The sequence below is a fragment of the Heterodontus francisci genome, unplaced genomic scaffold (assembly GCF_036365525.1).
Source record: "Heterodontus francisci isolate sHetFra1 unplaced genomic scaffold, sHetFra1.hap1 HAP1_SCAFFOLD_285, whole genome shotgun sequence".
Lineage (NCBI taxonomy): Eukaryota > Metazoa > Chordata > Chondrichthyes > Heterodontiformes > Heterodontidae > Heterodontus > Heterodontus francisci.
The window spans coordinates 1,030,874-1,101,872 of NW_027142285.1; positions in this window are offsets into that span (position 1 = coordinate 1,030,874).

Here is a 70,999-nt window from a genome sequence, read left to right on the forward strand (position 1 = left end):
CAGTTACCCTGGAATCTGGGCAGTCAGTTAACGTGGAAACAGGGAAGTCAGTTATCCTGGAAACAGGGCAGTCAGTTATCCTGGAAACTGGGCGGTCAGTTACCCCGGAAATAGGGAGGTCAGTTATCCTGGAAACAGGGCGGTCAGTTACACCGGAAACAGGGAGATCAGTTACCCCGGAAACAGGGCAGTCAGTTACCCTGGAAAGAGGGCAGTCAGTTATCCTGGAAACAGTGTGGTCAGTGACCCTGGAAACAGGGTGGTCAGTTACCCCGGAAACAGGGCAGTCAGTTACCCCGGAAACAGGGTGATCAGTTAATTTGGAAACAGGGCAGTCAGTTACCCTGGAAACAGGGCAGTCAGTTATCCTGGAAACAGGGCAATCAGTTATCCCGGAAACAGGGTGATCAGTTAACCTGGAAACAGGTTAGTCAGTTAACCCCGGAAAAAGGGCAGTCAGTTATCCTGGAAACAGGGCAGTCAGTTATCCCGGAAACAGTGTGATTAGATACCCTGGAAACAGGGCAGTCAGTTATCCTGGAAACAGGGTGATCAGTTACTCTGGAAAGTGGGCAGTCAGTTACCCTGGAAACAGGCAGTCAGTTACCCTGGAAACAGGGCAGTCAGTTATCCTGGAAACAGGGCAGACAGTTATCCTGGAAACAGGGCGGTCAGTTACCCCGGAAACAGGGCAGTCAGTTACCCTGGAAACAGGGCAGTCAGTTTCCCTGGAAACAGGGCAGTCAGTTACCCCGGAAACAGGGCAGTCAGTTACCCCGGAAACAGGGCGGTCAGTTATCCAGGAAACAGGGCAGTCAGTTATCCTGGAAACAGGGCAGTCAGTTACCCTTGAAACAGGGCAGTTAGTTTCCCTGGAAACAGGGCAGTCAGTTACCCCGGAAACAGGGCAGTCAGTTACCCCGGAAACAGGGCGGTCAGTTATCCTGGAAACAGGGCAGTCAGTTATCCTGGAAACAGGGCAATCAGTTATCCCGGAAACAGGGTGATCAGTTACCCTGGAAACAGGTTAGTCAGTTACCCCGGAAAAAGGGCAGTCAGTTATCCTGGAAACAGGGCAGTCAGTTATCCCGGAAACAGGGAAGTCAGTTATCCTGGAAACAGGGCAGTCAGTTTCCCTGGAAACAGGGCAGTCAGTTACCCTGGAAACAGGCAGTCAGTTACCCTGGAAATTGGGCAGTCTGTTATCCCGGAAACAGGGCAGTCAGTTACCCCGGAAGCAGGGCTGTCAGTTATCCCTGAAAATGGGTGATCAGTTACCCTTGAAACTGGGCAGTCAGTTCCCCTGGAAACAGGGCAGTCAGTTGCCCTGTAAACAGGGCAGTCAGTTACATCGGAAACTGGGCAGTCAGTTACCCTGGAAACAGGGCAGTCAGTCACCCTGGAAACAGGTTAGTCAGTTACCCTGGAATCAGGGCAGTCAGTTAACGTGGAAACAGGGCAGTCAGTTATCCTGGAAACAGGGCAGTCAGTTATCCTGGAAACAGGGCGGTCAGTTACCCCGGAAATATGGAGGTCAGTTATCTTGGAAACAGGGCGGACAGTTACACCGGAAACAGGGAGATCAGTTACCCCGGAAACAGGGCAGTCAGTTACCCTGGAAAGAGGGCAGTCAGTTATCCTGGAAACAGTGTGGTCAGTGACCCTGGAAACAGGGTGGTCAGTTACCCCGGAAACAGGGCAGTCAGTTACCCCGGAAACAGGGTGATCAGTTAATTTGGAAACAGGGCAGTCAGTTACCCTGGAAACAGGGCAGTCAGTTATCCTGGAAACAGGGCAATCAGTTATCCCGGAAACAGGTTGATCAGTTACCCTGGAAACAGGTTAGTCAGTTACCCCGGAAAAAGGGCAGTCAGTTATCCTGGAAACAGGGCAGTCAGTTATCCCGGAAACAGTGTGATCTGTTACCCTGGAAACAGGGCAGTCAGTTATCCTGGAAACAGGGTGATCAGTGACCCTGGAAAGTGCGCAGTCAGTTACCCTGGAAACAGGCAGTCAGTTACCCTGGAAACAGGGCAGTCAGTTATCCTGGAAGCAGGGCAGTCAGTTACCCCGGAAGCAGGGCAGTCAGTTATCCCGGAAAATGGGTGTTCAGTTACCCTTGAAACTGGGCAGTCAGTTCCCCTGGAAACAGGGCAGTCAGTTGCCCTCTAAACAGGGCAGTCAGTTACACCGGAAACTGGGCAGTCAGTTACCCTGGAAACAGGGCAGTCAGTCACCCTGGAAACAGGTTAGTCAGTTACCCTGGAATCTGGGCAGTCAGTTAACGTGGAAACAGGGAAGTCAGTTATCCTGGAAACAGGGCAGTCAGTTATCCTGGAAACTGGGCGGTCAGTTACCCCGGAAATAGGGAGGTCAGTTATCCTGGAAACAGGGCGGTCAGTTACACCGGAAACAGGGAGATCAGTTACCCCGGAAACAGGGCAGTCAGTTACCCTGGAAAGAAGGCAGTCAGTTATCCTGGAAACAGTGTGGTCAGTGACCCTGGAAACAGGGTGGTCAGTTACCCCGGAAACAGGGCAGTCAGTTACCCCGGAAACAGGGTGATCAGTTAATTTGGAAACAGGGCAGTCAGTTACCCTGGAAACAGGGCAGTCAGTTATCCTGGAAACAGGGCAATCAGTTATCCCGGAAACAGGGTGATCAGTTACCCTGGAAACAGGTTAGTCAGCTACCCCGGAAAAAGGGCAGTCAGTTATCCTGGAAACAGGGCAGTCAGTTATCCCGGAAACAGTGTGATTAGTTACCCTGGAAACAGGGCAGTCAGTTATCCTGGAAACAGGGCAGACAGTTATCCTGGAAACAGGGCGGTCAGTTACCCCGGAAACAGGGCAGTCAGTTACCCTGGAAACAGGGCAGTCAGTTTCCCTGGAAACAGGGCAGTCAGTTACCCCGGAAACAGGGCAGTCAGTTACCCCGGAAACAGGGCGGTCAGTTATCCAGGAAACAGGGCAGTCAGTTATCCTGGAAACAGGGCAGTCAGTTACCCTGGAAACAGGGCAGTCAGTTTCCCTGGAAACAGGGCAGTCAGTTACCCCGGAAACAGGGCAGTCAGTTACCCCGGAAACAGGGCGGTCAGTTATCCTGGAAACAGGGCAGTCAGTTATTCTGGAAACAGGGCAATCAGTTATCCCGGAAACAGGGTGATCAGTTACCCTGGAAACAGGTTAGTCAGTTACCCCGGAAAAAGGGCAGTCAGTTATCCTGGAAACAGGGCAGTCAGTTATCCCGGAAACAGGGAAGTCAGTTATCCTGGAAACAGGGCAGTCAGTTTCCCTGGAAACAGGGCAGTCAGTTACCCTGGAAACAGGCAGTCAGTTACCCTGGAAACAGGGCAGTCTGTTATCCCGGAAACAGGGCAGTCAGTTACCCCGGAAGCAGGGCTGTCAGTTATCCCTGAAAATGGGTGATCAGTTACCCTTGAAACTGGGCAGTCAGTTCCCCTGGAAACAGGGCAGCCAGTTGCCCTGTAAACAGGGCAGTCAGTTGCCCTGTAAACAGGGCAGTCAGTTACATCGGAAACTGGGCAGTCAGTTACCCTGGAAACAGGGCAGTCAGTCACCCTGGAAACAGGTTAGTCAGTTACCCTGGAATCAGGGCAGTCAGTTAACGTGGAAACAGGGCAGTCAGTTATCCTGGAAACAGGGCAGTCAGTTATCCTGGAAACAGGGCGGTCAGTTACCCCGGAAATATGGAGGTCAGTTATCTTGGAAACAGGGCGGACAGTTACACCGGAAACAGGGAGATCAGTTACCCCGGAAACAGGGCAGTCAGTTACCCTGGAAAGAGGGCAGTCAGTTATCCTGGAAACAGTGTGGTCAGTGACCCTGGAAACAGGGTGGTCAGTTACCCCGGAAACAGGGCAGTCAGTTACCCCGGAAACAGGGTGATCAGTTAATTTGGAAACAGGGCAGTCAGTTACCCTGGAAACAGGGCAGTCAGTTATCCTGGAAACAGGGCAATCAGTTATCCCGGAAACAGGTTGATCAGTTACCCTGGAAACAGGTTAGTCAGTTACCCCGGAAAAAGGGCAGTCAGTTATCCTGGAAACAGGGCAGTCAGTTATCCCGGAAACAGTGTGATCAGTTACCCTGGAAACAGGGCAGTCAGTTATCCTGGAAACAGGGTGATCAGTGACCCTGGAAAGTGGGCAGTCAGTTACCCTGGAAACAGGCAGTCAGTTACCCTGGAAACAGGGCAGTCAGTTATCCTGGAAGCAGGGCAGTCAGTTACCCCGGAAGCAGGGCAGTCAGTTATCCCGGAAAATGGGTGTTCAGTTACCCTTGAAACTGGGCAGTCAGTTCCCCTGGAAACAGGGCAGTCAGTTGCCCTCTAAACAGGGCAGTCAGTTACACCGGAAACTGGGCAGTCAGTTAACCTGGAAACAGGGCAGTCAGTCACCCTGGAAACAGGTTAGTCAGTTACCCTGGAATCTGGGCAGTCAGTTAACGTGGAAACAGGGAAGTCAGTTATCCTGGAAACAGGGCAGTCAGTTATCCTGGAAACTGGGCGGTCAGTTACCCCGGAAATAGGGAGGTCAGTTATCCTGGAAACAGGGCGGTCAGTTACACCGGAAACAGGGAGATCAGTTACCCCGGAAACAGGGCAGTCAGTTACCCTGGAAAGAGGGCAGTCAGTTATCCTGGAAACAGTGTGGTCAGTGACCCTGGAAACAGGGTGGTCAGTTACCCCGGAAACAGGGCAGTCAGTTACCCCGGAAACAGGGTGATCAGTTAATTTGGAAACAGGGCAGTCAGTTACCCTGGAAACAGGGCAGTCAGTTATCCTGGAAACAGGGCAATCAGTTATCCCGGAAACAGGGTGATCAGTTAACCTGGAAACAGGTTAGTCAGTTAACCCCGGAAAAAGGGCAGTCAGTTATCCTGGAAACAGGGCAGTCAGTTATCCCGGAAACAGTGTGATTAGATACCCTGGAAACAGGGCAGTCAGTTATCCTGGAAACAGGGTGATCAGTTACTCTGGAAAGTGGGCAGTCAGTTACCCTGGAAACAGGCAGTCAGTTACCCTGGAAACAGGGCAGTCAGTTATCCTGGAAACAGGGCAGACAGTTATCCTGGAAACAGGGCGGTCAGTTACCCCGGAAACAGGGCAGTCAGTTACCCTGGAAACAGGGCAGTCAGTTTCCCTGGAAACAGGGCAGTCAGTTACCCCGGAAACAGGGCAGTCAGTTACCCCGGAAACAGGGCGGTCAGTTATCCAGGAAACAGGGCAGTCAGTTATCCTGGAAACAGGGCAGTCAGTTACCCTTGAAACAGGGCAGTTAGTTTCCCTGGAAACAGGGCAGTCAGTTACCCCGGAAACAGGGCAGTCAGTTACCCCGGAAACAGGGCGGTCAGTTATCCTGGAAACAGGGCAGTCAGTTATCCTGGAAACAGGGCAATCAGTTATCCCGGAAACAGGGTGATCAGTTACCCTGGAAACAGGTTAGTCAGTTACCCCGGAAAAAGGGCAGTCAGTTATCCTGGAAACAGGGCAGTCAGTTATCCCGGAAACAGGGAAGTCAGTTATCCTGGAAACAGGGCAGTCAGTTTCCCTGGAAACAGGGCAGTCAGTTACCCTGGAAACAGGCAGTCAGTTACCCTGGAAATTGGGCAGTCTGTTATCCCGGAAACAGGGCAGTCAGTTACCCCGGAAGCAGGGCTGTCAGTTATCCCTGAAAATGGGTGATCAGTTACCCTTGAAACTGGGCAGTCAGTTCCCCTGGAAACAGGGCAGTCAGTTGCCCTGTAAACAGGGCAGTCAGTTACATCGGAAACTGGGCAGTCAGTTACCCTGGAAACAGGGCAGTCAGTCACCCTGGAAACAGGTTAGTCAGTTACCCTGGAATCAGGGCAGTCAGTTAACGTGGAAACAGGGCAGTCAGTTATCCTGGAAACAGGGCAGTCAGTTATCCTGGAAACAGGGCGGTCAGTTACCCCGGAAATATGGAGGTCAGTTATCTTGGAAACAGGGCGGACAGTTACACCGGAAACAGGGAGATCAGTTACCCCGGAAACAGGGCAGTCAGTTACCCTGGAAAGAGGGCAGTCAGTTATCCTGGAAACAGTGTGGTCAGTGACCCTGGAAACAGGGTGGTCAGTTACCCCGGAAACAGGGCAGTCAGTTACCCCGGAAACAGGGTGATCAGTTAATTTGGAAACAGGGCAGTCAGTTACCCTGGAAACAGGGCAGTCAGTTATCCTGGAAACAGGGCAATCAGTTATCCCGGAAACAGGTTGATCAGTTACCCTGGAAACAGGTTAGTCAGTTACCCCGGAAAAAGGGCAGTCAGTTATCCTGGAAACAGGGCAGTCAGTTATCCCGGAAACAGTGTGATCTGTTACCCTGGAAACAGGGCAGTCAGTTATCCTGGAAACAGGGTGATCAGTGACCCAGGAAAGTGCGCAGTCAGTTACCCTGGAAACAGGCAGTCAGTTACCCTGGAAACAGGGCAGTCAGTTATCCTGGAAGCAGGGCAGTCAGTTACCCCGGAAGCAGGGCAGTCAGTTATCCCGGAAAATGGGTGTTCAGTTACCCTTGAAACTGGGCAGTCAGTTCCCCTGGAAACAGGGCAGTCAGTTGCCCTCTAAACAGGGCAGTCAGTTACACCGGAAACTGGGCAGTCAGTTACCCTGGAAACAGGGCAGTCAGTCACCCTGGAAACAGGTTAGTCAGTTACCCTGGAATCTGGGCAGTCAGTTAACGTGGAAACAGGGAAGTCAGTTATCCTGGAAACAGGGCAGTCAGTTATCCTGGAAACTGGGCGGTCAGTTACCCCGGAAATAGGGAGGTCAGTTATCCTGGAAACAGGGCGGTCAGTTACACCGGAAACAGGGAGATCAGTTACCCCGGAAACAGGGCAGTCAGTTACCCTGGAAAGAAGGCAGTCAGTTATCCTGGAAACAGTGTGGTCAGTGACCCTGGAAACAGGGTGGTCAGTTACCCCGGAAACAGGGCAGTCAGTTACCCCGGAAACAGGGTGATCAGTTAATTTGGAAACAGGGCAGTCAGTTACCCTGGAAACAGGGCAGTCAGTTATCCTGGAAACAGGGCAATCAGTTATCCCGGAAACAGGGTGATCAGTTACCCTGGAAACAGGTTAGTCAGCTACCCCGGAAAAAGGGCAGTCAGTTATCCTGGAAACAGGGCAGTCAGTTATCCCGGAAACAGTGTGATTAGTTACCCTGGAAACAGGGCAGTCAGTTATCCTGGAAACAGGGTGATCAGTTACTCTGGAAAGTGGGCAGTCAGTTACCCTGGAAACAGGCAGTCAGTTACCCTGGAAACAGGGCAGTCAGTTATCCTGGAAACAGGGCAGACAGTTATCCTGGAAACAGGGCGGTCAGTTACCCCGGAAACAGGGCAGTCAGTTACCCTGGAAACAGGGCAGTCATTTTCCCTGGAAACAGGGCAGTCAGTTACCCCGGAAACAGGGCAGTCAGTTACCCCGGAAAAAGGGCAGTCAGTTATCCTGGAAACAGGACAGTCAGTTATCCCGGAAACAGGGAAGTCAGTTATCCTGGAAACAGGGCAGTCAGTTTCCCTGGAAACAGGGCAGTCAGTTACCCTGGAAACAGGCAGTCAGTTACCCTGGAAACAGGGCAGTCAGTTATCCTGGAAACAGGGCAGACAGTTATCCAGGAAATAGGGCAGTCAGTTATCCTGGAAACAGGGCAGTCAGTTTCCCTGGAAACAGGGCAGTCAGTTACCCTGGAAACAGGCAGTCAGTTACCCTGGAAACAGGGCAGTCAGTTATCCTGGAAACAGGGCAGACAGTTATCCTGGAAATAGGGCGGTCAGTTACCCCGGAAACAGGGAGATCAGTTACCCCGGAAACAGGGCAGTCAGTTACCCTGGAAACAGGGCAGTCAGTTTCCCTGGAAACAGGGCAGTCAGTTACCCCGGAAACAGGGCGGTCAGTTATCCAGGAAACAGGGCAGTCAGTTATCCTGGAAACAGGGCAGTCAGTTATCCTGGAAACAGGGCGGTCAGTTACCCCGGAAATAGGGCGGACAGTTACCCTGGAAACACGGCGGTCAGTTACCCCGGAGCAGGGAGATCAGTTACCCCGGAAACAGGGCAGTCAGTTACCCCGGAAACAGGGCGGTCAGTTATCCTGGAAACAGGGCAGTCAGTCACCCTGGAAACAGGTTAGTCAGTTACCCTGGAATCTGGGCAGTCAGTTAACGTGGAAACAGGGAAGTCAGTTATCCTGGAAACAGGGCAGTCAGTTATCCTGGAAACTGGGCGGTCAGTTACCCCGGAAATAGGGAGGTCAGTTATCCTGGAAACAGTGCGGTCAGTTACACCGGAAACAGGGAGATCAGTTACCCCGGAAACAGGGCAGTCAGTTACCCTGGAAAGAAGGCAGTCAGTTATCCTGGAAACAGTGTGGTCAGTGACATTGGAAACAGGGTGGTCAGTTACCCCGGAAACAGGGCAGTCAGTTACCCCGGAAACAGGGTGATCAGTTAATTTGGAAACAGGGCAGTCAGTTACCCTGGAAACAGGGCAGTCAGTTATCCTGGAAACAGGGCAATCAGTTATCCCGGAAACAGGGTGATCAGTTACCCTGGAAACAGGTTAGTCAGCTACCCCGGAAAAAGGGCAGTCAGTTATCCTGGAAACAGGGCAGTCAGTTATCCCGGAAACAGTGTGATTAGTTACCCTGGAAACAGGGCAGTCAGTTATCCTGGAAACAGGGTGATCAGTTACTCTGGAAAGTGGGCAGTCAGTTACCCTGGAAACAGGCAGTCAGTTACCCTGGAAACAGGGCAGTCAGTTATCCTGGAAACAGGGCAGACAGTTATCCTGGAAACAGGGCGGTCAGTTACCCCGGAAACAGGGCAGTCAGTTACCCTGGAAACAGGGCAGTCAGTTTCCCTGGAAACAGGGCAGTCAGTTACCCCGGAAACAGGGCAGTCAGTTACCCCGGAAAAAGGGCAGTCAGTTATCCTGGAAACAGGGCAGTCAGTTATCCCGGAAACAGGGAAGTCAGTTATCCTGGAAACAGGGCAGTCAGTTTCCCTGGAAACAGGGCAGTCAGTTACCCTGGAAACAGGCAGTCAGTTACCCTGGAAACAGGGCAGTCAGTTATCCTGGAAACAGGGCAGACAGTTATCCAGGAAACAGGGCAGTCAGTTATCCTGGAAACAGGGCAGTCAGTTTCCCTGGAAACAGGGCAGTCAGTTACCCTGGAAACAGGCAGTCAGTTACCCTGGAAACAGGGCAGTCAGTTATCCTGGAAACAGGGCAGACAGTTATCCTGGAAACAGGGCGGTCAGTTACCCCGGAAACAGGGAGATCAGTTACCCCGGAAACAGGGCAGTCAGTTACCCTGGAAACAGGGCAGTCAGTTTCCCTGGAAACAGGGCAGTCAGTTACCCCGGAAACAGGGCGGTCAGTTATCCAGGAAACAGGGCAGTCAGTTATCCTGGAAACAGGGCAGTCAGTTATCCTGGAAACAGGGCGGTCAGTTACCCCGGAAATAGGGCGGACAGTTACCCTGGAAACACGGCGGTCAGTTACCCCGGAGCAGGGAGATCAGTTACCCCGGAAACAGGGCAGTCAGTTACCCCGGAAACAGGGCGGTCAGTTATCCTGGAAACAGGGCAGTCAGTTATCCTGGAAACAGGGCAATCAGTTATCCCGGAAACAGGGTGATCAGTTACCCTGGAAACAGGTTAGTCAGTTACCCCGGAAAAAGGGCAGTCAGTTATCCTGGAAACAGGGCAGTCAGTTATCCCGGAAACAGGGAAGTCAGTTATCCTGGAAACAGGGCAGTCAGTTTCCCTGGAAACAGGGCAGTCAGTTACCCTGGAAACAAGCAGTCAGTTACCCTGGAAACAGGGCAGTCAGTTATCCTGGAAACAGGGCAGACAGTTATCCAGGAAACAGGGCAGTCAGTTATCCTGGAAACAGGGCAGTCAGTTTCCCTGGAAACAGGGCAGTCAGTTACCCTGGAAACAGGCAGTCAGTTACCCTGGAAACAGGGCAGTCAGTTATCCTGGAAACAGGGCAGACAGTTATCCTGGAAACAGGGCAGTCAGTTACCCCGGAAACAGGGCAGTCAGTTATCCTGGAAACAGGGCAGTCAGTTTCCCTGGAAACAGGGCGGTCAGTTACCCCGGAAACAGGGAGATCAGTTACCCCGGAAACAGGGCAGTCAGTTACCCTGGAAACAGGGCAGTCAGTTTCCCTGGAAACAGGGCAGTCAGTTACCCCGGAAACAGGGCGGTCAGTTATCCAGGAAACAGGGCAATCAGTTATCCTGGAAACAGGGCAGTCAGTTATCCTGGAAACAGGGCGGTCAGTTACCCCGGAAATAGGGCGGACAGTTATCCTGGAAACACGGCGGTCAGTTACCCCGGAGCAGGGAGATCAGTTACCCCGGAAACAGGGCAGTCAGTTACCCTGGAAACAGGGCGGTCTGTTAACCCGGAAACAGGGCAGTCAGTTACCCCAGAAACAGGGCGGTCAGTCACCCTGGAAACAGATTCGTCAGTTACCCCGGAAACAGGGAGGTCAGTTATCCTGGAAACGGGGTGGTCAGTTATCCTAGAAACAGGGCGGTCAGTTACCCCGGAAACAGGGAGATCAGTTACCCCGGAAACAGGGCGGTCAGTTACCCTGGAAACAGGGCAGTCAGTTACCCTGCATACAGGGCAGTCAGTTAAACTGGAAGCAGGGCAGTCAGTTGTCCTGGAAACAGGGCAGTCAGTTATCCTGGAAACAGTGCGGTCAGTCACCCCGGAAATAGGGAGGTCAGTTATCCTGGTAACAGGGCGGTCAGTGACCCCGGAAACAGGAAGATCAGTTCCCCCGGATACAGGGCAGTCAGTCACCCTGGAAACAGGGCAGTCAGTTATCCTGGAAACAGGGTGGTCAGTGACCCTGTAAACAGGGTGTTCAGTTACCCCGGAAACAGAGTCATCAGTTATCCTGGAAACAGGGCGGTCTGTTAGCCCGGAAACAGGGCAGTCAGTTACCCCGGAAACAAGGTGATCAGTTATCCTGGAAACAGGGCAGTCAGTTAGCCTGGAAACAGGGCAGTCAGTTACCCTGGAAACAGGGCGGTCTGTTAACCCGGAAACAGGGCAGTCAGTTACCCCAGAAACAGGGCGGTCAGTCACCCTGGAAACAGATTCGTCAGTTACCCCGGAAACAGGGAGGTCAGTTATCCTGGAAACGGGGCGGTCAGTTATCCTAGAAACAGGGCGGTCAGTTACCCCGGAAACAGGGAGATCAGTTACCCCGGAAACAGGGCGGTCAGTTACCCTGGAAACAGGGCAGTCAGTTGTCCTGGAAACAGGGCAGTCAGTTATCCTGGAAACAGTGCGGTCAGTCACCCCGGAAATAGGGAGGTCAGTTATCCTGGTAACAGGGCGGTCAGTTATCCTGGAAACAGGGTGGTCAGTGACCCTGTAAACAGGGTGTTCAGTTACCCCGGAAACAGAGTCATCAGTTATCCTGGAAACAGGGCGGTCTGTTAGCCCGGAAACAGGGCAGTCAGTTACCCCGGAAACAAGGTGATCAGTTATCCTGGAAACAGGGCAGTCAGTTAGCCTGGAAACAGGGCAGTCAGTTACCCTGGAAACAGGGCAGTCTGTTACCCCGGAAACCGGGCAGTCAGTTATCCCGGAAACAGGGCAGTCAGTTATCCCGGAAACAGGGTGATCAGTTATCCTGGAAACAGGGCAGTCAGTTACCCCGGAAACAGGGCAGTCAGTTACCCTGGAAACAGGGCAGTCAGTTATCGCGGAAACAGGGCAGTCAGTTATCCCGGAAACAGGGTGATCAGTTACCCTGGAAACTGGGCAGTCAGTTTCCCTGGAAACAGGGCAGTCAGTTACCCCGGAAACAGGGCAGTCAGTTACCCTGGAAACTGGGCAGTCATTTACCCTGGAAACAGGGCAGTCAGTTATCCCTTAAACAGGGTGATCAGTTACCCTGGAAACAGGGCAGTCAGTTATCCCGGAAACAGGGCAGTCAGTTACCCCGGAAGCGGGGCAGTCAGTTATCCCGGAAAATGGGTGATCAGTTACACCGGAAACTGGGCAGTCAGTTACCCTGGAAACAGGGCAGTCAGTCACCCTGGAAACAGGTTCGTCAGTTACCCTGGAAACAGTGTGATCAGTTACCCCGGAAACAGGGCAGTCAGTTCCCCTGGAAACAGGGCAGTCAGTTATCCTGGAATCAGGGCAGTCAGTTAACCTGGAAACAGGGCAGTCAGTTATCCTGGAAACAGGGCAGTCAGTTATCCTGGAAACAGGGTGGTCAGTTACCCCGGAAATAGGGAGGTCAGTTATCCTGGAAACAGGGCGGTCAGTTACACCGGAAACAGGGAGATCAGTTACCCCGGAAACAGGGCAGTCAGTTACCCTGGAAACAGGGCAGTCAGTTATCCTGGAAACAGTGTGGTCAGTGACCCTGGAAACAGGGTGGTCAGTTACCCCGGAAACAGGGCAGTAAATTACCCCGGAAACAGGGTGATCAGTTAATTTGGAAACAGGGCAGTCAGTTAGCCTGGAAAGAGGGCAGTCAGTTATCCTGGAAACAGGGCAGTCAGTTATCCTGGAAACAGGGCAATCAGTTATCCCGGTAACAGGGTGATCAGTTACCCTGGAAACAGTTTACTCAGTTACCCCGGAAAAAGGTCAGTCAGTTATCCTTGAAACAGGGCAGTCAGTTATCCCGGAAACAGGGCAGTCAGTTATCCCGGAAACAGGGCAGTCAGTTATCCTGGAAACAGGGTAGACAGTTATCCTGGAAACAGGGCGGTCAGTTACCCCGGAAACAGGGAGATCAGTTACCCCGGAGAAAGGGCAGTCAGTTACCCTGGAAACAGGGCAGTCAGTTTCCCTGGAAACAGGGCAGCCAGTTATCCTGGAAACAGGGCAGTCAGTTATCCTGGAAACAGGGCGGTCAGTTACCCCGGAAATAGGGCAGACAGTTATCCTGGAAACACGGCGGTCAGTTACCCCGGAGCAGGGAGACAAGTTACCCCGGAAACAGGGCAGTCAGTTACCCTGGAAACAGGGCGGTCTGTTACCCCGGAAACAGGGCAGTCAGTTACCCCAGAAACAGTGCGGTCAGTCACCCTGGAAACAGATTAGTCAGTTACCCCAGAAACAGGGAGGTCAGTTATCCTGGAAACAGGGCGGTCAGTTGCCCTGTAAACAGGGCAGTCAGTTACACCGGAAACTGGGCAGTCAGTTACCCTGGAAACAGGGCAGTCAGTCACCCTGGAAACAGGTTAGTCAGTTACCCTGGAATCAGGGCAGTCAGTTAACGTGGAAACAGGGCAGTCAGTTATCCTGGAAACAGGGCAGTCAGTTATCCTGGAAACAGGGCGGTCAGTTACCCCGGAAATAGGGAGGTCAGTTATCCTGGAAACAGGGCGGTCAGTTACACCGGAAACAGGGCAGTCAGTTACCCCAGATACAGGGCGGTCAGTCACCCTGGAAACAGATTAGTCTGTTACCCCGGAAACAGGGTGGTCCGTTACCCCAGATACAGGGCGGTCAGTCACCCTGGAAACAGATTAGTCAGTTACCCCGGAAACAGGGAGATCAGTTACCCCGGAAACAGGGCAGTCAGTTACCCTGGAAAGAGGGCAGTCTGTTATCCTGGAAACAGTGTGGTCAGTTACCCCGGAAACAGGGCAGTCAGTTACCCCGGTAACAGGGTGATCAGTTAATTTGGAAACAGGGCAGTCAGTTATCCTGGAAACAGGGCGGTCAGTTACCCCGGAAATAGGGAGGTCAGTTACCCTGGAAACAGGTTAGTCAGTTACCCCGGAAAAAGGGCAGTCAGTTATCCTGGAAACAGGGCAGTCAGTTATCCCGGAAACAGTGTGATCAGTTACCCTGGAACCAGGGCAGTCAGTTATCCTGGAAACAGGGTGATCAGTTACCGTGGAAAGTGGGCAGTCAGTTACCCTGGAAACAGGCAGACAGTTACCCTGGAAACAGGGCAGTCAGTTATCCTGGAAACAGGGCAGACAGTTATCCTGGAAACAGGGCGGTCAGTTACCCCGGAAACAGGGAGATCAGTTACCCCGGAAACAGGGCAGTCAGTTACCCTGGAAACAGGGCAGTCAGTTTCCCTGGAAACAGGGCAGTCAGTTACCCCGGAAACAGGGCTAACAGTTATCCAGGAAACAGGGCAGTCAGTTATCCTGGAAACAGGGCAGTCAGTTATCCTGGAAACAAGGCGGTTAGTTACCCTGGACATAGGGCGGTCAGTTATCCTGGAAACATGGCGGTCAGTTACCCCGGAGCAGGGAGATCAGTTACCCCGGAAACAGGGCAGTCAGTTACCCTGGAAACAGGGCGGTCTGTTAACCTGGAAACAGGGCAGTCAGTTATCCCGGAAACAGGGCAGTCATTTATCCCGGAAACAGGGTGATCAGTTACCCTGGAAACTGGGCAGTCAGTTTCCCTGGAAAAAGGGCAGTCAGTTACCCCGGAAACAGGGCAGTCAGTTAACCTGGAAACTGGGCAGTCAGTTACCCTGGAAACAGGGCAGTCTGTTATCCCGGAAACAGGGCAGTCAGTTACCCCGGAAGCAGGGCAGTCAGTTATCCCTGAAAATGGGTGATTAGTTACCCTTGAAACTGGGCAGTCAGTTCCCCTGGAAACAGGGCAGTCAGTTGCCCTGTAAACAGGGCAGTCAGTTACACCAGAAACTGGGCAGTCAGTTACCCTGGAAACAGGGCAGTCAGTCACCCTGGAAACAGGTTAGTCAGTTACCCTGGAATCAGGGCAGTCAGTTAACGTGGAAACAGGGCAGTCAGTTATCCTGGAAACAGGGCAGTCAGTTATCCTGGAAACAGGGCGGTCAGTTACCCCGGAAATAGGGCAGTCAGTTATCCTGGAAACTGTGTGGTCAGTGACCCTGGAAACAGGGCAGTCAGTTATCCCGGAAACAGGGCAGTCATTTATCCCGGAAACAGGGTGATCAGTTACCCTGGAAACTGGGCAGTCAGTTTCCCTGGAAACAGGGCAGTCAGTTACCCCGGAAACAGGGCAGTCAGTTAACCTGGAAACTGGGCAGTCAGTTTCCCTGGAAACAGGGCAGTCAGTTACCCCGGAAACAGGGCAGTCAGTTACCCCGGAAACAGAGCGGTCATTTATCCAGGAAACAGGGCAGTCAGTTATCCTGGAAACAGGGCAGTCAGTTACCCTGGAAACAGGGCAGTCTGTTTCCCTGGAAACAGGGCAGTCAGTTACCCCGGAAACAGGGCAGCCAGTTACCCAGGAAACAGGGCGGTCAGTTATCCTGGAAACAGGGCAGTCAGTTATCCTGGAAACAGGGCAATCAGTTATCCCGGAAACAGGGTGATCAGTTACCCTGGAAACAGGTTAGTCAGTTACCCCGGAAAAAGGGCAGTCAGTTATCCTGGAAACAGGGCAGTCAGTTATCCCGGAAACAGGGCAGTCAGTTATCCCGGAAACAGGGTGATCAGTTACTCTGGAAACAGGGCAGTCAGTTATCCTGGAAACAGGGTGATCAGTTAGCCTGGAAAGTGGGCAGTCAGTTACCCTGGAAACAGGCAGTCAGTTACCCTGGAAACAGGGCAGTCAGTTATCCTGGAAACAGGGCAGACAGTTATCCTGGAAACAGGGCGGTCAGTTACCCCGGAAACAGGGAGATCAGTTACCCCGGAAACAGGGCAGTCAGTTACCCTGGAAACAGGGCAGTCAGTTTCCCTGGAAACAGGGCAGTCAGTTACCCCGGAAACAGGGCGGTCAGTTATCCAGGAAACAGGGCAGTCAGTTATCCTGGAAACAGGGCAGTCAGTTATCCTGGAAACAGGGCGGTCAGTTTCCCCGGAAATAGGGCGGACAGTTATGCTGGAAACACGGCGGTCAGTTACCCCGGAGCAGGGAGATCAGTTACCCCGGAAACAGGGCAATCAGTTACCCTGGAAACAGGGCGGTCTGTTAACCCGGAAACAGGGCAGTCAGTTACCCCAGAAACAGGGCGGTCAGTCACCCTGGAAACAGATTAGTCAGTTACCCCGGAAACAGGGAGGTCAGTTATCCTGGAAACAGGGCGGTCAGTTATCCTAGAAACAGGGCGGTCAGTTACCCCTGAAACAGGGAGATCAGTTACCCCGGAAACAGGGCGGTCAGTTACCCTGGAAACAGGGCAGTCAGTTACCCTGGAAACAGGGCAGTCAGTTAAACTGGAAACAGGGCAGTCAGTTGTCCTGGAAACAGGGCAGTCAGTTATCCTGGAAACAGTGCGGTCAGTCACCCCGGAAATAGGGAGGTCAGTTATCCTGGTAACAGGGCGGTCAGTTACCCCGGAAACAGGGAGATCAGTTACCCCGGATACAGGGCAGTCAGTCACCCTGGAAACAGGGCAGTCAGTTATCCTGGAAACAGGGTGGTCAGTGACCCTGCAAACAGGGTGTTCAGTTACCCCGGTAGCAGAGTCATCAGTTATCCTGGAAACAGGGCGGTCTGTTAGCCCGGAAACAGGGCAGTCAGTTACCCCGGAAACAAGGTGATCAGTTATCCTGGAAACAGGGCAGTCAGTTAGCCTGGAAACAGGGCAGTCAGTTACCCTGGAAACAGGGTAGTCTGTTACCCCGGAAACCGGGCAGTCAGTTATCCTGGAAACAGGGCACTCAGTTACCCCGGAAACAGGGCAGTCAGTTACCCTGGAAACAGGGCAGTCAGTTATCGCGGAAACAGGGCAGTCAGTTATCCCGGAAACAGGCTGATCAGTTACCCTGGAAACTGGGCAGTCAGTTTCCCTGGAAACAGGGCAGTCAGTTACCCCGGAAACAGGGCAGTCAGTTACCCTGGAAACTGGGCAGTCAGTTACCCTGGAAACAGGGCAGTCAGTTAACCTGGAAACTGGGCAGTCAGTTACCCTGGAAACAGGGCAGTCTGTTATCCCGGAAACAGGGCAGTCAGTTACCCCGGAAGCAGGGCAGTCAGTTATCCCTGAAAATGGGTGATTAGTTACCCTTGAAACTGGGCAGTCAGTTCCCCTGGAAACAGGGCAGTCAGTTGCCCTGTAAACAGGGCAGTCAGTTACACCAGAAACTGGGCAGTCAGTTACCCTGGAAACAGGGCAGTCAGTCACCCTGGAAACAGGTTAGTCAGTTACCCTGGAATCAGGGCAGTCAGTTAACGTGGAAACAGGGCAGTCAGTTATCCTGGAAACAGGGCAGTCAGTTATCCTGGAAACAGGGCGGTCAGTTACCCCGGAAATAGGGCAGTCAGTTATCCTGGAAACTGTGTGGTCAGTGACCCTGGAAACAGGGCAGTCAGTTATCCCGGAAACAGGGCAGTCATTTATCCCGGAAACAGGGTGATCAGTTACCCTGGAAACTGGGCAGTCAGTTTCCCTGGAAACAGGGCAGTCAGTTACCCCGGAAACAGGGCAGTCAGTTAACCTGGAAACTGGGCAGTCAGTTTCCCTGGAAACAGGGCAGTCAGTTACCCCGGAAACAGGGCAGTCAGTTACCCCGGAAACAGAGCGGTCATTTATCCAGGAAACAGGGCAGTCAGTTATCCTGGAAACAGGGCAGTCAGTTACCCTGGAAACAGGGCAGTCAGTTTCCCTGGAAACAGGGCAGTCAGTTACCCCGGAAACAGGGCAGCCAGTTACCCAGGAAACAGGGCGGTCAGTTATCCTGGAAACAGGGCAGTCAGTTATCCTGGAAACAGGGCAATCAGTTATCCCGGAAACAGGGTGATCAGTTACCCTGGAAACAGGTTAGTCAGTTACCCCGGAAAAAGGGCAGTCAGTTATCCTGGAAAGTGGGCAGTCAGTTACCCTGGAAACAGGCAGTCAGTTACCCTGGAAACAGGGCAGTCAGTTATCCTGGAAACAGGGCAGACAGTTATCCTGGAAACAGGGCGGTCAGTTACCCCGGAAACAGGGAGATCAGTTACCCCGGAAACAGGGCAGTCAGTTACCCTGGAAACAGGGCAGTCAGTTTCCCTGGAAACAGGGCAGTCAGTTACCCCGGAAACAGGGCGGTCAGTTATCCAGGAAACAGGGCAGTCAGTTATCCTGGAAACAGGGCAGTCAGTTATCCTGGAAACAGGGCGGTCAGTTACCCCGGAAATAGGGCGGACAGTTATGCTGGAAACACGGCGGTCAGTTACCCCGGAGCAGGGAGATCAGTTACCCCGGAAACAGGGCAGTCAGTTACCCTGGAAACAGGGCGGTCTGTTAACCCGGAAACAGGGCAGTCAGTTACCCCAGAAACAGGGCGGTCAGTCACCCTGGAAACAGATTAGTCAGTTACCCCGGAAACAGGGAGGTCAGTTATCCTGGAAACAGGGCGGTCAGTTATCCTAGAAACAGGGCGGTCAGTTACCCCGGAAACAGGGAGATCAGTTACCCCGGAAACAGGGCGGTCAGTTACCCTGGAAACAGGGCAGTCAGTTACCCTGGAAACAGGGCAGTCAGTTAAACTGGAAACAGGGCGGTCAGTTGTCCTGGAAACAGGGCAGTCAGTTATCCTGGAAACAGTGCGGTCAGTCACCCCGGAAATAGGGAGGTCAGTTATCCTGGTAACAGGGCGGTCAGTTACCCCGGAAACAGGGAGATCAGTTACCCCGGATACAGGGCAGTCAGTCACCCTGGAAACAGGGCAGTCAGTTATCCTGGAAACAGGGTGGTCAGTGACCCTGTAAACAGGGTGTTCAGTTACCCCGGTAGCAGAGTCATCAGTTATCCTGGAAACAGGGCGGTCTGTTAGCCCGGAAACAGGGCAGTCAGTTACCCCGGAAACAAGGTGATCAGTTATCCTGGAAACAGGGCAGTCAGTTAGCCTGGAAACAGGGCAGTCAGTTACCCTGGAAACAGGGCAGTCTGTTACCCCGGAAACCGGGCAGTCAGTTATCCTGGAAACAGGGCAGTCAGTTACCCCGGAAACAGGGCAGTCAGTTACCCTGGAAACAGGGCAGTCAGTTATCGCGGAAACAGGGCAGTCAGTTATCCCGGAAACAGGGTGATCAGTTACCCTGGAAACTGGGCAGTCAGTTTCCCTGGAAACAGGGCAGTCAGTTACCCCGGAAACAGGGCAGTCAGTTACCCTGGAAACTGGGCAGTCAGTTACCCTGGAAACAGGGCAGTCAGTTATCCCGGAAACAGGGTGATCAGTTACCCTGGAAACAGGGCAGTCAGTTATCCCGGAAACAGGGCAGTCAGTTACCCCGGAAGCAGGGCAGTCAGTTATCCCGGAAAATGGGTGATCATTTACACCGGAAACTGGGCAGTCAGTTACCCTGGAAACAGGGCAGTCAGTCACCCTGGAAACAGGTTAGTCAGTTACCCCGGAAACAGTGTGATCAGTTACCCCGGAAACAGGGCAGTCAGTTCCCCTGGAAACAGGGCAGTCAGTTATCCTGGAATCAGGGCAGTCAGTTAACCTGGAAACAGGGCAATCAGTTATCCTGGAAACAGGGCAGTCAGTTATCCTGGAAACAGGGCGGTCAGTTACACTGGAAACAGGGAGATCAGTTACCCCGGAAACAGGGCAGTCAGTTACCCTGGAAACAGGGCAGTCAGTTATCCTGGAAACAGTGTGGTCAGTGACCCTGGAAACAGGGTGGTCAGTTACCCAGGAAACAGGGCAGTCAGTTACCCTGGAAACAGGGTGATCAGTTAATTTGGAAACAGGGCAGTCAGTTAGCCTGGAAAGAGGGCAGTCAGTTATCCTGGAAACAGGGCAATCAGTTATCCCGGTAACAGGGTGATCTGTTACCCTGGAAACAGTTTACTCAGTTACCCCGGAAAAAGGGCAGTCAGTTATCCTGGAAACAGGGCAGTCAGTTATCCCGGAAACAGGGCAGTCAGTTATCCCGGAAACAGGGTGATCAGTTACCCTGGAAACTGGGCAGTCAGTTATCCTGGAAACAGGGTGATCAGTTAGCCTGGAAAGTGGGCAGTCAGTTACCCTGGAAACAGGCAGTCAGTTACCCTGGAAACAGGGCAGTCAGTTATCCTGGAAACAGGGCAGACAGTTATCCTGGAAACAGGGCGGTCAGTTACCCCGGAAACAGGGAGATCAGTTACCCCGGAAACAGGGCAGTCAGTTACCCTGGAAACAGGGCAGTCAGTTTCCCTGGAAACAGGGCAGTCAGTTACCCCGGAAACAGGGCGGTCAGTTATCCAGGAAACAGGGCAGTCAGTTATCCTGGAAACAGGGCAGTCAGTTATCCTGGAAACAGGGCGGTCAGTTACCCCGGAAATAGGGCGGACAGTTATCCTGGAAACACGGCGGTCAGTTACCCCGGAGCAGGGAGATCAGTTACCACGGAAAAAGACAGTCAGTTACCCTGGAAACAGGGCGGTCTGTTAACCCGGAAACAGGGCAGTCAGTTACCCTGGAAACAGGGCAGTCAGTTACCCTGGAAACAGGGCAGTCAGTTAAACTGGAAACAGGGCAGTCAGATGTCCTGGAAACAGGGCAGTCAGTTATCCTGGAAACAGTGCGGTCAGTTACCCCGGAAATAGGGAGGTCAGTTATCCTGGTAACAGGGCGGTCAGTTACCCCGGAAACAGGCAGATCAGTTACCCCGGATACAGGGCAGTCAGTCACCCTGGAAACAGGGCAGTCAGTTATCCTGGAAACAGGGTGGTCAGTGACCCTGTAAACAGGGTGTTCAGTTACCCCGGAAACAGAGTGATCAGTTATCCTGGAAACAGGGCGGTCTGTTAGCCCGGAAACAGGGCAGTCAGTTACCCCGGAAACAAGGTGATCGGTTATCCTGGAAACAGGGCAGTCAGTTAGCCTGGAAACAGGGCAGTCAGTTACCCTGGAAAAAGGGCAGTCTGTTACCCCGGAAACAGGGCAGTCAGTTGTCCCGGAAACAGGGCAGTCAGTGATCCCGGAAACAGGGTGATCAGTTATCCTGGAAACAGGGCAGTCAGTTACCCCGGAAACAGGGCAGTCAGTTACCCTGGAAACTGGGCAGTCAGATGTCGCGGAAACAGGGCAGTCAGTTATCCCGCAAACAGGGTGATCAGTTACCCTGGAAACTGGGCAGTCAGTTTCCCTGGAAACAGGGAGGTCAGTTATCCTGGAAACAGGGCGGATAGTTATCCTAGAAACAGGGCGGTCAGTTACCCCGGAAACAGGGAGATCAGTTACCCCGGAAACAGGGCGGTCAGTTACCCTGGAAACTGGGCAGACATTTACCCTGGAAGCAGGGCAGTCAGTTAAACTGGAAACAGGGCAGTCAGTTGTCCTGGTAACAGGGCAGTCAGTTATCCTGGAAACAGTGCGGTCAGTTACCCCGGAAATAGGGAGGTCAGTTATCCTGGTAACAGGGCGGTCAGTTACCCCGGAAACAGGGAGATCAGTTACCCCGGATACAGGGCAGTCAGTCACCCTGGAAACAGGGCGGTCAGTTATCCTGGAAACAGGGTGGTCAGTGACCCTGTAAACATGGTGTTCAGTTACCCCAGAAATAGAGTGATCAGTTATCCTGGAAACAGGGCGGTCTGTTAGCCCGGAAACAGGGCAGTCAGTTACCCCGGAAACAAGGTGATCAGTTATCCTGGAAACAGGGCAGTCAGTTATCCTGGAAACAGGGCAGACAGTTATCCTGGAAACAGGGCGGTCAGTTACCCCGGAAACAGGGAGATCAGTTACCCCGGAAACAGGGCAGTCAGTTACCCTGGAAACAGGGCAGTCAGTTTCCCTGGAAACAGGGCAGTCAGTTACCCCGGAAACAGGGCGGTCAGTTATCCAGGAAACAGGGCAGTCAGTTATCCTGGAAACAGGGCAGTCAGTTATCCTGGAAACAGGGCGGTCAGTTACCCCGGAAATAGGGCGGACAGTTATCCTGGACACACGGCGGTCAGTTACCCCGGAGCAGGGAGATCAGTTACCCCGGAAACAGGGCAGTCAGTTACCCTGGAAACAGGGCGGTCTGTGAACCCGGAAACAGGGCAGTCAGTTACCCCATAAACAGGGCGGTCAGTCACCCTGGAAACAGATTAGTCAGTTACCCCGGAAACAGGGAGGTCAGTTATCCTGGAAACAGGGCGGATAGTTATCCTAGAAACAGGGCGGTCAGTTACCCCGGAAACAGGGAGATCAGTTACCCCGGAAACAGGGCGGTCAGTTACCCTGGAAACTGGGCAGTCAGTTATCCTGGAAACAGGGCAGTCAGTTAAACTGGAAACAGGGCAGTCAGTTGTCCTGGTAACAGGGCAGTCAGTTATCCTGGAAACAGTGCGGTCAGTTACCCCGGAAATAGGGAGGTCAGTTATCCTGGTAACAGGGCGGTCAGTTACCCCGGAAACAGGGAGATCAGTTACCCCGGATACAGGGCAGTCAGTCACCCTGGAAACAGGGCGGTCAGTTATCCTGGAAACAGGGTGGTCAGTGACCCTGTAAACATGGTGTTCAGTTACCCCAGAAACAGAGTGATCAGTTATCCTGGAAACAGGGCGGTCTGTTAGCCCGGAAACAGGGCAGTCAGTTACCCCGGAAACAAGGTGATCAGTTATCCTGGAAACAGGGCAGTCAGTTAGCCTGGAAACAGGGCAGTCAGTTACCCTGGAAAAAGGGCGGTCTGTTACCCCGGAAACAGGGCAGTCAGTTATCCCGGAAACAGGGCAGTCAGTTATCCCGGAAACAGGGTGATCAGTTATCCTGGAAACAGGGCAGTCAGTTACCCTGGAAACAGGGCAGTCAGTTACCCTGGAAACAGGGCAGTCAGTTATCGCGGAAACAGGGCAGTCAGTTACCCCGGAAACAGGGTGATCAGTTACCCTGGAAACTGGGCAGTCAGTTTCCCTGGAAACAGGGCAGTCAGTTACCCCGGAAACAGGGCAGTCAGTTACCCTGGAAACTGGGCAGTCAGTTACCCTGGAAACAGGGCAGTCCGTTATCCCGGAAACAGGGTGATCAGTTACCCTGGAAACAGGGCAGTCAGTTATCCCGGAAACAGGGTCGTCAGTTACCCTGGAAACAGGGCATTCAGTTACCCTGGAAACTGGGCAGTCAGTCACCCTGGAAACAGGTTAGTCAGTTACCCCGGAAACAGTGTGATCAGTTACCCCGGAAACAGGGCAGTCAGTTCCCCTGGAAACAGGGCAGTCAGTTATCCTGGAATCAGGGCAGTCAGTTATCCTGGAAACAGGGCAGTCAGTTATCCTGGAAACAGGGCAGTCAGTTATCCTGGAAACAGGGCGGTCAGTTACCCCGCAATAGGAAGGTCAGTTATCCTGGAAACAGGGCGGTCAGTTACACCGGAAACAGGGAGATCAGTTACCCCGGAAACAGGGCAGTCAGTTACCCTGGAAACAGGGCAGTCGGTTATCCTGGAAACAGTGTGGTCAGTGACCCTGGAAACAGGGTGATCAGTTACCCCGGAAACAGGGCAGTCAGTTACCCCGGAAACAGGGTGATGAGTTATTTTGGAAACAGGGCAGTCAGTTAGCCTGGAAAGAGGGCAGTCAGTTATCCTGGAAACAGGGCAGTCAGTTATCCTGGAAACAGGGCAATCAGTTATCCCGGAAACAGGGTGATCAGTTACCCTGGAAACAGGTTAGTCAGTTACCCCGGAAAAAGGGCAGTCAGTTATCCTGGAAACAGGGCAGTCAGTTATCCCGGAAACAGGGCAGTCAGTTATCCCGGAAACAGGGCAGTCAGTTATCCCGGAAACAGGGTGATCAGTTACCCTGGAAACAGGGCAGTCAGTTATCCTGGAAACAGGGTGATCAGTTAGCCTGGAAAGTGGGCAGTCAGTTACCCTGGAAACAGCAGTCAGTTACCCTGGAAACAGGGCAGTCAGTTATCCTGGAAACAGGGCAGACAGTTATCCTGGAAACAGGGCGGTCAGTTACCCCGGAAACAGGGAGATCAGTTACCACGGAAACAGGGCAGTCAGTTACCCTGGAAACAGGGCAGTCAGTTTCCCTGGAAACAGGGCAGTCATTTACCCCGGAAACAGGGCGGTCAGTTATCCAGGAAACAGGGCAGTCAGTTATCCTGGAAACAGGGCAGTCAGTTATCCTGGAAAAAGGGCGGTCAGTTACCCCGGAAATAGGGCGGACAGTTATCCTGGAAACACGGCGGTCAGTTACCCCGGAGCAGGGAGATCAGTTACCCCGGAAACAGGGCAGTCAGTTACCCTGGAAACAGGGCGGTCTGTTAACCCGGAAACAGGGCAGTCAGTTACCCCAGAAACAGGGCGGTCAGTCACCCTGGAAACAGATTAGTCAGTTACCCCGGAAACAGGGTGGTGAGTTATCCTGGAAACAGGGCGGTCAGTTATCCTAGAAACAGGGCGGTCAGTTGCCCTGGAAACAGGGCAGTCAGTTGTCCTGGAAACAGGGCAGTCAGTTATCCTGGAAACAGTGCGGTCAGTTACCCCGGAAATAGGGAGGTCAGTTATCCTGGAAACAGGGCAGTCAGTTATCCTGGAAACAGGGTGTTCAGTTACCCCGGAAACAGAGTGATCAGTTATCCTGGAAACAGGGCGGTCTGTTAGCCCGGAAACAGGGCAGTCAGTTACCCCGGAAACAAGGTGATCAGTTATCCTGGAAACAGGGCAGTCAGTTAGCCTGGAAACAGGGCAGTCAGTTATCCGGAAACAGGGCAGTCAGTTATCCCGGAAACAGGGTGATCAGTTACCCTGGAAACAGGACAGTCAGTTACCACGGAAACAGGGCAGTCAGTTACCCTGGAAACAGGGCAGTCAGTTATCGCGGGAACAGGGCAGTCAGTTATCCCGGAAACAGGGTGATCAGTTACCCTGGAAACTGGGCAGTCAGTTATCCTGGAAACTGGGCGGTCAGTTACCCCGGAAATAGGGAGGTCAGTTATCCTGGAAACAGGGCGGTCAGTTACACCGGAAACAGGGAGATCAGTTACCCCGGAAACAGGGCAGTCAGTTACCCTGGAAAGCGGGCAGTCAGTTATCCTGGAAACAGTGTGGTCAGTGACCCTGGAAACAGGGTGGTCAGTTACCCCGGAAACAGGGCAGTCAGTTACCCCGGAAACAGGGCAGTCAGTTATCCTGGAAACAGGGCAATCAGTTATCCCGGAAACAGGGTGATCAGTTACCCTGGAAACAGGTTAGTCAGTTACCCCGGAAAAAGGGCAGTCAGTTATCCTGGAAACAGGGCAGTCAGTTATCCCGGAAACAGTGTGATCAGTTACCCTAGAAACAGGGCAGTCAGTTATCCTGGAAACAGGGTGATCAGTTACTCTGGAAAGTGGGCAGTCAGTTACCCTGGAAACAGGCAGTCAGTTACCCTGGAAACAGGGCAGTCAGTTATCCTGGAAACAGGGCAGACAGTTATCCTGGAAACAGGGCGGTCAGCTACCCCGGAAACAGGGCAGTCAGTTACCCTGGAAACAGGGCAGTCAGTTTCCCTGGAAACAGGGCAGTCAGTTACCCCGGAAACAGGGCAGTCAGTTACCCCGGAAACAGAGCGGTCATTTATCCAGGAAACAGGGCAGTCAGTTATCCTGGAAACAGGGCAGTCAGTTACCCTGGAAACAGGGCAGTCAGTTTCCCTGGAAACAGGGCAGTCAGTTACCCCGGAAACAGGGCAGCCAGTTACCCCGGAAACAGGGCGGTCAGTTATCCTGGAAACAGGGCAGTCAGTTATCCTGGAAACAGGGCAATCAGTTATCCCGGAAACAGGGTGATCAGTTACCCTGGAAACAGGTTAGTCAGTTACCCCGGAAAAAGGGCAGTCAGTTATCTTGGAAACAGGGCAGTCAGATATCCCGGAAACAGGGCAGTCAGTTATCCCGGAAACAGGGTGATCAGTTACCCTGGAAACAGGGCAGTCAGTTATCCTGGAAACAGGGTGATCAGTTAGCCTGGAAAGTGGGCAGTCAGTTACCCTGGAAACAGGCAGTCAGTTACCCTGGAAACAGGGCAGTCAGTTATCCTGGAAACAGGGCAGACAGTTATCCTGGAAACAGGGCGGTCAGTTACCCCGGAAACAGGGAGATCAGTTACCCCGGAAACAGGGCAGTCAGTTACCCTGGAAACAGGGCAGTCAGTTTCCCTGGAAACAGGGCAGTCAGTTACCCCGGAAACAGGGCGGTCAGTTATCCAGGAAACAGGGCAGTCAGTTATCCTGGAAACAGGGCAGTCAGTTATCCTGGAAACAGGGCGGTCAGTTACCCCAGAAATAGGGCGGACAGTTATCCTGGAAACACGGCGGTCAGTTACCCCGGAGCAGGGAGATCAGTTACCCCGGAAACAGGGCAGTCAGTTACCCTGGAAACAGGGCGGTCTGTTAACCCGGAAACAGGGCAGTCAGTTACCCCAGAAACAGGGCAGTCAGTTATCCTGGAATCAGGGCAGTCAGTCAACCTGGAAACAGGGCAGTCAGTTATCCTGGAAACAGGGCAGTCAGTTATCCTGGAAACAGGGCGGTCAGTTACACCGGAAACAGGGAGATCAGTTACCCCGGAAACAGGGCAGTCAGTTACCCTGGAAACAGGGCAGTCAGTTATCCTGGAAACAGTGTGGTCAGTAACCCTGGAAACAGGGTGGTCAGTTACCCCGGAAACAGGGCAGTCAGTTACCCCGGAAACAGGGTGATCAGTTAATTTGGAAACAGGGCAGTCAGTTAGCCTGGAAAGAGGGCAGTCAGTTACCCTGGAAACAGGGCAGTCAGTTATCCTGGAAACAGGGCAATCAGTTATCCCGGTAACAGGGTGATCAGTTACCCTGGAAACAGTTTACTCAGTTACCCCGGAAAAAGGGCAGTCAGTTATCCTGGAAACAGGGCAGTCAGTTATCCCGGAAACAGGGCAGTCAGTTATCCCGGAAACAGGGTGATCAGTTACCCTGGAAACTGGGCAGTCAGTTATCCTGGAAACAGGGTGATCAGTTAGCCTGGAAAGTGGGCAGTCAGTTACCCTGGAAACAGGCAGTCAGTTACCCTGGAAACAGGGCAGTCAGTTATCCTGGAAACAGGGCAGACAGTTATCCTGGAAACAGGGCGGTCAGTTACCCCGGAAACAGGGAGATCAGTTACCCCGGAAACAGGGCAGTCAGTTTCCCTGGAAACAGGGCAGTCAGTTACCCCGGAAACAGGGCGGTCAGTTATCCAGGAAACAGGGCAGTCAGTTATCCTGGAAACAGGGCAGTCAGTTATCCTGGAAACAGGGCGGTCAGTTACCCCGGAAATAGGGCGGACAGTTATCCTGGAAACACGGCGGTCAGTTACCCCGGAGCAGGGAGATCAGTTACCCCGGAAACAGGGCAGTCAGTTACCCTGGAAACAGGGCGGTCTGTTAACCCGGAAACAGGGCAGTCAGTTACCCTGGAAACAGGGCAATCAGTTATCCCGGAAACAGGGTGATCAGTTACCCTGGAAACAGGTTAGTCAGTTACCCCGGAAAAAGGGCAGTCAGTTATCCTGGAAACAGGGCAGTCAGTTATCCCGGAAACAGGGCAGTCAGTTATCCCGGAAACAGGGTGATCAGTTACCCTGGAAACAGGGCAGTCAGTTATCCTGGAAACAGGGTGATCAGTTAGCCTGGAAAGTGGGCAGTCAGTTACCCTGGAAACAGCAGTCAGTTACCCTGGAAACAGGGCAGTCAGTTATCCTGGAAACAGGGCAGACAGTTATCCTGGAAACAGGGCGGTCAGTTACCCCGGAAACAGGGAGATCAGTTACCACGGAAACAGGGCAGTCAGTTACCCTGGAAACAGGGCAGTCAGTTTCCCTGGAAACAGGGCAGTCATTTACCCCGGAAACAGGGCGGTCAGTTATCCAGGAAACAGGGCAGTCAGTTATCCTGGAAACAGGGCAGTCAGTTATCCTGGAAAAAGGGCGGTCAGTTACCCCGGAAATAGGGCGGACAGTTATCCTGGAAACACGGCGGTCAGTTACCCCGGAGCAGGGAGATCAGTTACCCCGGAAACAGGGCAGTCAGTTACCCTGGAAACAGGGCGGTCTGTTAACCCGGAAACAGGGCAGTCAGTTACCCCAGAAACAGGGCGGTCAGTCACCCTGGAAACAGATTAGTCAGTTACCCCGGAAACAGGGTGGTGAGTTATCCTGGAAACAGGGCGGTCAGTTATCCTAGAAACAGGGCGGTCAGTTGCCCTGGAAACAGGGCAGTCAGTTGTCCTGGAAACAGGGCAGTCAGTTATCCTGGAAACAGTGCGGTCAGTTACCCCGGAAATAGGGAGGTCAGTTATCCTGGAAACAGGGCAGTCAGTTATCCTGGAAACAGGGTGTTCAGTTACCCCGGAAACAGAGTGATCAGTTATCCTGGAAACAGGGCGGTCTGTTAGCCCGGAAACAGGGCAGTCAGTTACCCCGGAAACAAGGTGATCAGTTATCCTGGAAACAGGGCAGTCAGTTAGCCTGGAAACAGGGCAGTCAGTTATCCGGAAACAGGGCAGTCAGTTATCCCGGAAACAGGGTGATCAGTTACCCTGGAAACAGGACAGTCAGTTACCACGGAAACAGGGCAGTCAGTTACCCTGGAAACAGGGCAGTCAGTTATCGCGGGAACAGGGCAGTCAGTTATCCCGGAAACAGGGTGATCAGTTACCCTGGAAACTGGGCAGTCAGTTATCCTGGAAACTGGGCGGTCAGTTACCCCGGAAATAGGGAGGTCAGTTATCCTGGAAACAGGGCGGTCAGTTACACCGGAAACAGGGAGATCAGTTACCCCGGAAACAGGGCAGTCAGTTACCCTGGAAAGCGGGCAGTCAGTTATCCTGGAAACAGTGTGGTCAGTGACCCTGGAAACAGGGTGGTCAGTTACCCCGGAAACAGGGCAGTCAGTTACCCCGGAAACAGGGCAGTCAGTTATCCTGGAAACAGGGCAATCAGTTATCCCGGAAACAGGGTGATCAGTTACCCTGGAAACAGGTTAGTCAGTTACCCCGGAAAAAGGGCAGTCAGTTATCCTGGAAACAGGGCAGTCAGTTATCCCGGAAACAGTGTGATCAGTTACCCTAGAAACAGGGCAGTCAGTTATCCTGGAAACAGGGTGATCAGTTACTCTGGAAAGGGGGCAGTCAGTTACCCTGGAAACAGGCAGTCAGTTACCCTGGAAACAGGGCAGTCAGTTATCCTGGAAACAGGGCAGACAGTTATCCTGGAAACAGGGCGGTCAGCTACCCCGGAAACAGGGCAGTCAGTTACCCTGGAAACAGGGCAGTCAGTTTCCCTGGAAACAGGGCAGTCAGTTACCCCGGAAACAGGGCAGTCAGTTACCCCGGAAACAGAGCGGTCATTTATCCAGGAAACAGGGCAGTCAGTTATCCTGGAAACAGGGCAGTCAGTTACCCTGGAAACAGGGCAGTCAGTTTCCCTGGAAACAGGGCAGTCAGTTACCCCGGAAACAGGGCAGCCAGTTACCCCGGAAACAGGGCGGTCAGTTATCCTGGAAACAGGGCAGTCAGTTATCCTGGAAACAGGGCAATCAGTTATCCCGGAAACAGGGTGATCAGTTACCCTGGAAACAGGTTAGTCAGTTACCCCGGAAAAAGGGCAGTCAGTTATCTTGGAAACAGGGCAGTCAGATATCCCGGAAACAGGGCAGTCAGTTATCCCGGAAACAGGGTGATCAGTTACCCTGGAAACAGGGCAGTCAGTTATCCTGGAAACAGGGTGATCAGTTAGCCTGGAAAGTGGGCAGTCAGTTACCCTGGAAACAGGCAGTCAGTTACCCTGGAAACAGGGCAGTCAGTTATCCTGGAAACAGGGCAGACAGTTATCCTGGAAACAGGGCGGTCAGTTACCCCGGAAACAGGGAGATCAGTTACCCCGGAAACAGGGCAGTCAGTTACCCTGGAAACAGGGCAGTCAGTTTCCCTGGAAACAGGGCAGTCAGTTACCCCGGAAACAGGGCGGTCAGTTATCCAGGAAACAGGGCAGTCAGTTATCCTGGAAACAGGGCAGTCAGTTATCCTGGAAACAGGGCGGTCAGTTACCCCAGAAATAGGGCGGACAGTTATCCTGGAAACACGGCGGTCAGTTACCCCGGAGCAGGGAGATCAGTTACCCCGGAAACAGGGCAGTCAGTTACCCTGGAAACAGGGCGGTCTGTTAACCCGGAAACAGGGCAGTCAGTTACCCCAGAAACAGGGCAGTCAGTTATCCTGGAATCAGGGCAGTCAGTTAACCTGGAAACAGGGCAGTCAGTTATCCTGGAAACAGGGCAGTCAGTTATCCTGGAAACAGGGCGGTCAGTTACACCGGAAACAGGGAGATCAGTTACCCCGGAAACAGGGCAGTCAGTTACCCTGGAAACAGGGCAGTCAGTTATCCTGGAAACAGTGTGGTCAGTAACCCTGGAAACAGGGTGGTCAGTTACCCCGGAAACAGGGCAGTCAGTTACCCCGGAAACAGGGTGATCAGTTAATTTGGAAACAGGGCAGTCAGTTAGCCTGGAAAGAGGGCAGTCAGTTACCCTGGAAACAGGGCAGTCAGTTATCCTGGAAACAGGGCAATCAGTTATCCCGGTAACAGGGTGATCAGTTACCCTGGAAACAGTTTACTCAGTTACCCCGGAAAAAGGGCAGTCAGTTATCCTGGAAACAGGGCAGTCAGTTATCCCGGAAACAGGGCAGTCAGTTATCCCGGAAACAGGGTGATCAGTTACCCTGGAAACTGGGCAGTCAGTTATCCTGGAAACAGGGTGATCAGTTAGCCTGGAAAGTGGGCAGTCAGTTACCCCGGAAACAGGGCGGTCAGTTATCCAGGAAACAGGGCAGTCAGTTATCCTGGAAACAGGGCAGTCAGTTATCCTGGAAACAGGGCGGTCAGTTACCCCAGAAATAGGGCGGACAGTTATCCTGGAAACACGGCGGTCAGTTACCCCGGAGCAGGGAGATCAGTTACCCCGGAAACAGGGCAGTCAGTTACCCTGGAAACAGGGCGGTCTGTTAACCCGGAAACAGGGCAGTCAGTTACCCCAGAAACAGGGCAGTCAGTTATCCTGGAATCAGGGCAGTCAGTTAACCTGGAAACAGGGCAGTCAGTTATCCTGGAAACAGGGCAGTCAGTTATCCTGGAAACAGGGCGGTCAGTTACACCGGAAACAGGGAGATCAGTTACCCCGGAAACAGGGCAGTCAGTTACCCTGGAAACAGGGCAGTCAGTTATCCTGGAAACAGTGTGGTCAGTAACCCTGGAAACAGGGTGGTCAGTTACCCCGGAAACAGGGCAGTCAGTTACCCCGGAAACAGGGTGATCAGTTAATTTGGAAACAGGGCAGTCAGTTAGCCTGGAAAGAGGGCAGTCAGTTACCCTGGAAACAGGGCAGTCAGTTATCCTGGAAACAGGGCAATCAGTTATCCCGGTAACAGGGTGATCAGTTACCCTGGAAACAGTTTACTCAGTTACCCCGGAAAAAGGGCAGTCAGTTATCCTGGAAACAGGGCAGTCAGTTATCCCGGAAACAGGGCAGTCAGTTATCCCGGAAACAGGGTGATCAGTTACCCTGGAAACTGGGCAGTCAGTTATCCTGGAAACAGGGTGATCAGTTAGCCTGGAAAGTGGGCAGTCAGTTACCCTGGAAACAGGCAGTCAGTTACCCTGGAAACAGGGCAGTCAGTTATCCTGGAAACAGGGCAGACAGTTATCCTGGAAACAGGGCGGTCAGTTACCCCGGAAACAGGGAGATCAGTTACCCCGGAAACAGGGCAGTCAGTTTCCCTGGAAACAGGGCAGTCAGTTACCCCGGAAACAGGGCGGTCAGTTATCCAGGAAACAGGGCAGTCAGTTATCCTGGAAACAGGGCAGTCAGTTATCCTGGAAACAGGGCGGTCAGTTACCCCGGAAATAGGGCGGACAGTTATCCTGGAAACACGGCGGTCAGTTACCCCGGAGCAGGGAGATCAGTTACCCCGGAAACAGGGCAGTCAGTTACCCTGGAAACAGGGCGGTCTGTTAACCCGGAAACAGGGCAGTCAGTTACCCTGGAAACAGTGCAGTCAGTTACCCTGGAAACAGGGCAGTCAGTTAAACTGGAAACAGGGCAGTCAGTTGTCCTGGAAACAGGGCAGTCAGTTATCCTGGAAACAGTGCGGTCAGTTACCCCGGAAATAGGGAGGTCAGTTATCCTGGTAACAGGGCGGTCAGTTACCCCGGAAACAGGCAGATCAGTTACCCCGGATACAGGGCAGTCAGTCACCCTGGAAACAGGGCAGTCAGTTATCCTGGAAACAGGGTGGTCAGTGACCCTGTAAACAGGGTGTTCAGTTACCCCGGAAACAGAGTGATCAGTTATCCTGGAAACAGGGCGGTCTGTTAGCCCGGAAACAGGGCAGTCAGTTACCCCGGAAACAAGGTGATCAGTTATCCTGGAAACAGGGCAGTCAGTTAGCCTGGAAACAGGGCAGTCAGTTACCCTGGAAAAAGGGCGGTCTGTTACCCCGGAAACAGGGCAGTCAGTTATCCCGGAAACAGGGCAGTCAGTGATCCCGGAAACAGGGTGATCAGTTATCCTGGAAACAGGGCAGTCAGTTACCCCGGAAACAGGGCAGTCAGTTACCCTGGAAACTGGGCAGTCAGATGTCGCGGAAACAGGGCAGTCAGTTATCCCGCAAACAGGGTGATCAGTTACCCTGGAAACTGGGCAGTCAGTTTCCCTGGAAACAGGGAGGTCAGTTAAACTGGAAACAGGGCAGTCAGTTGTCCTGGAAACAGGGCAGTCAGTTATCCTGGAAACAGTGCGGTCAGTTACCCCGGAAATAGGGAGGTCAGTTATCCTGGTAACAGGGCGGTCAGTTACCCCGGAAACAGGCAGATCAGTTACCCCGGATACAGGGCAGTCAGTTACCCTGGAAACAGGGCAGTCAGTTTCCCTGGAAACAGGGCAGTCAGTTACCCCGGAAACAGGGCGGTCAGTTATCCAGGAAACAGGGCAGTCAGTTATCCTGGAAACAGGGCAGTCAGTTATCCTGGAAACAGGGCGGTCAGTTACCCCGGAAATAGGGCGGACAGTTATCCTGGAAACACGGCGGTCAGTTACCCCGGAGCAGGGAGATCAGTTACCCCGGAAACAGGGCAGTCAGTTACCCTGGAAACACGGCGGTCTGTTAACCCGGAAACAGGGCAGTCAGTTACCCTGGAAACAGGGCAGTCAGTTACCCTGGAAACAGGGCAGTCAGTTAAACTGGAAACAGGGCAGTCAGTTGTCCTGGAAACAGGGCAGTCAGTTATCCTGGAAACAGTGCGGTCAGTTACCCCGGAAATAGGGAGGTCAGTTATCCTGGTAACAGGGCGGTCAGTTACCCCGGAAACAGGCAGATCAGTTACCCCGGATACAGGGCAGTCAGTCACCCTGGAAACAGGGCAGTCAGTTATCCTGGAAACAGGGTGGTCAGTGACCCTGTAAACAGGGTGTTCAGTTACCCCGGAAACAGAGTGATCAGTTATCCTGGAAACAGGGCAGTCAGTTAGCCTGGAAACAGGGCAGTCAGTTACCCTGGAAAAAGGGCAGTCTGTTACCCCGGAAACAGGGCAGTCAGTTATCCCGGAAACAGGGCAGTCAGTGATCCCGGAAACAGGGTGATCAGTTATCCTGGAAACAGGGCAGTCAGTTACCCCGGAAACAGGGCAGTCAGTTACCCTGGAAACTGGGCAGTCAGATGTCGCGGAAACAGGGCAGTCAGTTATCCCGCAAACAGGGTGATCAGTTACCCTGGAAACTGGGCAGTCAGTTTCCCTGGAAACAGGGAGGTCAGTTATCCTGGAAACAGGGCGGATAGTTATCCTAGAAACAGGGCGGTCAGTTACCCCGGAAACAGGGAGATCAGTTACCCCGGAAACAGGGCGGTCAGTTACCCTGGAAACTGGGCAGACATTTACCCTGGAAACAGGGCAGTCAGTTAAACTGGAAACAGGGCAGTCAGTTGTCCTGGTAACAGGGCAGTCAGTTATCCTGGAAACAGTGCGGTCAGTTACCCCGGAAATAGGGAGGTCAGTTATCCTGGTAACAGGGCGGTCAGTTACCCCGGAAACAGGGAGATCAGTTACCCCGGATACAGGGCAGTCAGTCACCCTGGAAACAGGGCGGTCAGTTATCCTGGAAACAGGGTGGTCAGTGACCCTGTAAACATGGTGTTCATTTACCCCAGAAATAGAGTGATCAGTTATCCTGGAAACAGGGCGGTCTGTTAGCCCGGAAACAGGGCAGTCAGTTACCCCGGAAACAAGGTGATCAGTTATCCTGGAAACAGGGCAGTCAGTTAGCCTGGAAACAGGGCAGTCAGTTACCCTGGAAAAAGGGCGGTCTGTTACCCCGGAAACAGGGCAGTCAGTTATCCCGGAAACAGGGCAGTCAGTGATCCCGGAAACAGGGTGATCAGTTATCCTGGAAACAGGGCAGTCAGTTACCCCGGAAACAGGGCAGTCAGTTACCCTGGAAACTGGGCAGTCAGATGTCGCGGAAACAGGGCAGTCAGTTATCCCGCAAACAGGGTGATCAGTTACCCTGGAAACTGGGCAGTCAGTTTCCCTGGAAACAGGGAGGTCAGTTATCCTGGAAACAGGGCGGATAGTTATCCTAGAAACAGGGCGGTCAGTTACCCCGGAAACAGGGAGATCAGTTACCCCGGAAACAGGGCGGTCAGTTACCCTGGAAACTGGGCAGACATTTACCCTGGAAACAGGGCAGTCAGTTAAACTGGAAACAGGGCAGTCAGTTGTCCTGGTAACAGGGCAGTCAGTTATCCTGGAAACAGTGCGGTCAGTTACCCCGGAAATAGGGAGGTCAGTTATCCTGGTAACAGGGCGGTCAGTTACCCCGGAAACAGGGAGATCAGTTACCCCGGATACAGGGCAGTCAGTCACCCTGGAAACAGGGCGGTCAGTTATCCTGGAAACAGGGTGGTCAGTGACCCTGTAAACATGGTGTTCAGTTACCCCAGAAATAGAGTGATCAGTTATCCTGGAAACAGGGCGGTCTGTTAGCCCGGAAACAGGGCAGTCAGTTACCCCGGAAACAAGGTGATCAGTTATCCTGGAAACAGGGCAGTCAGTTAGCCTGGAAACAGGGCAGTCAGTTACCCTGGAAAAAGGGCAGTCTGTTACCCCGGAAACAGGGCAGTCAGTTATCCCGGAAACAGGGCAGTCAGTGATCCCGTAAACAGGGTGATCAGTTCCCCTGGAAACAGGGCAGTCAGTTATCCCGGAAACAGGGCAGTCAGTTACCCCGGAAGCAGGGCAGTCAGTTATCCCGGAAAATGGGTGATCAGTTACCCTGGAAACTGGGCAGTCAGTTGCCCTGGAAACAGGGCAGTAAGTTACACCGGAAACTGGGCAGTCAGTTACCCTGGAAACAGGGCAGTCAGTCACCCTGGAAACAGGTTAGTCAGTTACCCCGGAAACAGTGTGATCAGTTACCCCGGAAACAGGGCAGTCAGTTCCGCTGGAAACAGGGCAGTCAGTGATCCTGGAATCAGGGCAGTCAGTTAACCTGGAAACAGGGCAGTCAGTTATCCTGGAAAAAGGGCGGTCAGTTACCCCGGAAATAGGGAGGTCAGTTATCCTGGAAACAGGGCGGTCAGTTATACCGGAAACAGGGAGATCAGTTACCCCGGAAACAGGGCAGTCAGTTACCCTGGGAACAGGGCAGATAGTTATCCTGGAAACAGTGTGGTCAGTGACCCTGGAAACAGGGTGGTCAGTTACCCCGGAAACAGGGCAGTCAGTTACCCCGGAAACAGGGTGATCAGTTAATTTGGAAACAGGGCAGTCAGTTACCCTGGAAACAGGGCAGTCAGTTATCCTGGAAACAGGGCAGTCAGTTATCCCGGAAACAGGGCAGTCAGTTATCCCGGAAACAGGGTGATCAGTTACCCTGGAAACAGGGCAGTCAGTTACCCCGGAAACAGGGCAGTCAGTTACCCTGGAAACAGGGCAGTCAGTTATCCCGGAAACAGGGCAGTCATTTATCCCGGAAACAGGGTGATCAGTTACCCTGGAAACTGGGCAGTCAGTTTCCCTGGAAACAGGGCAGTCAGTTACCCCGGAAACAGGGCAGTCAGTTAACCTGGAAACAGGGCAGTCAGTTACCCTGGAAACAGGGCAGTCTGTTATCCCGGAAACAGGGCAGTCAGTTATCCCGGAAAATTGGTGATCAGTTACCCTGTAAATTGGGCAGTCAGTTACCCAGGAAACAGGGCAGTCAGTTACCCCGGAAGCAGGGCAGTCAGTTCGCCCGGAAAATGGGTGATCAGTTACCCTTGAAACTGGGCAGTCAGTTACCCTGGAAACAGGGCAGTCAGTTGCCCTGTAAACAGGGCAGTCAGTTACACCGGAAACTGGGCAGTCAGTTACCCTGGAAACAGGGCAGTCAGTCACCCTGGAAACAGGTTAGTCAGTTACCCTGGAATCGGGGCAGTCAGTTAACCTGGAAACAGGGCAGTCAGTTATCCTGGAAACAGGGCAGTCAGTTATCCTGGACACAGGGCGTTCAGTTACCCCGGAAATAGGGAGGTCAGGTATCCTGGAAAGTGGGCAGTCAGTTACCCTGGAAACAGGGCAGACAGTTATCCTGGAAACTGGGCAGTCAGTTACCCTGGAAACAGGCAGTCAGTTATCCTGGAAACAGGGCAGTCAGTTATCCTGGAAACAGGGCAGTCAGTTATCCTGGAAACAGGGTGATCAGTTACCCTGGAAAGTGGGCAGTCAGTTACCCTGGAAACAGGCAGTCAGTTACCCTGGAAACAGGGCAGTCAGTTATCCTGGAAACAGGGCAGACAGTTATCCTGGAAACTGGGCAGTCAGTTACCCTGGAAACAGGACAGTCAGTCACCCTGGAAACAGGTTAGTCAGTTACCCCGGAATCGGCGCAGTCAGTTAACCTGGAAACAGGGCAGTCAGTTATCCCGGAAAAAGGGTGATCAGTTACCCTGGAAACAGGTTAGTCAGTTACCCCGGAAAAAGGGCAGTCAGTTATCCTGGAAACAGGGCATTCAGTTATCCCGGAAACAGGGTAGTCAGTTATCCTGGAAACAGGGCAGTCAGTTATCCCGGAAACAGGGTGATCAGTTACCCTGGAAACAGGTCAGTCAGTTATCCTGGAAACAGGGTGATCAGTTACCCTGGAAAGTGGGCATTCAGTTACCCTGGATACAGGCAGTCAGTTACCCTGGAAACAGGGCAGTCAGTTATCCTGGAAACAGGGCAGACAGTTATCCTGGAAACAGGGTGGTCAGTTACCCCGGAAACAGGGAGATCAGTTACCCGTAAACAGGGCAGTCAGTTACCCTGGAAACAGGGCAGTCAGTTTCCCTGGAAACAGGGCAGTCAGTTACCCCGGAAACAGGGCAGTCAGTTATACTGGAAACAGGGCGGTCAGTTACCCCGGAAATAGGGCTATCAGTTATCCTGGAAACACGGCGGTCAGTTACCCCGGAGCAGGGAGATCAGTTATCCCGGAAACAGGGCAGTCTGTTACCCTGGAAACAGTGCGGTCTGTTAACCCGGAAACAGGGCAGTCAGTTACCCCAGAAACAGGGCGGTCAGTCACCCTGGAAACAGATTAGTCAGAGACCCCAGAAAGAGGGTGGTCAGTTATCCTGGAAACAGGGCGGTCAGTTACACCGGAAACTGGGCAGTCAGTTACCCTGGAAACAGGGTGATCAGTTAATTTGGAAACAGGGCAGTCAGTTATCTTGGAAACAGGGCTGTCAGTTATCCTGGAAACAGGGCAATCAGTTATCACGGAAACAGGGTGATCAGTTACACTGGATCAGGTTAGTCAGTTACCCCGGAAAAAGGGCAGTCAGTTATCCTGGAAACAGGGCAGTCAGTTATCCCGGAAACAGGGCAGTCAGTTATCCCGGAAACAGGGCAGTCAGTTATCCTGGAAACAGGGTGATCAGTTACCCTGGAAACAGGGCAGTCAGTTATCCTGGAAACAGGGCGATCAGTTAGCCTGGAAACAGGGCAGTCAGTTTGCCTGGAAACAGGGCAGTCAGTTACCCCGGAAACAGTGTGGTCAGTTATCCCGGAAACAGGGCGGTCAGTTACCCCGGAAATAGGGCGGACAGTTATCCTGGAAACACCGCGGTCAGTTACCCCGGAGCAGGGAGATCAGTTACCGCGCAAACAGGGCAGTCAGTTACCCTGGAAACAGGGCGGTCTGTTAAGCCGGAAACAGGGCAGTCAGTTACCCCAGAAACAGGGCGGTCAGTCACCCTGGAAACAGATTAGTCAGTTACCACGGAAACAGGGTGGTCAGTTATCCTGGAAACAGGGCGGTTAGTTATCCTAGAAACAGGGCGGTCAGTTACCCCGGAAACAGGGAGATCCGTGACCCCGGAAACAGGGCGGTCAGTTACCCTGGAAACAGGGCAGTCAGTTACCCTGGAAACAGGGCAGTCAGTTAAACTGGAAAAAGGGCAGTCAGTTATCCCGGAAACAGGGCAGTCAGTTATCCCGGAAACAGGGTGATCAGTTACCCTGGAAACTGGGCTGTCAGTTACCCTGGAAACAGGGCAGTCAGTTTCCCCGGAAACAGGGCAGTCAGTTACCCTGGAAACTGGGCAGTCAGTTATCCCGGAAACTGGGTGATCAGTTACCCTGGAAACAAGGCAGTCTGTTATCCCGGAAACAGGGCAGTCAGTTATCCCGGAAAAAGGGTGATCAGTTACCCTGGAAACTGGGCAGTCAGTTACCCTGGAAACAGGGCAGTCAGTTACCCTAGAAACAGGGTGATCAGTTACCCCGGAAACAGGGCAGTCAGTTCCCCTGGAAACAGGGCAGTCAGTTACCCTGGAAACAGGGCAGTCAGTTATCCCGGAAACAGGGCAGACAGTTATCCCGGAAACAGGGTGATCAGTTACCCTGGAAACTGGGCAGTCAGTTAGCCTGGAAACAGGGCGATCAGTTACCCTGGAAACAGGCAGTCAGTTACCCTGGAAACAGGGCAGTCAGTTATCCTGGAAACAGGGCAGACAGTTATCCTGGAAATAGGGCGGTCAGTTACCCCGGAAATAGTGCTGTACGTTGTCCTGGAAACATGGCGGTCAGTTACCCCGGAAACAGGGAGATCAGTTACCCCGGAAACAGGGCAGTCAGTTACCCTGGAAACAGGGCAGTCAGTTTCCCTGGAAACAGGGCAGTCAGTTACCCCGGAAACAGGGTGATCTGTTATCCTGGAAACAGGGCGGTCAGTTAACCCGGAAACAGGGCAGTCAGTTTCCCCAGAAACAGGGCGGTCAGTAACCCTGCAAACAGATTAGTCAGTTACCCCGGAAAAAGGGTCGTCAGTTATCCTGGAAACAGGGCAGTCAGTTACCCTGGAAACAGGGCAGTCAGTTACCCAGGAAAGAGGGCAGTCAGTTACCCTGGAAACAGTGCAGTCAGTTATCCCGGATACAGGGCAGTCAGTTATCCCTGAAACAGGGTGATCAGTTACCCTGGAAACAGGGCATTCAGTTACCCCGGAAACAGGGCAGTGAGTTACCCTGGAAACAGGGCAGTCAGTTATCCCGGAAACAGGGCAGTCAGTTATCCCGGAAACAGGGTGATCAGTTACCCTGGAAACTGGGCAGTCAGTTACCCCGGAAACAGGGCAGTCAGTTATCCTGGAAATAGGGTAGTCAGTTACCCTGGAAACAGGGCAGTCAGTTATCCTGGAAACAGGGCGGTCAGTTACCCCGAAAACAGGGCGGTCAGTTCCCCTGGAAACTGGGCATTCAGTTACCCTGGAAACAGGGCAGTCAGTTATCCCGGAAACAGGGTGATCAGTTACCCTGGAAACAGGGCAGACAGTTATCCCGGAAACAGGGTGATCAGTTACCCTGGAAACAGGGCAGTCAGTTATCCCGGAAACAGGGCAGTCAGTTGCCCCGGAAGCAGGGCAGTCATTTATCCCGGAAAATGGGTGATCAGTTACCCTGGAAACTGGGCGGTAAGTTACCCCGGAAACAGGGCAGTCAGTGATCCCGGAAACAGGGTGATCAGTTACCTTGGAAACAGGGCAGTCAGTTATCCCGGAAACAGGGTGATCAGTTACCCTGGAAACAGGGCAGTCAGTATTCCTGGAAACAGGGTGGTCAGTTACCCTGGCAACAGGGCAGTCAGTTACCCGGAAACAGGGTGATCAGTGAGCCCGGAAACAGGGAGATCAGTTATCCTGGAAACAGGGCGGTCAGTTACCCCAAAAACAGGGCGGTCAGTTACCCTGGAAACAGGGCAGACAGTTATCCCGGAAACAGGGCGGTCAGGTAACACGGAAACAGGGCGGTCAGTTACCCTCGAAACAGGGCAGTCAAGCACCCTGGAAACAGGTCAGTCAATTATCCTGGAAACAGGGCAGTCATTTACACCTGGAAACAGATTACTCAGTTACCCCGGAAACAGGGTGATCAGTTACCCTGGAAACAGGGCAGTCAGTTATCCTGGAAACAGGACGGTCAGTTACCCCGAAAACAGGACGGTCAGTTACCCCGAAAACAGGGCGGTCTGTTCCCCTGGAAACAGGGCAGTCAGTTACCCTGGAAACAGGGCAGTCAGTTACCCCGGAAACAGGGTGATCAGTTACACTGGAAACAGGGAGATCAGTTACCCCGGAAACAGGGTGATCCGTTACCCTGGAAACAGGGAGATCCGTTACCCTGGAAACAGGGCAGTCAGTTACCCGGAAACAGGGTGATCAGTTACCACGGAAAAAGGGAGATCAGTTACCCTGGAAATAGGGCAGTCATTTATCCTGGAAACAGGGCGGTCATTTACCCCGGAAACAGGGCGGTCAGTTAACCTGGAAACTGGGCAGTCAGTTATCCCGGAAACAGGGCGGACAGTTACCCCGGAAACAGAGCGGTCAGTTATCCCGGAAACAGGGTGATCAGTTACCCTGGAAACAGGGCAGTCAGTTAGCCTGGGAACAGGTTAGTAACTTACCCCAGAAACAGGGAGATCAGTTACCCTGGAAAGTGGGCAGTCAGTTACCCCGGAAACAGGGCGGTCAGTTATCCCGGAAACAGGGTGATCAGTTAGCCTGGAAACAGGGCAGTCAGTTACCCCGGAAACAGGGTGATCAGTTACTCTGGAAACAGTGTGATCAGTTACCCCGGAAACAGGGCGGTCAGTTACCCCGGAAACAGGGCAGTCAGTTATCCCGGAAACAGGGTGATCAGTTACCCTGGAAACAGGGCAGTCATTTATCCCGGAAACAGGGTGATCAGTTGCCCTGGAAACAGGGTGATCAGTTACCCTGGAAACAGGGCGGTAAGTTATCCCGGAAACAGGGCAGTCAGTGATCCTGGAAACAGGGTGATCAGTTACCCTGGAAACAGGGCAGTCAGTTATCCCGGAAACAGGGTGATCAGTTACCCTGGAAACAGGGCAGTCAGTATTCCTGGAAACAGGGTGGTCAGTTACCCTGGCAACAGGGCAGTCAGTTACCCGGAAACAGGGTGATCAGTGAGCCCGGAAACAGGGAGATCAGTTATCCTGGAAACAGGGCGGTCAGTTACCCCAAAAAAAGGGCGTTCAGTTACCCTGGAAACAGGGCAGACAGTTATGCCGGAAACAGGGCGGTCAGGTAACACGGAAACAGGGCGGTCAGTTACCCTCGAAACAGGGCAGTCAATCACCCTGGAAACAGGTCAGTCAATTATCCCGGAAACAGGGCAGTCAGTTATCCCGGAAACAGGGTGATCAGTTACCCTGGAAACTGGGCAGTCAGTTACCCTGGAAACAGGGCAGTCAGTTAACCCGGAAAGAGGGCAGTCAGTTACCCTGGAAACAGGGCAGTCAGTTATCCCTGAAACAGGGAGATCAGTTACCCTGGAAACAGGGCAGTCAGTTACCCCGGAAACAGGGCAGTCAGTTACCCTGGAAACAGGGCAGTCAGTTATCCCGGAAACAGGGCAGTCAGTTATCCCGGAAACAGGGTGATCAGTTACCCTGGAAACTGGGCTGTCAGTTACCCCGGAAACAGGGCAGTCATTTATCGTGGAAACAGGGCAGTCAGTTACCCTGGAAACAGGGCAGTCATTTACCCCTGGAAACAGATTACTCAGTTACCCCGGAAACAGGGTGATCAGTTACCCTGGAAACAGGGCAGTCAGTTACCCTGGAAACAGGGCAGTCAGTTGCCCAGGAAACAGGGCAGTCAGTTATCCTGGAAATAGGGCGGTCAGTTACCCCGGAAACAGGGAGATCAGTTACCCCGGAAACAGGGCAGTCAGTTACCCTGGAAAAAGGGCAGTCAGTTTCCCTGGAAACAGGGCAGTCAGTTACCCCGGAAACAGGGCAGTCAGTGACCCTGGAAACAGGGTGGTCAGTTACCCCGGAAACAGGGCAGTCAGTTACCCCGGAAACAGGGTGATCAGTTAATTTGGAAACAGGGCAGTCAGTTAGACTGGAAACAGGGCAGTCAGTTACCCCGGAAACAGGTCAGTCAGTTACCCTGGAAACAGGGCAGTCAGTTATCCTGGAAACAGGGCAATCAGTTATCCCGGAAACAGGGTGATCAGTTACCCTGGAAACAGGTTAGTCAGTTACCCCGGAAACAGGGCAGTCAGGTACCCTGGAAACAGAGCAGTCAGTTATCCCGGAAACAAGGCAGTCAGTTATCCCGGAAACAGGGTGATCAGTTACCCTGGAAACTGGGCAGTCAGTCACCCAGGAAACAGGGCAGTCAGTTACCCCGGAAACAGGGCAGTCAGTTACCCTGGAAACAGGGCAGTCAGTTATCCCGGAAACAGGGCAGACAGTTATCCCGGAAACAGGGTGATCAGTTACCCCGGAAACAGGGGAGTCAGTTCCCCTGGAAACAGGGCAGTCAGTTACCCTGGAAACAGGGCAGTCAGTTATCCCGGAAACAGGGCAGACAGTTATCCCAGAAACAGGGTGATCAGTTACCCTGGAAACTGGGCAGTCAGTTACCCTGGAAACAGGGCGATCAGTTACCCTGGAAACAGGCAGTCAGTTACCCTGGAAACAGGGCAGTCAGTTATCCTGGAAACAGGACAGACAGTTATCCTGGAAATAGGGCGGTCAGTTACCCCGGAAATAGTGCTGTACGTTGTCCTGGAAACATGGCGGTCAGTTACCCCGGAAACAGGGAGATCAGTTACCCCGGAAACAGGGCAGTCAGTTACCCTGGAAACAGGGCAGTCAGTTTCCCTGGAAACAGGGCAGTCAGTTACCCCGGAAACAGGGTGATCAGTTATCCTGGAAAGAGGGCGGTCAGTAACCCTGCAAACAGATTCGTCAGTTACCCCGGAAACAGGGTCGTCAGTTATCCTGGAAACTGGGCAGTCAGTTACCCTGGAAACAGGGCAGTCAGTTACCCAGGAAAGAGGGCAGTCAGTTACCCTGGAAACAGGGCAGTCAGTTATCCCGGAAACAGGGCAGTCAGTTATCCCTGAAACAGGGTGATCAGTTACCCTGGAAACAGGGCATTCAGTTACCCCGGAAACAGGGCAGTCAGTTACCCTGGAAACAGGGCAGTCAGTTATCCCGGAAACAGGGCAGTCAGGTATCCCGGAAACAGGGTGATCAGTTACCCTGGAAACTGGGCAGTCAGTTACCCCGGAAACAGGGCAGTCAGTTATCCTGGAAGTAGGGCAGTCAGTTACCCTGGAAACAGGGCAGTCATTTACCCCTGGAAGCAGATTACTCAGTTACCCCGGAAACAGGGTGATCAGTTACCCTGGAAACAGGGCAGTCAGTTATCCTGGAAACAGGGCGGTCAGTTACCCCGAAAACAGGGCGGTCAGTTCCCCTGGAAACTGGGCATTCAGTTACCCTGGAAACAGGGCAGTCAGTTATCCCGGAAACAGGGTGATCAGTTACCCTGGAAACAGGGCAGTCAGTTATCCCGGAAACAGGGTGATCAGTTACCCTGGAAACAGGGCAGTCAGTTATCCCGGAAACAGGGCAGTCAGTTACACCGGAAGCAGGGCAGTCATTTATCCCGGAAAATGGGTGATCAGTTACCCTGGAAACTGGGCAGTCAGTTACCCTGGAAACAGGGCAGTCAGTCACCCTGGAAACAGGTTAGTCAGTTACCCCGGAAACAGTGTGATCAGTTACCCCAGAAACAGTGCAGTCAGTTCCCCTGGAAACAGGGCAGTCAGTTATCCTGGAATCAGGGCAGTCAGTTAACCTAGAAACAGGGCAGTCAGTTACCCCGGAAATAGGGAGGTCAGTTATCCTGGAAACAGGGCGGTCGGTTACACCGGAAACAGGGAGATCAGTTACCCCGGAAACAGGGCAGTCAGTTACCCTGGAAACAGGGCAGTCAGTTATCCTGGAAACAGGGCAATCAGTTATACCGGAAACAGGGTGATCAGTTAATTTGGAAACAGGGCAGTCAGTTAGCCTGGAAAGAGGGCAGTCAGTTACCCCGGAAACAGGGCAGTCCGTTACCCTGGAAACAGGGCAGTCAGTTACCCCGGAAACAGGGCAGTCAGTTACCCTGGAAACAGGGCAGTCAGTTATCCCGGAAACAGGGCAGTCAGTTATCCCGGAAACAGGGTGATCAGTTACCCTGGAAACTTGGCTGTCAGTTACCCTGGAAACAGGGCAGTCAGTTTCCCCGGAAACAGGGCAGTCAGTTACCCCGGAAACTGGGCAGTCAGTTACCCTGGAAACAGGGCAGTCAGTTATCCCGGAAACTGGGTGATCAGTTACCCTGGAAACAAGGCAGTCTGTTATCCCGGAAACAGGGCAGTCAGTTATCCCGGAAAAAGGGTGATCAGTTACCCTGGAAACTGGGCAGTCAGTTATCCTGGAAACAGGGCAGTCAGTTACCCCGGAAAATGGGCAGTCAGTTACCCTGGAAACAGGGCAGTCAGTCACCCTGGAAACAGGTCAGTCAGTTACCCCAGAAACAGGGTGATCAGTTGCCCGGGAAACAGGGCAGTCAGTTCCCCTGGAAACAGGGCAGTCAGTTACCCTGGAAACAGGGCAGTCAGTTATCCCGGAAACAGGGCAGACAGTTATCCCGGAAACAGGGTGATCAGTTACCCTGGAAACTGGGCAGTTAGTTAGCCTGGAAACAGGGCGATCAGTTACCCTGGAAACAGGCAGTCAGTTACCCTGGAAACAGGGCAGTCATTTATCCTGGAAACAGGGCAGACTGTTACCCCGGAAATAGTGCTGTACGTTGTCCTGGAAACATGGCGGTCAGTTGCCCCGGAAACAGGGAGATCAGTTACCCCGGAAACAGGGCAGTCAGTTACCCTGGAAACAGGGCAGTCAGTTTCCCTGGAAACAGGGCAGTCAGTTACCCCGGAAACAGGGTGATCAGTTATCCTGGAAACAGGGCGGTCAGTTAACCCGGAAACAGGGCAGTCAGTTTCCCCAGAAACAGGGCGGTCTGTAACCCTGCAAACAGATTAGTCAGTTACCCCGGAAACAGGGTCGTCAGTTATCCTGGAAACAGGGCAGTCAGTTACCCTGGAAATAGGGCAGTCAGTTACCCCGGAAAGAGGGCAGTCAGTTACCCTGGAAACAGGGCAGTCAGTTATCCCGGAAACAGGGCAGTCAGTTATCCCTGAAACAGGGTGATCAGTTACCCTGGAAACGGGGCAGTCAGTTACCCCGGAAACAGGGCAGTCAGTTACCCTGGAAACAGGGCAGTCAGTTATCCCGGAAACAGGGCAGTCAGTTATCCCGGAAACAGGGTGATCAGTTACCCTGGAAACTGGGCAGTCAGTTACCCCGGAAACAAGGCAGTCAGTTATCCTGGAAACAGGGCAGTCAGTTACCCTGGAAACAGGGCAGTCATTTACACCTGGAAGCAGATTCCTCAGTTACCCCGGAAACAGCGTGATCAGTTACCCTGGAAACAGGGCAGTCAGTTATCCTGGAAACAGGGCGGTCAGTTACACCGAAAACGGGGCGGTCAGTTCCCCTGGAAACTGGGCAATCAGTTACCCTGGAAACAGGGCAGTCAGTTATCCCGGAAACAGGGTGATCAGTTACCCTGGAAACAGGGCAGTCAGTTGCCCTGGAAACAGGGCAGTCATTTACACTGGAAACTGGGCAGTCAGTTACCCTGGAAACAGGGCAGTCAGTCACCCTGGAAACAGGTTAGTCAGTTACCCCGGATACAGTGTGATCAGGTACCCCGGAAACAGGGCAGTAAGTTCCCCTGGAAACAGGGCAGACAGTTATCCTGGAATCAGGGCAGTCAGTTAATCTAGAAACAGGGCAGTCAGTTATCCTGGAAACAGGGCAGTCAGTTATCCTGGAAACAGGGCGGTCAGTTACCCCGGAAATAGGGAGGTCAGTTATCCTGGAAACAGGGCGGTCAGTTACACCGGAAACAGGGTGATCAGTTACCCTGGAAACTGGGCAGTCAGTTACCCCGGAAACAGGGCAGTCAGTTATCCTGGAAACAGGGCAGTCAGTTACCCTGGAAACAGGGCAGTCATTTACACCTGGAAACAGATTACTCAGTTACCCCGGAAACAGGGTGATCAGTTACCCTGGAAACAGGGCATTCAGTTACCCCGGAAACAGGGCAGTCAGTTACCCTGGAAACAGGGCAGTCAGTTATCCCGGAAACAGGGCAGTCAGTTATCCCGGAAACAGGGTGATCAGTTACCCTGGAAACTGGGCAGTCAGTTACCCCGGAAACAGGGCAGTCAGTTATCCTGGAAATAGGGCAGTCAGTTACCCTGGAAACAGGGCAGTCATTTACCCCTGGAAGCAGATTACTCAGTTACCCCGGAAACAGGGTGATCAGTTACCCTGGAAACAGGGCAGTCAGTTATCCTGGAAACAGGGCGGTCAGTTACCCCGAAAACAGGGCGGTCAGTTCCCCTGGAAACTGGGCATTCAGTTACCCTGGAAACAGGGCAGTCAGTTATCCCGGGAACAGGGTGATCAGTTACCCTGGAAACAGGGCAGTCAGTTATCCCGGAAACAGGGTGATCAGTTACCCTGGAAACAGGGCAGTCAGTTATCCCGGAAACAGGGCAGTCAGTTACACCGGAAGCAGGGCAGTCATTTATCCCGGAAAATGGGTGATCAGTTACCCTGGAAACTGGGCAGTCAGTTACCCTGGAAACAGGGCAGTCAGTCACCCTGGAAACAGGTTAGTCAGTTACCCCGGAAACAGTGTGATCAGTTACCCCAGAAACAGTGCAGTCAGTTCCCCTGGAAACAGGGCAGTCAGTTATCCTGGAATCAGGGCAGTCAGTTAACCTAGAAACAGGGCAGTAAGTTACCCCGGAAATAGGGAGGTCAGTTATCCTGGAAACAGGGCGGTCGGTTACACCGGAAACAGGGAGATCAGTTACCCCGGAAACAGGGCAGTCAGTTACCCTGGAAACAGGGCAGTCAGTTATCCTGGAAACAGGGCAATCAGTTATACCGGAAACAGGGTGATCAGTTAATTTGGAAACAGGGCAGTCAGTTAGCCTGGAAAGAGGGCAGTCAGTTACCCCGGAAACAGGGCAGTCCGTTACCCTGGAAACAGGGCAGTCAGTTACCCCGGAAACAGGGCAGTCAGTTACCCTGGAAACAGGGCAGTCAGTTATCCCGGAAACAGGGCAGTCAGTTATCCCGGAAACAGGGTGATCAGTTACCCTGGAAACTTGGCTGTCAGTTACCCTGGAAACAGGGCAGTCAGTTTCCCCGGAAACAGGGCAGTCAGTTACCCCGGAAACTGGGCAGTCAGTTACCCTGGAAACAGGGCAGTCAGTTATCCCGGAAACTGGGTGATCAGTTACCCTGGAAACAAGGCAGTCTGTTATCCCGGAAACAGGGCAGTCAGTTATCCCGGAAAAAGGGTGATCAATTACCCTGGAAACTGGGCAGTCAGTTATCCTGGAAACAGGGCAGTCAGTTACCCCGGAAAATGGGCAGTCAGTTACCCTGGAAACAGGGCAGTCAGTCACCCTGGAAACAGGTTAGTCAGTTACCCCAGAAACAGGGTGATCAGTTGCCCGGGAAACAGGGCAGTCAGTTCCCCTGGAAACAGGGCAGTCAGTTACCCTGGAAACAGGGCAGTCAGTTATCCCGGAAACAGGGCAGACAGTTATTCCGGAAACAGGGTGATCAGTTACCCTGGAAACTGGGCAGTTAGTTAGCCTGGAAACAGGGCGATCAGTTACCCTGGAAACAGGCAGACATGTTACCCTGGAAACAGGGCAGTCATTTATCCTGGAAACAGGGCAGACTGTTACCCCGGAAATAGTGCTGTACGTTGTCCTGGAAACATGGCGGTCAGTTGCCCCGGAAACAGGGAGATCAGTTACCCCGGAAACAGGGCAGTCAGTTACCCTGGAAACAGGGCAGTCAGTTTCCCTGGAAACAGGGCAGTCAGTTACCCCGGAAACAGGGTGATCAGTTATCCTGGAAACAGGGCGGTCAGTTAACCCGGAAACAGGGCAGTCAGTTTCCCCAGAAACAGGGCGGTCTGTAACCCTGCAAACAGATTAGTCAGTTACCCCGGAAACAGGGTCGTCAGTTATCCTGGAAACAGGGCAGTCAGTTACCCTGGAAATAGGGCAGTCAGTTACCCCGGAAAGAGGGCAGTCAGTTACCCTGGAAACAGGGCAGTCAGTTATCCCGGAAACAGGGCAGTCAGTTATCCCTGAAACAGGGTGATCAGTTACCCTGGAAACGGGGCAGTCAGTTACCCCGGAAACAGGGCAGTCAGTTACCCTGGAAACAGGGCAGTCAGTTATCCCGGAAACAGGGCAGTCAGTTATCCCGGAAACAGGGTGATCAGTTACCCTGGAAACTGGGCAGTCAGTTACCCCGGAAACAAGGCAGTCAGTTATCCTGGAAACAGGGCAGTCAGTTACCCTGGAAACAGGGCAGTCATTTACACCTGGAAGCAGATTCCTCAGTTACCCCGGAAACAGCGTGATCAGTTACCCTGGAAACAGGGCAGTCAGTTATCCTGGAAACAGGGCGGTCAGTTACACCGAAAACGGGGCGGTCAGTTCCCCTGGAAACTGGGCAATCAGTTACCCTGGAAACAGGGCAGTCAGTTATCCCGGAAACAGGGTGATCAGTTACCCTGGAAACAGGGCAGTCAGTTGCCCTGGAAACAGGGCAGTCATTTACACTGGAAACTGGGCAGTCAGTTACCCTGGAAACAGGGCAGTCAGTCACCCTGGAAACAGGTTAGTCAGTTACCCCGGATACAGTGTGATCAGGTACCCCGGAAACAGGGCAGTAAGTTCCCCTGGAAACAGGGCAGACAGTTATCCTGGAATCAGGGCAGTCAGTTAATCTAGAAACAGGGCAGTCAGTTATCCTGGAAACAGGGCAGTCAGTTATCCTGGAAACAGGGCGGTCAGTTACCCCGGAAATAGGGAGGTCAGTTATCCTGGAAACAGGGCGGTCAGTTACACCGGAAACAGGGTGATCAGTTACCCTGGAAACTGGGCAGTCAGTTACCCCGGAAACAGGGCAGTCAGTTATCCTGGAAACAGGGCAGTCAGTTACCCTGGAAACAGGGCAGTCATTTACACCTGGAAACAGATTACTCAGTTACCCCGGAAACAGGGTGATCAGTTACCCTGGAAACAGGGCAGTCAGTTATCCTGGAAACAGGACAGTCAGTTACCCCGAAAACAGGGCGGTCTGTTCCCCTGGAAACAGGGCAGTCAGTTACCCTGGAAAGAGGGCAGTCAGTTACCCCGGAAACAGGGTGATCAGTTACACTGGAAACAGGGAGATCAGTTACCCCGGAAACAGGGTGATCCGTTACCCTGGAAACAGGGAGATCAGTTACCCTGGAAACAGGGCAGTCAGTTACCCGGAAACAGGGTGATCAGTTACCACGGAAAAAGGGAGATCAGTTACCCTGGAAATAGGGCAGTCAGTTATCCTGGAAACAGGGCGGTCATTTACCCCGGAAATTGGGCGGTCAGTTAACCTGGAAACAGGGCAGTCAGTTATCCCGGAAACAGGGCGGACAGTTACCCCGGAAACAGAGCGGTCAGTTATCCCGGAAACAGGGTGATCAGTTACCCTGGAAACAGGGCAGTCAGTTAGCCTGGGAACAGGTTAGTAACTTACCCCAGAAACAGGGAGATCAGTTACCCTGGAAACTGGGCAGTCAGTTACCCCGGAAACAGGGCGGTCAGTTATCCCGGAAACAGGGTGATCAGTTACCCTGGAAACAGGGCAGTCAGTTACCCCGGAAACAGGGTGATCAGTTACTCTGGAAACAGTGTGATCAGTTACCCCGGAAACAGGGAGGTCAGTTACCCCGGAAACAGGGCAGTCAGTTATCCCGGAAACAGGGTGATCAGTTACCCTGGAAACAGGGCAGTCATTTATCCCGGAAACAGGGTGATCAGTTGCCCTGGAAACAGGGTGATCAGTTACCCTGGAAACAGGGCGGTAAGTTACCCCGGAAACAGGGCAGTCAGTGATCCCGGAAACAGGGTGATCAGTTACCCTGGAAACAGGGCAGTCAGTTATCCCGGAAACAGGGTGATCAGTTACCCTGGAAACAGGGCAGTCAGTATTCCTGGAAACAGGGTGGTCAGTTACCCTGGCAACAGGGCAGTCAGTTACCCGGAAACAGGGTGATCAGTGAGCCCGGAAACAGGGCGGTCAGTTACCCCAAAAACAGGGCGGTCAGTTACCCTGGAAACAGGGCAGACAGTTATCACGGAAACAGGGCGGTCAGGTAACACGGAAACAGGGCGGTCAGTTACCCTCGAAACAGGGCAGTCAAGCACCCTGGAAACAGGTCAGTCAATTATCCCGGAAACAGGGCAGTCAGTTACCCTGGAAACAGGGCAGTCATTTACACCTGGAAACAGATTACTCAGTTACCCCGGAAACAGGGTGATCAGTTACCCTGGAAACAGGGCAGTCAGTTATCCTGGAAACAGGACGGTCAGTTACCCCGAAAACAAGGCGGTCTGTTCCCCTGGAAACAGGGCAGTCAGTTACCCTGGAAACAGGGCAGTCAGTTACCCCGGAAACAGGGTGATCAGTTACACTGGAAACAGGGAGATCAGTTACCCCGGAAACAGGGTGATCCGTTACCCTGGAAACAGGGAGATCAGTTACCCTGGAAACAGGGCAGTCAGTTACCCGGAAACACGGTGATCAGTTACCACGGAAAAAGGGAGATCAGTTACCCTGGAAATAGGGCAGTCAGTTATCCTGGAAACAGGGCGGTCATTTACCCCGGAAACAGGGCGGTCAGTTAACCTGGAAACAGGGCAGTCAGTTATCCCGGAAACAGGGCGGACAGTTACCCCGGAAACAGAGCGGTCAATTATCCCGGAAACAGGGTGATCAGTTACCCTGGAAACAGGGCAGTCAGTTAGCCTGGGAACAGGTTAGTAACTTACCCCAGAAACAGGGAGATCAGTTACCCTGGAAACTGGGCAGTCAGTTACCCCGGAAACAGGGCGGTCAGTTATCCCGGAAACAGGGTGATCAGTTAGCCTGGAAACAGGGCAGTCAGTTACCCCGGAAACAGGGTGATCAGTTACTCTGGAAACAGTGTGATCAGTTACCCCGGAAACAGGGTGATCAGTTACCCTGGAAACAGGGCAGTCATTTATCCCGGAAACAGGGTGATCAGTTGCCCTGGAAACAGGGTGATCAGTTACCCTGGAAACAGGGCGGTAAGTTATCCCGGAAACAGGGCAGTCAGTGATCCCGGAAACAGGGTGATCAGTTACCCTGGAAACAGGGCAGTCAGTTATCCCGGAAACAGGGTGATCAGTTACCCTGGAAACAGGGCAGTCAGTATTCCTGGAAACAGGGTGGTCAGTTACCCTGGCAACAGGGCAGTCAGTTATCCTGGAAATAGGGTGATCAGTGAGCCCGGAAACAGGAAGATCAGTTATCCTGGAAACAGGGCGGTCAGTTACCCCAAAAACAGGGCGGTCAGTTACCCTGGAAACAGGGCAGACAGTTATCCCGGAAACAGGGCGGTCAGGTAACACGGAAACAGGGCGGTCAGTTACCCTCGAAACAGGGCAGTCAATCACCCTGGAAACAGGTCAGTCAATTATCCCGGAAACAGGGCAGTCAGTTATCCCGGAAACAGGGTGATCAGTTACCCTGGAAACTGGGCAGTCAGTTACCCCAGAAACAGGGCAGTCAGTTATCCTGGAAACAGGGCAGTCAGTTACCCTGGAAACAGGGCAGTCATTTACCCCCAGAAACAGATTACTCAGTTACCCCGGAAACAGGGCGGTCAGTTGCCCTGGAAACAGGGCAGTCAGTTTCCCCGGAAACAGGGTGATCAGTTACACTGGAAACAGGGAGATCAGTTACCCCGGAAACAGGGTGATCAGTTACCCTGGAAGCAGTGAGATCAGTTACCCTGGAAACAGGGCAGTCAGTTACCCTGGAAACAGGGCAGTCAGTTAACCCGGAAACAGGGCAGTCAGTTACCCTGGAAACAGGGCAGTCAGTTATCCCTGAAACAGGGAGATCAGTTACCCTGGAAACAGGGCAGTCAGTTACCCCGGAAACAGGGCAGTCAGTTACCCTGGAAACAGGGCAGTCAGTTATCCCGGAAACAGGGCAGTCAGTTATCCCGGAAACAGGGTGATCAGTTACCCTGGAAACTGGGCTGTCAGTTACCCCGGAAACAGGGCAGTCATTTATCGTGGAAACAGGGCAGTCAGTTACCCTGGAAACAGGGCAGTCATTTACCCCTGGAAACAGATTACTCAGTTACCCCGGAAACAGGGTGATCAGTTACCCTGGAAACAGGGCAGTCAGTTACCCTGGAAACAGGGCAGTCAGTTGACCTGGAAACAGGGCAGTCAGTTATCCTGGAAATAGGGCGGTCAGTTACCCCGGAAACAGTGTGATCAGGTACACCGGAAACAGGGCAGTAAGTTCCCCTGGAAACAGGGCAGACAGTTATCCTGGAATCAGGGCAGTCAGTTAATCTAGAAACAGGGCAGTCAGTTATCCTGGAAACAGGGCAGTCAGTTATCCTGGAAACAGGGCGGTCAGTTACACCGGAAACAGGGTGATCAGTTACCCTGGAAACTGGGCAGTCAGTTACCCCGGAAACAGGGCAGTCAGTTATCCTGGAAACAGGGCAGTCAGTTACCCTGGAAACAGGGCAGTCATTTACACCTGGAAACAGATTACTCAGTTACCCCGGAAACAGGGTGATCAGTTACCCTGGAAACAGGGCAGTCAGTTATCCTGGAAACAGGACAGTCAGTTACCCCGAAAACAGGGCGGTCTGTTCCCCTGGAAACAGGGCAGTCAGTTACCCTGGAAAGAGGGCAGTCAGTTACCCCGGAAACAGGGTGATCAGTTACACTGGAAACAGGGAGATCAGTTACCCCGGAAACAGGGTGATCCGTTACCCTGGAAACAGGGAGATCAGTTACCCTGGAAACAGGGCAGTCAGTTACCCGGAAACACGGTGATCAGTTACCACGGAAAAAGGGAGATCAGTTACCCTGGAAATAGGGCAGTCAGTTATCCTGGAAACAGGGCGGTCATTTACCCCGGAAACAGGGCGGTCAGTTAACCTGGAAACAGGGCAGTCAGTTATCCCGGAAACAGGGCGGACAGTTACCCCGGAAACAGAGCGGTCAATTATCCCGGAAACAGGGTGATCAGTTACCCTGGAAACAGGGCAGTCAGTTAGCCTGGGAACAGGTTAGTAACTTACCCCAGAAACAGGGAGATCAGTTACCCTGGAAACTGGGCAGTCAGTTACCCCGGAAACAGGGCGGTCAGTTATCCCGGAAACAGGGTGATCAGTTAGCCTGGAAACAGGGCAGTCAGTTACCCCGGAAACAGGGTGATCAGTTACTCTGGAAACAGTGTGATCAGTTACCCCGGAAACAGGGTGATCAGTTACCCTGGAAACAGGGCAGTCATTTATCCCGGAAACAGGGTGATCAGTTGCCCTGGAAACAGGGTGATCAGTTACCCTGGAAACAGGGCGGTAAGTTATCCCGGAAACAGGGCAGTCAGTGATCCCGGAAACAGGGTGATCAGTTACCCTGGAAACAGGGCAGTCAGTTATCCCGGAAACAGGGTGATCAGTTACCCTGGAAACAGGGCAGTCAGTATTCCTGGAAACAGGGTGGTCAGTTACCCTGGCAACAGGGCAGTCAGTTATCCTGGAAATAGGGTGATCAGTGAGCCCGGAAACAGGAAGATCAGTTATCCTGGAAACAGGGCGGTCAGTTACCCCAAAAACAGGGCGGTCAGTTACCCTGGAAACAGGGCAGACAGTTATCCCGGAAACAGGGCGGTCAGGTAACACGGAAACAGGGCGGTCAGTTACCCTCGAAACAGGGCAGTCAATCACCCTGGAAACAGGTCAGTCAATTATCCCGGAAACAGGGCAGTCAGTTATCCCGGAAACAGGGTGATCAGTTACCCTGGAAACTGGGCAGTCAGTTACCCCAGAAACAGGGCAGTCAGTTATCCTGGAAACAGGGCAGTCAGTTACCCTGGAAACAGGGCAGTCATTTACCCCCAGAAACAGATTACTCAGTTACCCCGGAAACAGGGCGGTCAGTTGCCCTGGAAACAGGGCAGTCAGTTTCCCCGGAAACAGGGTGATCAGTTACACTGGAAACAGGGAGATCAGTTACCCCGGAAACAGGGTGATCAGTTACCCTGGAAGCAGTGAGATCAGTTACCCTGGAAACAGGGCAGTCAGTTACCCTGGAAACAGGGCAGTCAGTTAACCCGGAAACAGGGCAGTCAGTTACCCTGGAAACAGGGCAGTCAGTTATCCCTGAAACAGGGAGATCAGTTACCCTGGAAACAGGGCAGTCAGTTACCCCGGAAACAGGGCAGTCAGTTACCCTGGAAACAGGGCAGTCAGTTATCCCGGAAACAGGGCAGTCAGTTATCCCGGAAACAGGGTGATCAGTTACCCTGGAAACTGGGCTGTCAGTTACCCCGGAAACAGGGCAGTCATTTATCGTGGAAACAGGGCAGTCAGTTACCCTGGAAACAGGGCAGTCATTTACCCCTGGAAACAGATTACTCAGTTACCCCGGAAACAGGGTGATCAGTTACCCTGGAAACAGGGCAGTCAGTTACCCTGGAAACAGGGCAGTCAGTTGACCTGGAAACAGGGCAGTCAGTTATCCTGGAAATAGGGCGGTCAGTTACCCCGGAAACAGTGTGATCAGGTACCCCGGAAACAGGGCAGTAAGTTCCCCTGGAAACAGGGCAGACAGTTATCCTGGAATCAGGGCAGTCAGTTAATCTAGAAACAGGGCAGTCAGTTATCCTGGAAACAGGGCAGTCAGTTATCCTGGAAACAGGGCGGTCAGTTACACCGGAAACAGGGTGATCAGTTACCCTGGAAACTGGGCAGTCAGTTACCCCGGAAACAGGGCAGTCAGTTATCCTGGAAACAGGGCAGTCAGTTACCCTGGAAACAGGGCAGTCATTTACACCTGGAAACAGATTACTCAGTTACCCCGGAAACAGGGTGATCAGTTACCCTGGAAACAGGGCAGTCAGTTATCCTGGAAACAGGACAGTCAGTTACCCCGAAAACAGGGCGGTCTGTTCCCCTGGAAACAGGGCAGTCAGTTACCCTGGAAAGAGGGCAGTCAGTTACCCCGGAAACAGGGTGATCAGTTACACTGGAAACAGGGAGATCAGTTACCCCGGAAACAGGGTGATCCGTTACCCTGGAAACAGGGAGATCAGTTACCCTGGAAACAGGGCAGTCAGTTACCCGGAAACAGGGAGATCAGTTACCCTGGAAATAGGGTAGTCAGTTATCCTGGAAACAGGGCGGTCATTTACCCCGGAAACAGGGCGGTCAGTTAACCTGGAAACAGGGCAGTCAGTTATCCCGGAAACAGGGCGGACAGTTACCCCGGAAACAGAGCGGTCAGTTATCCCGGAAACAGGGTGATCAGTTACCCTGGAAACAGGGCAGTCAGTTAGCCTGGGAACAGGTTAGTAACTTACCCCAGAAACAGGGAGATCAGTTACCCTGGAAACTGGGCAGTCAGTTACCCCGGAAACAGGGCGGTCAGTTATCCCGGAAACAGGGTGATCAGTTAGCCTGGAAACAGGGCAGTCAGTTACCCCGGAAACAGGGTGATCAGTTACTCTGGAAACAGTGTGATCAGTTACCCCGGAAACAGGGTGATCAGTTACCCTGGAAACAGGGCAGTCATTTATCCCGGAAACAGGGTGATCAGTTGCCCTGGAAACAGGGTGATCAGTTACCCTGGAAACAGGGCGGTAAGTTACCCCGGAAACAGGGCAGTCAGTGATCCCGGAAACAGGGTGATCAGTTACCCTGGAAACAGGGCAGTCAGTTATCCCGGAAACAGGGCAGTCAGTTATCCTGGAAACAGGGCAGTCAGTATTCCTGGAAACAGGGTGGTCAGTTACCCTGGCAACAGGGCAGTCAGTTACCCGGAAACAGGGTGATCAGTGAGCCCGGAAACAGGGCGGTCAGTTACCCCAAAAACAGTGCGCTCTGTTACCCTGGAAACAGGGCAGACAGTTATCCCGGAATCAGGGCGGTCAGGTAACACGGAAACAGGGCGGTCAGTTACCCTCGAAACAGGGCAGTCAAGCACCCTGGAAACAGGTCAGTCAATTATCCCGGAAACAGGGCAGTCAGTTACCCTGGAAACAGGGCAGTCATTTACACCTGGAAACAGATTACTCAGTTACCCCGGAAACAGGGTGATCAGTTACCCTGGAAACAGGGCAGTCAGTTATCCTGGAAACAGGACGGTCAGTTACCCCGAAAACAGGGCGGTCTGTTCCCCTGGAAACAGGGCAGTCAGTTACCCTGGAAACAGGGCAGTCAGTTACCCCGGAAACAGGGTGATCAGTTACATTGGAAACAGGGAGATCAGTTACCCCGGAAACAGGCTGATCCGTTACCCTGGAAACAGGGAGATCAGTTACCCTGGAAACAGGGCAGTCAGTTACCCGGAAACAGGGTGATCAGTTACCACGGAAAAAGGGAGATCAGTTACCCTGGAAATAGGGCAGTCAGTTATCCTGGAAACAGGGCGGTCATTTACCCCGGAAACAGGGCGGTCAGTTAACCTGGAAACAGGGCAGTCAGTTATCCCGGAAACAGGGCGGACAGTTACCCCGGAAACAGAGCGGTCAGTTATCCCGGAAACAGGGTGATCAGTTACCCTGGAAACAGGGCAGTCAGTTAGCCTGGGAACAGGTTAGTAACTTACCCCAGAAACAGGGAGATCAGTTACCCTGGAAACTGGGCAGTCAGTTACCCCGGAAACAGGGCGGTCAGTTATCCCGGAAACAGGGTGATCAGTTAGCCTGGAAACAGGGCAGTCAGTTACCCCGGAAACAGGGTGATCAGTTACACTGGAAACAGTGTGATCAGTTACCCCGGAAACAGGGTGATCAGTTACCCTGGAAACAGGGCAGTCATTTATCCCGGAAACAGGGTGATCAGTTGCCCTGGAAACAGGGTGATCAGTTACCCTGGAAACAGGGAGATCAGTTACCCTGGAAACAGGGCAGTCAGTTACCCGGAAACAGGGTGATCAGTTACCACGGAAAAAGGGAGATCAGTTACCCTGGAAATAGGGCAGTCAGTTATCCTGGAAACAGGGCGGTCATTTACCCCGGAAACAGGGCGGTCAGTTAACCTGGAAACAGGGCAGTCAGTTATCCCGGAAACAGGGCGGACAGTTACCCCGGAAACAGAGCGGTCAGTTATCCCGGAAACAGGGTGATCAGTTACCCTGGAAACAGGGCAGTCAGTTAGCCTGGGAACAGGTTAGTAACTTACCCCAGAAACAGGGAGATCAGTTACCCTGGAAACTGGGCAGTCAGTTACCCCGGAAACAGGGCGGTCAGTTATCCCGGAAACAGGGTGATCAGTTAGCCTGGAAACAGGGCAGTTAGTTACCCCGGAAACAGGGTGATCAGTTACACTGGAAACAGTGTGATCAGTTACCCCGGAAACAGGGTGATCAGTTACCCTGGAAACAGGGCAGTCATTTATCCCGGAAACAGGGTGATCAGTTGCCCTGGAAACAGGGTGATCAGTTACCCTGGAAACAGGGCGGTAAGTTATCCCGGAAACAGGGCAGTCAGTGATCCCAGAAACAGGGTGATCAGTTACCCTGGAAACAGGGCGGTCAGTTATCCCGGAAACAGGGTGATCAGTTACCCTGGAAACAGGGCAGTCTGTATTCCTGGAAACAGGGTGGTCAGTTACCCTGGCAACAGGGCAGTCAGTTACCCGGAAATAGGGTGATCAGTGAGCCCGGAAACAGGGAGATCAGTTATCCTGGAAACAGGGCGGTCAGTTACCCCAAAAACAGGGCGGTCAGTTACCCTGGAAACAGGGCAGACAGTTATCCCGGAAACAGGGCGGTCAGGTAACACGGAAACAGGGCGGTCAGTTACCCTCGAAACAGGGCAGTCAATCACCCTGGAAACAGGTCAGTCAATTATCCCGGAAACAGGGCAGTCAGTTATCCCGGAAACAGGGTGATCAGTTACCCTGGAAACTGGGCAGTCAGTTACCCCAGAAACAGGGCAGTCAGTTATCCTGGAAACAGGGCAGTCAGTTACCCTGGAAACAGGGCAGTCATTTACCCCCAGAAACAGATTACTCAGTTACCCCGGAAACAGGGCGGTCAGTTGCCCTGGAAACAGGGCAGTCAGTTTCCCCGGAAACAGGGTGATCAGTTACACTGGAAACAGGGAGATCAGTTACCCCGGAAACAGGGTGATCAGTTACCCTAGAAGCAGTGAGATCAGTTACCCTGGAAACAGGGCAGTCAGTTACCCTGGAAACAGGGCAGTCAGTTAACCCGGAAAGAGGGCAGTCAGTTACCCTGGAAACAGGGCAGTCAGTTATCCCTGAAACAGGGAGATCAGTTACCCTGGAAACAGGGCAGTCAGTTACCCCGGAAACAGGGCAGTCAGTTACCCTGGAAACAGGGCAGTCAGTTATCCCGGAAACAGGGCAGTCAGTTATCCCGGAAACAGGGTGATCAGTTACCCTGGAAACTGGGCTGTCAGTTACCCCGGAAACAGGGCAGTCATTTATCGTGGAAACAGGGCAGTCAGTTACCCTGGAAACAGGGCAGTCATTTACCCCTGGAAACAGATTAATCAGTTACCCCGGAAACAGGGTGATCAGTTACCCTGGAAACAGGGCAGTCAGTTGCCCTGGAAACAGGGCAGTCAGTTATCCTGGAAATAGGGCGGTCAGTTACCCCGGAAACAGTGTGATCAGGTACCCCGGAAACAGGGCAGTAAGTTCCCCTGGAAACAGGGCAGACAGTTATCCTGGAATCAGGGCAGTCAGTTAATCTAGAAACAGGGCAGTCAGTTATCCAGGAAACAGGGCAGTCAGTTATCCTGGAAACAGGGCGGTCAGTTACACCGGAAACAGGGTGATCAGTTACCCTGGAAACTGGGCAGTCAGTTACCCCGGAAACAGGGCAGTCAGTTATCCTGGAAACAGGGCAGTCAGTTACCCTGGAAACAGGGCAGTCATTTACACCTGGAAACAGATTACTCAGTTACCCCGGAAACAGGGTGATCAGTTACCCTGGAAACAGGGCAGTCAGTTATCCTGGAAACAGGACAGTCAGTTACCCCGAAAACAGGGCGGTCTGTTCCCCTGGAAACAGGGCAGTCAGTTACCCTGGAAAGAGGGCAGTCAGTTACCCCGGAAACAGGGTGATCAGTTACACTGGAAACAGGGAGATCAGTTACCCCGGAAACAGGGTGATCCGTTACCCTGGAAACAGGGAGATCAGTTACCCTGGAAACAGGGCAGTCAGTTACCCGGAAACAGGGTGATCAGTTACCACGGAAAAAGGGAGATCAGTTACCCTGGAAATAGGGTAGTCAGTTATCCTGGAAACAGGGCGGTCATTTACCCCGGAAACAGGGCGGTCAGTTTACCTGGAAACAGGGCAGTCAGTTATCCCGGAAACAGGGCGGACAGTTACCCCGGAAACAGAGCGGTCAGTTATCCCGGAAACAGGGTGATCAGTTACCCTGGAAACAGGGCAGTCAGTTAGCCTGGGAACAGGTTAGTAACTTACCCCAGAAACAGGGAGATCAGTTACCCTGGAAACTGGGCAGTCAGTTACCCCGGAAACAGGGCGTTCAGTTATCCCGGAAACAGGGTGATCAGTTAGCCTGGAAACAGGGCAGTCAGTTACCCCGGAAACAGGGTGATCAGTTACTCTGGAAACAGTGTGATCAGTTACCCCGGAAACAGGGTGATCAGTTACCCTGGAAACAGGGCAGTCATTTATCCCGGAAACAGGGTGATCAGTTGCCCTGGAAACAGGGTGATCAGTTACCCTGGAAACAGGGCGGTAAGTTACCCCGGAAACAGGGCAGTCAGTGATCCCGGAAACAGGGTGATCAGTTACCCTGGAAACAGGGCAGTCAGTTATCCCGGAAACAGGGTGATCAGTTACCCTGGAAACAGGGCAGTCAGTATTCCTGGAAACAGGGTGGTCAGTTACCCTGGCAACAGGGCAGTCAGTTACCCGGAAACAGGGTGATCAGTGAGCCCGGAAACAGGGCGGTCAGTTACCCCAAAAACAGGGCGCTCTGTTACCCTGGAAACAGGGCAGACAGTTATCCCGGAAACAGGGCGGTCAGGTAACACGGAAACAGGGCGGTCAGTTACCCTCGAAACAGGGCAGTCAAGCACCCTGGAAACAGGTCAGTCAATTATCCCGGAAACAGGGCAGTCAGTTACCCTGGAAACAGGGCAGTCATTTACACCTGGAAACAGATTACTCAGTTACCCCGGAAACAGGGTGATCAGTTACCCTGGAAACAGGGCAGTCAGTTATCCTGGAAACAGGACGGTCAGTTACCCCGAAAACAGGGCGGTCTGTTCCCCTGGAAACAGGGCAGTCAGTTACCCTGGAAACAGGGCAGTCAGTTACCCCGGAAACAGGGTGATCAGTTACATTGGAAACAGGGAGATCAGTTACCCCGGAAACAGGCTGATCCGTTACCCTGGAAACAGGGAGATCAGTTACCCTGGAAACAGGGCAGTCAGTTACCCGGAAACAGGGTGATCAGTTACCACGGAAAAAGGGAGATCAGTTACCCTGGAAATAGGGCAGTCAGTTATCCTGGAAACAGGGCGGTCATTTACCCCGGAAACAGGGCGGTCAGTTAACCTGGAAACAGGGCAGTCAGTTATCCCGGAAACAGGGCGGACAGTTACCCCGGAAACAGAGCGGTCAGTTATCCCGGAAACAGGGTGATCAGTTACCCTGGAAACAGGGCAGTCAGTTAGCCTGGGAACAGGTTAGTAACTTACCCCAGAAACAGGGAGATCAGTTACCCTGGAAACTGGGCAGTCAGTTACCCCGGAAACAGGGCGGTCAGTTATCCCGGAAACAGGGTGATCAGTTAGCCTGGAAACAGGGCAGTCAGTTACCCCGGAAACAGGGTGATCAGTTACACTGGAAACAGTGTGATCAGTTACCCCGGAAACAGGGTGATCAGTTTCCCTGGAAACAGGGCAGTCATTTATCCCGGAAACAGGGTGATCAGTTGCCCTGGAAACAGGGTGATCAGTTACCCTGGAAACAGGGCGGTAAGTTACCCCGGAAACAGGGCAGTCAGTGATCCCGGAAACAGGGTGATCAGTTACCCTGGAAACAGGGCAGTCAGTTATCCCGGAAACAGGGTGATCAGTTACCCTGGAAACAGGGCAGTCAGTATTCCTGGAAACAGGGTGGTCAGTTACCCTGGCAACAGGGCAGTCAGTTACCCGGAAATAGGGTGATCAGTGAGCCCGGAAACAGGGAGATCAGTTATCCTGGAAACAGGGCGGTCAGTTACCCCAAAAACAGGGCGGTCAGTTACCCTGGAAACAGGGCAGACAGTTATCCCGGAAACAGGGCGGTCAGGTAACACGGAAACAGGGCGGTCAGTTACCCTCGAAACAGGGCAGTCAATCACCCTGGAAACAGGTCAGTCAATTATCCCGGAAACAGGGCAGTCAGTTATCCCGGAAACAGGGTGATCAGTTACCCTGGAAACTGGGCAGTCAGTTACCCCAGAAACAGGGCAGTCAGTTATCCTGGAAACAGGGCAGTCAGTTACCCTGGAAACAGGGCAGTCATTTACCCCCAGAAACAGATTACTCAGTTACCCCGGAAACAGGGCGGTCAGTTGCCCTGGAAACAGGGCAGTCAGTTTCCCCGGAAACAGGGTGATCAGTTACACTGGAAACAGGGAGATCAGTTACCCCGGAAACAGGGTGATCAGTTACCCTAGAAGCAGTGAGATCAGTTACCCTGGAAACAGGGCAGTCAGTTACCCTGGAAACAGGGCAGTCAGTTAACCCGGAAAGAGGGCAGTCAGTTACCCTGGAAACAGGGCAGTCAGTTATCCCTGAAACAGGGAGATCAGTTACCCCGGAAACAGGGCAGTCAGTTACCCTGGAAACAGGGCAGTCAGTTATCCCGGAAACAGGGCAGTCAGTTATCCCGGAAACAGGGTGATCAGTTACCCTGGAAACTGGGCTGTCAGTTACCCCGGAAACAGGGCAGTCATTTATCGTGGAAACAGGGCAGTCAGTTACCCTGGAAACAGGGCAGTCATTTACCCCTGGAAACAGATTACTCAGTTACCCCGGAAACAGGGTGATCAGTTACCCTGGAAACAGGGCAGTCAGTTACCCTGGAAACAGGGCAGTCAGTTGCCCTGGAAACAGGGCAGTCAGTTATCCTGGAAATAGGGCGGTCAGTTACCCCGGAAACAGGGAGATCAGTTACCCCGGAAACAGGGCAGTCAGTTACCCTGGAAAAAGGGCAGTCAGTTTCCCTGGAAACAGGGCAGTCAGTTACCCCGGAAACAGGGTGATCAGTTATCCTGGAAACAGGGCGGTCAGTTAACCCGGAAACAGGGCAGTCAGTTTCCCCAGAAACAGGGCGGTCAGTAACCCTGCAAACAGATTAGTCAGTTACCCCGGAAACAGGGTCGTCAGTTATCCTGGAAAAAGGGCAGTCAGTTACCCTGGAAACAGGGCAGTCAGTTACCCAGGAAAGAGGGCAGTCAGTTACCCCGGAAACAGGGCAGTCAGTTATCCCGGAAACAGGGCAGTCAGTTATCCCTGAAACAGGGTGATCAGTTACCCTGGAAACAGGGCATTCAGTTACCCCGGAAACATGGCAGTCAGTTACCCTGGAAACAGGGCAGTCAGTTATCCCGGAAACAGGGCAGACAGTTATCCCGGAAACAGGGTGATCAGTTACCCTGGAAACTGGGCAGTCAGTTAGCCTGGAAACAGGGCGATCAGTTACCCTGGAAACAGGCAGTCAGTTACCCTGGAAACAGGGCAGTCAGTTATCCTGGAAACAGGGCAGACAGTTACCCCGGAAACAGGGTGATCAGTTATCCTGGAAACAGGGCGGTCAGTTAACCCGTGAACAGGGCAGTCAGTTTCCCCAGAAACAGGGCGGTCAGTTCCCCTGGAAACTGGGCATTCAGTTACCCTGGAAACAGGGCAGTCAGTTATCCCGGAAACAGGGTGATCAGTTACCCTGGAAACAGGGCAGTCAGTTATCCCGGAAACAGGGCAGTCAGTTACCCCGGAAGCAGGCAGTCATTTATCCCGGAAAATGGGTGATCAGTTACCCTGGAAACTGGGCAGTCAGTTACCCTGGAAACAGGGCATTCAGTCACCCTGGAAACAGGTTAGTCAGTTACCCCGGAAACAGTGTGATCAGTTACCCCGGAAACAGTGCAGTCAGTTCCCCTGGAAACAGGGCAGTCAGTTATCCTGGAATCAGGGCAGTCAGTTAACCTAGAAACAGGGCAGTCAGTTACTCTGGAAATAGGGAGGTCAGTTATCCTGGAAACAGGGCGGTCGTTTACACCGGAAACAGGGAGATCAGTTACCCCGGAAACAGGGCAGTCAGTTACCCTGGAAACAGGGCAGTCAGTTATCCTGGAAACAGGGCAATCAGTTATACCGGAAACAGGGTGATCAGTTAATTTGGAAACAGGGCAGTCAGTTAGCCTGGAAAGAGGGCAGTCAGTTACCCCGGAAACAGGGCAGTCCGTTACCCTGGAAACAGGGCAGTCAGTTATCCCGGAAACAGAGTGATCAGTTTCCCTGGAAACAGGGCAGTCATTTATCCCGGAAACAGGGTGATCAGTTGCCCTGGAAACAGGGTGATCAGTTACCCTGGAAACAGGGCGGTAAGTTACCCCGGAAACAGGGCAGTCAGTGATCCCGGAAACAGGGTGATCAGTTACCCTGGAAACAGGGCAGTCAGTTATCCCGGAAACAGGGTGATCAGTTACCCTGGAAACAGGGCAGTCAGTATTCCTGGAAACAGGGTGGTCAGTTACCCTGGCAACAGGGCAGTCAGTTACCCGGAAATAGGGTGATCAGTGAGCCCGGAAACAGGGAGATCAGTTATCCTGGAAACAGGGCGGTCAGTTACCCCAAAAACAGGGCGGTAAGTTACCCTGGAAAAAGGGCAGACAGTTATCCCGGAAACAGGGCGGTCAGGTAACACGGAAACAGGGCGGTCAGTTACCCTCGAAACAGGGCAGTCAATCACCCTGGAAACAGGTCAGTCAATTATCCCGGAAACAGGGCAGTCAGTTATCCCGGAAACAGGGTGATCAGTTACCCTGGAAACTGGGCAGTCAGTTACCCCAGAAACAGGGCAGTCAGTTATCCTGGAAACAGGGCAGTCAGTTACCCTGGAAACAGGGCAGTCATTTACCCCCAGAAACAGATTACTCAGTTACCCCGGAAACAGGGCGGTCAGTTGCCCTGGAAACAGGGCAGTCAGTTTCCCCGGAAACAGGGTGATCAGTTACACTGGAAACAGGGAGATCAGTTACCCCGGAAACAGGGTGATCAGTTACCCTGGAAGCAGTGAGATCAGTTACCCTGGAAACAGGGCAGTCAGTTACCCTGGAAACAGGGCAGTCAGTTAACCCGGAAAGAGGGCAGTCAGTTACCCTGGAAACAGGGCAGTCAGTTATCCCTGAAACAGGGAGATCAGTTACCCTGGAAACAGGGCAGTCAGTTACCCCGGAAACAGGGCAGTCAGTTACCCTGGAAACAGGGCAGTCAGTTATCCCGGAAACAGGGCAGTCAGTTATCCCGGAAACAGGGTGATCAGTTACCCTGGAAACTGGGCTGTCAGTTACCCCGGAAACAGGGCAGTCATTTATCGTGGAAACAGGGCAGTCAGTTACCCAGGAAACAGGGCAGTCATTTACCCCTGGAAACAGATTACTCAGTTACCCCGGAAACAGGGTGATCAGTTACCCTGGAAACAGGGCAGTCAGTTGCCCTGGAAACAGGGCAGTCAGTTATCCTGGAAATAGGGCGGTCAGTTACCCCGGAAACAGGGAGATCAGTTACCCCGGAAACAGGGCAGTCAGTTACCCTGGAAAAAGGGCAGTCAGATTCCCTGGAAACAGGGCAGTCAGTTACCCCGGAAACAGGGCAGTCAGTGACCCTGGAAACAGGGTGGTCAGTTACCCCGGAAACAGGGCAGTCAGTTACCCCGGAAACAGGGTGATCAGTTAATTTGGAAACAGGGCAGTCAGTTAGACTGGAAACAGGGCAGTCAGTTACCCCGGAAACAGGTCAGTCAGTTACCCTGGAAACAGGGCAGTCAGTTATCCTGGAAACAGGGCAATCAGTTATCCCGGAAACAGGGTGATCAGTTACCCTGGAAACAGGTTAGCCAGTTACCCCGGAAACAGGGCAGTCAGGTACCCTGGAAACAGGGCAGTCAGTTATCCCGGAAACAGGGCAGTCAGTTATCCCGGAAACAGGGCGATCAGTTACCCTGGAAACTGGGCAGTCTGTCACCCTGGAAAAAGGGCAGTCAGTTACCCCGGAAACAGGGCAGTCAGTTACCCTGGAAACTTGGCAGTCAGTTACCATGGAAACAGGGCAGTCAGTTATCCCGGAAACAGGTTGATCAGTTACTTTGGAAAAAGGGCAGTCAGTTATCCCGGAAACAGGGCAGTCATTTGTCCCGGAAAAAGGGCAGTCAGTTACCCCGGAGCCAGGGCAGTCAGTTCCCCTGGAAACAGGGCAGTCAGTTACCCCGGAAGCAGGGCAGTCAGTTACCCTTGAAACAGGGCAATCAGTTACCCCGGAAACTGGGGAGTTAGTTACCCTGCAAACAGGGCAGTCAGTTCCCCTGGAAACAGGACAGTCAGTTACCCTGGAAACAGGGCAGTCAGTTATCCCGGAAACAGGGCAGTCAGATATCCCGGAAACAGGGTGATCAGTTACCCTGGAAACAGGGCAGTCAGTTATCCTGGAAAAAGGGTGATCAGTTACCCTGGAAAGTGGGCAGTCAGTTACCCTGGAAACAGGCAGTCAGTTACCCTGGAAACAGGGCAGTCAGTTATCCTGGAAACAGGGCAGACAGTTATCCTGGAAACAGGGCGGTCAGTTACCCGGGAAACAGGGAGATCAGTTACCCCGGAAACAGGGCAGTCAGTTACCCTGGAAACAGGGCAGTTATTTTCCCTGGAAACAGGGCAGTCAGTTACCCCGGAAACAGGGCGGTCAGTTATCCGGGATACAGGGCAGTCAGTTATCCTGGAAACAGGGCAGTCTGTTATCCTGGAAATAGGGCGGTCAGTTACCCCGGAAACAGGGAGATCAGTTACCCTGGAAACAGGGCAGTCAGTTACCCTGGAAACAGGGCAGTCAGTTGCCCTAGAAACAGGGCAGTCAGTTATCCTGGAAATAGGGCGGTCAGTTACCCCGGAAACAGGGAGATCAGTTACCCCGGAAACAGGGCAGTCAGTTACCCTGGAAAGAGGGCAGTCAGTTTCCCTGGAAACAGGGCAGTCAGTTACCCCGGAAACAGGGCAGTCAGTGACCCTGGAAACAGGGTGGTCAGTTACCCCGGAAACAGGGCAGTCAGTTACCCCGGAAACAAGGTGATCAGTTAATTTGGAAACAGGGCAGTCAGTTAGACTGGAAACAGGGCAGTCAGTTACCCCGGAAACAGGTCAGTCATTTACCCCTGGAAACAGATTACTCAGTTACCCCGGAAACAGGGTGATCAGTTACCCTGGAAACAGGGCAGTCAGTTACCCTGGAAACAGGGCAGTCAGTTGCCCTGGAAACAGGGCAGTCAGTTATCCTGGAAATAGGGCGGTCAGTTACCCCGGAAACAGGGAGATCAGTTACCCCGGAAACAGGGCAGTCAGTTACCCTGGAAAAAGGGCAGTCAGTTTCCCTGGAAACAGGGCAGTCAGTTACCCCGGAAACAGGGCAGTCAGTGACCCTGGAAACAGGGTGGCCAGTTACCCCGGAAACAGGGCAGTCAGTTACCCCGGAAACAGGGGAGTCAGTTACCCTGCAAACAGGGCAGTCAGTTATCCTGGAAACAGGGCAATCAGTTATCTCGGAAACAGGGTGATCAGTTACCCTGGAAACAGGTTAGCCAGTTACCCCGGAAACAGGGCAGTCAGGTACCCTGGAAACAGGGCAGTCAGTTATCCCGGAAACAGGGCAGTCAGTTATCCCGGAAACAGGGCGATCAGTTACCCTGGAAACTGGGCAGTCTGTCACCCTGGAAAAAGGGCAGTCAGTTACCCCGGAAACAGGGCAGTCAGTTACCCTGGAAACTTGGCAGTCAGTTACCATGGAAACAGGGCAGTCAGTTATCCCGGAAACAGGGTGATCAGTTACTTTGGAAAAAGGGCAGTCAGTTATCCCGGAAACAGGGCAGTCAGTTGTCCCGGAAAAAGGGCAGTCAGTTACCCCGGAGCCAGGGCAGTCAGTTCCCCTGGAAACAGGGCAGTCAGTTACCCCGGAAGCAGGGCAGTCAGTTACCCTTGAAACAGGGCAATCAGTTACCCCGGAAACTGGGGAGTCAGTTACCCTGCAAACAGGGCAGTCAGTTATCCTGGAAACAGGGCAATCAGTTATCTCGGAAACAGGGTGATCAGTTACCCTGGAAACAGGTTAGCCAGTTACCCCGGAAACAGGGCAGTCAGGTACCCTGGAAACAGGGCAGTCAGTTATCCCGGAAACAGGGCAGTCAGTTATCCCGGAAACAGGGCGATCAGTTACCCTGGAAACTGGGCAGTCTGTCACCCTGGAAAAAGGGCAGTCAGTTACCCCGGAAACAGGGCAGTCAGTTACCCTGGAAACTTGGCAGTCAGTTACCATGGAAACAGGGCAGTCAGTTATCCCGGAAACAGGGTGATCAGTTACTTTGGAAAAAGGGCAGTCAGTTATCCCGGAAACAGGGCAGTCATTTGTCCCGGAAAAAGGGCAGTCAGTTACCCCGGAGCCAGGGCAGTCAGTTCCCCTGGAAACAGGGCAGTCAGTTACCCCGGAAGCAGGGCAGTCAGTTACCCTTGAAACAGGGCAATCAGTTACCCCGGAAACTGGGGAGTTAGTTACCCTGCAAACAGGGCAGTCAGTTCCCCTGGAAACAGGACAGTCAGTTACCCTGGAAACAGGGCAGTCAGTTATCCCGGAAACAGGGCAGTCAGATATCCCGGAAACAGGGTGATCAGTTACCCTGGAAACAGGGCAGTCAGTTATCCTGGAAAAAGGGTGATCAGTTACCCTGGAAAGTGGGCAGTCAGTTACCCTGGAAACAGGCAGTCAGTTACCCTGGAAACAGGGCAGTCAGTTATCCTGGAAACAGGGCAGACAGTTATCCTGGAAACAGGGCGGTCAGTTACCCGGGAAACAGGGAGATCAGTTACCCCGGAATCAGGGCAGTCAGTTACCCTGGAAACAGGGCAGTTATTTTCCCTGGAAACAGGGCAGTCAGTTACCCCGGAAACAGGGCGGTCAGTTATCCGGGATACAGGGCAGTCAGTTATCCTGGAAACAGGGCAGTCTGTTATCCTGGAAATAGGGCGGTCAGTTACCCCGGAAACAGGGAGATCAGTTACCCTGGAAACAGGGCAGTCAGTTACCCTGGAAACAGGGCAGTCAGTTGCCCTAGAAACAGGGCAGTCAGTTATCCTGGAAATAGGGCGGTCAGTTACCCCGGAAACAGGGAGATCAGTTACCCCGGAAACAGGGCAGTCAGTTACCCTGGAAAGAGGGCAGTCAGTTTCCCTGGAAACAGGGCAGTCAGTTACCCCGGAAACAGGGCAGTCAGTGACCCTGGAAACAGGGTGGTCAGTTACCCCGGAAACAGGGCAATCAGTTACCCCGGAAACAGGGTGATCAGTTAATTTGGAAACAGGGCAGTCAGTTAGACTGGAAACAGGGCAGTCAGTTACCCCGGAAACAGGTCAGTCATTTACCCCTGGAAACAGATTACTCAGTTACCCCGGAAACAGGGTGATCAGTTACCCTGGAAACAGGGCAGTCAGTTACCCTGGAAACAGGGCAGTCAGTTGCCCTGGAAACAGGGCAGTCAGTTATCCTGGAAATAGGGCGGTCAGTTACACCGGAAACAGGGAGATCAGTTACCCCGGAAACAGGGCAGTCAGTTACCCTGGAAAAAGGGCAGTCAGTTTCCCTGGAAACAGGGCAGTCAGTTACCCCGGAAACAGGGCAGTCAGTGACCCTGGAAACAGGGTGGTCAGTTACCCCGGAAACAGGGCAGTCAGTTACCCCGGAAACAGGGTGATCAGTTAATTTGGAAACAGGGCAGTCAGTTAGACTGGAAACAGGGCAGTCAGTTACCCCGGAAACAGGTCAGTCAGTTACCCTGGAAACAGGGCAGTCAGTTATCCTGGAAACAGGGCAATCAGTTATCCCGGAAACAGGGTGATCAGTTACCCTGGAAACAGGTTAGTCAGTTACCCCGGAAACAGGGCAGTCAGGTACCCTGGAAACAGGGCAGTCAGTTATCCCGGAAACAGGGCAGTCAGTTTTCCCGGAAACAGGGCGATCAGTTACCCTGGAAACTGGGCAGTCTGTCACCCTGGAAAAAGGGCAGTCAGTTACCCCGGAAACAGGGCAGTCAGTTACCCTGGAAACTTGGCAGTCAGTTACCATGGAAACAGGGCAGTCAGTTATCCCGGAAACAGGGTGATCAGTTACTTTGGAAAAAGGGCAGTCAGTTATCCCGGAAACAGGGCAGTCAGTTGTCCCGGAAAAAGGGCAGTCAGTTACCCCGGAGCCAGGGCAGTCAGTTCCCCTGGAAACAGGGCAGTCAGTTACCCCGGAAGCAGGGCAGTCAGTTACCCTTGAAACAGGGCAATCAGTTACCCCGGAAACTGGGGAGTCAGTTACCCTGCAAACAGGGCAGTCAGTTCCCCTGGAAACAGGACAGTCAGTTACCCTGGAAACAGGGCAGTCAGTTATCCCGGAAACAGGGGAGTCAGATATCCCGGAAACACGGTGATCAGTTACCCTGGAAACAGGGCAGTCAGTTATCCTGGAAAAAGGGTGATCAGTTACCCTGGAAAGTGGGCAGTCAGTTACCCTGGAAACAGGCAGTCAGTTACCCTGGAAACAGGGCAGTCAGTTATCCTGGAAACAGGGCAGACAGTTATCCTGGAAACAGGGCGGTCAGTTACCCGGGAAACAGGGAGATCAGTTACCCCGGAAACAGGGCAGTCAGTTACCCTGGAAACAGGGCAGTTATTTTCCCTGGAAACAGGGCAGTCAGTTACCCCGGAAACAGGGCGGTCAGTTATCCGGGAAACAGGGCAGTCAGTTATCCTGGAAACAGGGCAGTCTGTTATCCTGGAAACAGGGCGATCAGTTACCCTGGAAATAGGGTGGTCAGTTATCCTGGAAACACGGCGGTCAGTTACCCCGGAAACAGGGAGATCAGTTACCCCGGAAAAATGGCAGTCAGTTACCCTGGAAACAGGGCGGTCAGTTAACCCGGAAACAGATTGTTCAGTTATCCCGGAAACAGGGTGGTCAGTTATCCTGGAAACAGGGCGGTCAGTTATCCTAGAAACAGGGCGGTTAGTTACCCCGGAAACAGGGAGATCTGTTACCCCGGAAACAGGGCGGTCAGTTACCCTGGAAACAGGGCAGTCAGTTATCCTGGAAACAGGGCAGTCAGTTATCCTGGAAACAGGGCAGTCGGTTCTCCTGGAAACATGGCGGTCAGTTACCCCGGAAATAGGGAGGTCAGTTATCCTGGTAACAGGGCGGTCAGTTACCCCGGAA